This window comes from Dioscorea cayenensis, chromosome 19, assembly GCF_009730915.1.
Source record: "Dioscorea cayenensis subsp. rotundata cultivar TDr96_F1 chromosome 19, TDr96_F1_v2_PseudoChromosome.rev07_lg8_w22 25.fasta, whole genome shotgun sequence".
In the NCBI taxonomy this organism is placed as follows: Eukaryota; Viridiplantae; Streptophyta; class Magnoliopsida; order Dioscoreales; family Dioscoreaceae; genus Dioscorea; species Dioscorea cayenensis.
Window position 1 is genome coordinate 12,280,301 of NC_052489.1, and position 72,089 is coordinate 12,352,389.

The window sequence follows — 72,089 nt, forward strand, 5'->3', positions numbered from 1 at the left end:
GTTTGGGTAGCCCACTTCAATTGGATGATATGTGTTACAACATGGATTGCTCTATTGTTGTGAAGTAGCAATTCTATACATTTTTTTAATGAGATCTCCTAACTTCGAATAGAGTGGCGGCCGTGACTACTTGCACTAGGTGTGGTGGAGGACATGCTCCCTCTGATTGCCCGATCTCTATTGGTGATGCATCTTTGGTTGAGAATGTTGATTTTGTGGGCAATGCTATGAGGAATTAAGGAACCCATACAACAACACCTACAATTTGGGTTGGAAGAGTCATCCCAATTTCTCGTGGAGCAACCAAGGTCCGCAAAAGGCCATAGGGCCACCGGGTTTCCAACAACAAGCCCCAAACATGGAGAACCAAGTTTCAGGTTTGGAGACCCGAATGAACAATTTGGAGAAGACCTTAACTAGGTTTGTGCAATCATCTGATACAAGGTTCCAATCAGTTGAGGCTATACTTCGCAACCACACCACCTCTTTGCTAAATCTTGAAAATCAAGTAGGGCAGATTACGAAGTCCTTATTGGAAAGGCCACAAGGAAGCTTGTCGAGTAACACCGAGACCAACCCTAGAGAGCATGTGAAGGGGATCACTTTGAGAAGTGGTTGTGAGGTTAAGGGTAAGCTTCCGAGTGAGAAGCCCAATGAACATTCACCCGAGGTTATAGAGGTCGAGGAGGGAGCAAGCAAAGACAAGGAGGTGGCACCCCCACCTTTCAAGGCAAGAATCCCTATCTCTTTAGATTGAAGAATAACCAAGGGGATGAATAATACAAGAAGTTCTTGAATTTGTTCAAACAACTCCACATCAATATTCCTTTTGTTGAGGCATTGTCTCAAATGCTTAAGTATGCAAAATTCTTGAAAGACTTGTTGACAAACAAGAGGAAGTTAGAGGAGAGTGTTTCAATGATTTTAGATGCATCTTGCTCAGCGGTTTTGCAAAAGAATATGCCGAATGATAAACGTCTAAATGTACATATTTTGTACGTACCGCTGCACATGTTTATTGTATTTTATTGAGAACTTGATTCCTTTTTTTATGGTTTAATCATTTTATTTCATGTTTCAAGCACAAAAGAAGCCTAGGTGAGCTCAATGACGGAATGTAAGAAGAAATCGACATAAAAAACGTCATTTTTGGACCCCGGCACTGTACATGCACTGTAGCAGCCCGGAACATGAAAATTTCAGAAAAAGTCTAAGTCTGGATTTCCTTACAAGTAGTATTATGACCATCCTTGTGGGCAGTATTGTGAGGGTGAGGCCACCCGCAGGGAAGCCCGAGTTCATCCCTTTATAAGCATTGTTAGGGTTTCTTTTGAAACGGAGGAGGCCTTCTTCTTGGAGCGCACTACTACCACACCAAATCGGAGCTAGAAGTAAGGTTTTGAGGGCATTTCCATAGAGGATTCAACGAGGAGAGCGCGATTTTGGGTGAGATCTACTCCTAGGGCTTGTGTAGAGGAGGTTGAAGACAAGGGAAGCCACCTCTTGTGTGGCGTCTTTGGAAGCTTCTCCGGCCTTCATTCTTTGAGGGAGTGTTTCTTATGTTTTGTTTCGTTGTTTGCATGGATTTCTTGTTGTATTTGATGACTATGAACAACTAAACCCCAAGGTCACCGGATGTAGGTGAACCTTGGGGGTGAACTTTTGCTTGTATGGACGCTTGGTTCTTTCTATTGTATTTTGGCTTGTTTGTGATCCTTGCTTGGTGTAATTGAATGCTTTGGTGTGCATGAGAACTCGGTGTATCAATTCTTAGGTAATGCTAGGTTGCATGACCACTGCCTTAGTGTTAGACTCACCAAGCTTGGAAGGGAAACACGTATAAATATGCCATGACCATCGGGTATTTATACCCCTCCAATTATAGGGTTAAGTATTAGCTTGTATTCTAACCCTAACTTAAGAAAACCACCTTTCCCATTGCAATCGTAGGAGGATTTGGATTTGGGCGGAAGAGATTCCATATCCAATACTCATACCGGATTAGGGGTCAATTGCCGTGACCATCGGGTTCACCTAATCTAGGGTTTTCCCGGTCCAACTAGCCATTTGCATGTTAGTTCTGGCATCCTGCACACTTTAGTAGTCCCTGAGAGGATCCTCATCTGCGACCGCTTTCTTCCCTTGATTATCCCCCTTATCTTGCCTTCATTGTTAGCATTTTATTTGCATTTTACTTGTTTATTTGTTTTATCACTATCACATTCAAACTTGGAGGTTAAACAACATAGCGAAGAGGAAGTAAGAGTAGCTTCTCGGGCCCTTGGGAATACGACCCCCTCTTGCTCGCACGATGGGTATTACTTTGTGATCCCGTACACTTGCGGGGAAGCGATCAAGTTTTTGGCGCCGGCACGAGGATTACTCGAATCACTTTAAGCGTGTTGATTTGACCATTGTTTTGTTTTTGTTTATCATTTGTGTATATATTTCATCATTGCTCCATTTGCATTCTTTTTTTTTTTCCTTTCTTCTTCTTCAATATCTAAGTCTTGACTCTAATTATCTTGCAAGGTACCCATCTTATGACAAGAGCGAGTTAAGTGAATTTAGTTGAGCCCAACAACGAGATTGAACGAGCCTTGCATCAACGGTTGAGAGAAGTGGCCGAAAGTTCAAGACAACAAGAGATCCGGGTTGAATCTAGTGAGCCTTCAGTTATGGCCGAGCCAAGGAGAACTTTATCTGATTTTGAGAGGCCACAATTTACCGGGGAAGAATTTAGTGTGCAAGCACCTACTATTCCGGCCAATAATTTTGAGGTCAAGTCAAGCCCGATAGTAATGGTTAAAAACTCAGTACAGTTTGATGGGTTAGCTGAGGAGGACCCACATGCTCATCTTTCTCGCTTCCTTCAAATTTGCTCAACCTTCAAGATCAACTCTGTATTTGATGTTGCCATTAGGTTGAGATTATTTCCATTCAGTCTGAGAGGAGCGGCATACAGATGGCTCACTTCTTTAGCTCCTGGTTCCATCACCACATGGAAAGACATAGTGGAGAGGTTCCTTGCTAGATATTTTCCACCAAGCAAGGCAGCGAGACTGAGATAGGAGATTTCATCCTTCAGGCAAGGGGACACCGAGACATTGTTTAAGGCACATCAACGGTTTAAGGATCTTCTACGCATGTGTCCTCATCATGGATTCCCTGCATGGATGAGGGTATAGTGCTTTGTAATGGGCTAAATTATACTACAAGACAGCTCATCGATGCAGCAGCTGGTGGTTCTTTAAGAAATAAACTCCCCGAAGAAGCTGAGACATTAATCGAGAACATGGCTAGAAATGAATGGCATTGGAGCACCAGACAAAAGGCACCAAGGGCGGCAGGGTTGTACAAGGTGAATGAAACCACTGTTTTGGCTACAAAAGTGGATGCTTTGACAAAGAGTGCCATGGATAACAATGTATTGGTCGCGAAGGTTAAAGCTTTGACATGGAGATTTAATCAGTTCATGTTGGGTTCTGGCTCAAGTCCTAAGGTAGTGATGTCATGTGAAACATGTGGTGCTGGGTATACAACAACCAAGTGCACCATTCTTGTTGATTTCCCTGCACCGATTGAGTCAGTAGAGTACGTCAGTGGAGGACCAAGGGGTCTGAAAAATTCTTTTGGCAACACTTACAACCTGGGGTGGAAGAACCATCCAAATTTCTCTTGGAACCAAGGTCAGTCACAACAAAGACCACCACCACCTCAAGGTCCTCAGTTTCAGCCCCAACAACCACAAGATAGGAAATATACCACTGAAGATGTGTTGGCAAAGTTCATGATTAATACTGAGGCAAGATTTTAGAATATTAACAATTAGTTAACACAGCATGGGGGACAGTTCAGTGAGATAAGCACTGTGTTGAGAAATCTTCAAGCGTCTATGCAATCTCTTGAGAACTAGGTGGGACAGCTTGCTAGAGCACAATCATTACGACCCTCAGGTAGCTTACCAAGCAACACTGAAAGCAACCCAAGGGAGCATTTGAAGGCTATCACACTAAGAAGTGGGAAACAGTTGGAGGCAAGGGCCAAGGAGAGCCCATGTGCCTCCAATGATGGGGTAGCCGTTCGGGAAGACGCTAGTTCAGGTGAGAATGCGAGTGAAAAGAGTGAGAAGAAGCCTGATGAAGATGTTCCTAAGTCTCTGATCCGGGGGGGCCTGAGTCTAAGCCTGTAGTGCCATACCCCTCCAGGCTCAAGCAAGATAAGGAAGAAGCCCAATTCAAAAAGTTCCTTGGCATTTTCAAGCAACTTCACATTAACATCCCCCTGGTCGAGGCTCTTTCACAAATGCCCAAGTATGCTAAATTCTTGAAGGATTTCCTCACCAACAAGAGGAAGTTAGATGACTTGGAGACTGTGACTCTGTCGAGGAATTATTTTGCTGTGATCCAGAAGATGCTTCCTAAGAAACTCACCAATCCCGGCAGCTTCATCATCCCTTGTGTGATTGGGGAAGGAATGAAAGAAAATGCTTTAGCCGATACTGGGGGCCAGCATAAATGTGATGCCATATAATTTGTTCTTGAAGTTAGAGTTAGAAGATTTGAGGCCCACATGGATGACCCTGCAGGTTGCAGATAGCTCAGTGAGAAGACCTCGAGGAGTGGTTGAGGATGTTCTAGTTCGAGTTGACAAACTTATCATTCCAGTGGACTTTGTGATTTTAGATGTGGACGATGATGTTGACGTCCCATTGATTTTCGGTCGCCCATTCCTTAACACTTCTGGTGCTTTGATTGATGTCAAGGGAGACCAGATGACCTTGAGGGTTGGAGATGAACAAGTGGTCTTCACCCTCCCTGAAGCAATGAAAAACACACTTGATCATGATGATACTTTATACTTTACTGATAATACTAATTTAATCATCTTTGATTTTGTGCAGGAGGTTTTGGCTCTAAATCCCTTGGACGAGTACTTGGAGGGGTTCGAGATCAATGAGGTTGAGGCCAAGGTCCCCTCTCCTCCATCAACTCACAAAGTAGCCCAAATGGAGGCTAGCCCACCACCTCATGGACATAAAAATAAAATGGTGAAGAAAGTGTGGAGAAAAGCGAATGTAAGATTGAAAAGAAGGGTGTTTGTCTCCACAATGCCACCCAAGGAGGTAGACCGCTTATACTTCGAGAGCCAAGGCAAGTTCCAAATTTTTTCATGTCTCTCAATGAACTTTCAGGGTAACAACACTTTGCTAAAGAATGGAGGTAACTCTCCACCATATGTTCCACCATGATTATGAGGTAAAACATGTCAAGCTAACGACGTTAAACAAGCGCTTCTTGGGAGGCAACCCAAGCTTTTGAACCCTTTACCTTCTCTTTTCGTATTATTTGAGTGGTTGTGGTTTGTGTTCTTTAGTTTTTGTGCATGTTTGGTAGCCTTGTTCATCATCTTTCTTATGTTTTTCATCCATGTCGTTGAGAATGCCTTGAGTGATTTGATGTTTAGACTCCATGAAATTAAATTTTTGAGTGTTTATGTGCTTAATTTGGCTTTGTTTTCATTGTTTTTTAGGTTTGGAGGAGGCTAAGTTGATGAAAATCTGGAAATCACCCATTTTATGACCGTGAGAGAAGCCGTGAACCATCCAGAGGGCTCTCACGGGTGCCCTTGCGCCCGCAAAGGCACCCGTGAGCCATCCCGAGAGCCTTTGCAGTTGCCCTTGTGGCTGCAAGGGCACCCGCAAGGACACCCGAGTGAGGGTTTAAATTAGCTCCTCACTCATCTTCTTTCTTCTCACTCACACACTCATCTTCTTTCTCTCATAACTTTCTCATTTCTCCACCAAATCCACTCATTTCTTTTGCTCTAGATTACTCTGCTCCTCCTCTAATCTTATTTGTGAAGGAATTTCAAGGTTTAAACACTTTCTTGGCTATTTTAAGCTTTTGAATCACCCTATTTACTCTAGGGTTAAGGCATGAGGGTGAAGAAAGTGTCCTACACGAAGGCTAGGAGGGACCCTTCTCCCCCTCCTAATAAACCATAGTTTAAGAATGAAGAGCACAAGACCCGTTATGCACTTTTATCGCGGAAGGGGTTTGGAACCATTCGGAGAATAGATTGGGATGTCTTGAAGCTGTTGGGGTTGGATGGTATCATCTTGGAGCTCATCTCCCATAGTGGGTGGGACAAATTATTCTCCATTGAAGAGCCCACCTTCAGGGAGTTAACACTAGAGGTTTTGAGCACCGTCGAGGTTGCGAAGCATTGTCCATTCACTCACCAACCAAGTTCTATCTCCTTTCGTGCATTCTGGAAGAAGCATTGGGTTACGCAAGATCACTTGGGTGTACTCTTGGGACTTTACACCGAAGCATATACACTCACACCCGGATTCAAAAACTTATCACAGGATTTTCCGTACCCAATAACAAGTGAGAAGTATTGGGCTTCCATGGCAACTTGTTGGAAGACACGGAAGGTGTCTCAAATGTCGAACCCCGCGCATCGCTACATACATGCTCTACTTACTAGAGGTATCGGGGGATGGCTAGACTCTATGGGGGTGGTATCTCACATAGATTTATTGATGCTCTATAGCATTATTGAGCGTCACTCCCTCCATATGGGACACTGATAAGTGCTTGAGTAGACATATTTTTATATATGTTTTACATGTATTGAGCATCATTTTTACTGTGGTTTATGTCTCATATTGTGTATTTGGTGTTCTTTTATGCATATAGGTTGTGAATGCCTTGAAGAGTAAAAAGGAAGCAAAGATAGGCTATAGAGACACAATGTTGGGAGTTCTTGTTCAATTCAAGGATCGAGACACGAGAGCAGTTCATAAACGTGGAGATGTGTGCTAACTTCTAAGAAGATTCAAGTCAATTCACTATTTGGAAGGACACAAAGGCAGCCACATCTTCATGTTCCTTCTCTTTGTGAAGATTGCAAGACCTCTCAAAGATACGTCGATGAAGAAAAGTTTTATAGCCTACCACATGGACGTGTGCCCGGACAAGTGGCCTTAAGAGAAGAGTGTTCGGATCGCGTTTTGCGAAAAGTACCGTAGCTATTTCACTGTAGCAAATTACTGTTCACGCGGTCGCGTGGAAAATCCACACGGGCGCGTGCGGGCACGTGACAGACACGATCTAAGGCCTATAAATAGCCGTTTTGCCCTATTCTTTTTCATCTTTTCTGCGGTTCTTGAGGGGTGAGATGGCTAGGGTTTGGAGAGGAGGTCTTTGCGGCTTTGGAGGCGCTTCGTCACCAACTTTGATCGATTCCTCCTCCGTCATAGCATCAAGGAAGCCACTGGTGGATTCTCATCTTTTGTGGATTTGCTTAGTGTTTCTTTTTAATCCGAGTTTGATTAAGTTTTAATCTTGTATTCTCATTGCTTGCTTGTTTAATTAATCTTTATGGTTGATTGGATTTGCACGATTTGTTACTTTGATGTGAGAGAGGTCTCCATTAGAGTTAGAACTTCAATGTTAAAGAGGGTTGAGAGGGTGAGTCATGAGATAGTGGAGTGTCCCCTATCCCTTCCGATTGAGTGTATTCTATCTCTGTTCCTTAAGCTCTATGCAACCATATTTGGTGTGAGGCGTGAGATTGAGAGATTTCTCCGCCGGGACCTTGTAGGGGGTTAGGATCCTTCGCCGGGAATTAGGGTTGGATCAATCTTTAGGAATCGGATACAACTCTTGGAATCCCTAGAGTGTTTTGCAGTCATATGTGGTGTGAGGTGTTGAGATTGAGCGATTTCTCCACCGGGACCTCGTAGGGGACTAGTATCGGTGATCGGGAGGCCGGATCCGATTATATTTGGATTTCCACAACTTAACTTACTCATCATAGAAACACTTTGCTTATTCGGTACCTAATACCTGAATCCTAGGGGGAGCATTGCCCGAATACCCCACTTTTACTGATTGAGATCTCCATCCATTTTACCCTTGCATATTTGTCTCCGTTATTCATTTCTTCGCACATTAGATCACCACACCTTTCCATTTATCATTAGATTAGAAAGCAGAGAAGAAGTTAGTTCTAGTAGCCCTGTTCCCTGTGGATTCGACTACCCACTCACCGGGGTAATTATTACTTCGACACCCGTGCACTTGCGGTTTACACGCATATTCGAGCGCTTGTCAGACATCTTGTTGCGGAAGTCCTAGCACACCAGGGGCAGTTTGTTCGCCTTGGGGCCATCTTCGCCGGACCATACATCACACGAATGATTAGAGGCATGGGCCTTATTGAGCGTACCCAGGGTATGACAGTTGTTTGCACTATCACCCTGCTCAGGATGCAGACTCTTGTATGCATTGGGATAGTTGCAAAACGGGGTGGTGGTTACAAGCTTGCACAGCGTCATCGAACAAATGCACAAGACAACGGCCCTTCACAGGATGCTGAGTCTACTTCTGAGTCTGAATCTGAACCCGAGCAGGAATCCAGGGTGTATAGACCTTCTCTAGAAGCACAGTTTGAAGAATTTTGCAATGAGGTCTACCAGCAGCTGCAGGTGCTTGAGCAAGGACACTGAGACCTGGTTGCATCACTGAGCCGCATTGAGAGCAACACCGCCAACATCTTAACATTCTTGCGCAGCTCATCCTCATCGGTTGGCACCACCTCTGCAGCTACCACCTGCACGGCATCATCGCTTCCACCTGATCTCTAGGCACCCAACATATGGATATTTATCTATTTTTGTTATTTATTTCTTTGTCTTAACTGTACTTTTGTGTTGTCATTGTAGTGTGTTTTTGTGGGAGTTAGTTAGGGTTCCCCCTTACTAAACCTTTTTTTTTTATCTATTTAAGACCTTGCGTTTGCGCTACTCTCTATTATTGTTGCTTCTGGAAGTGTGGTCATTGTGTTTTGTTGCTTTTAGGGCCATTGTTCAAGTCACGGCACACTCGAGACCCTCATCACACTATTTTTCCTTAAGTCCGGACCCAAGTGTCAATCTCTTCATCACATGACTAGGAAAGTTTCTTACTCCATTTCCTTGTATTTATTGCCTAACTTTCCCACCTTGTTCTGCTAATTTAGTTACATTGGGGACAATGTACAACTTTCGGTGTGTGGATGGAGTATTTTTACAATTGCATGCTTGAATCACCAATGATAGCTATGATTTCATTGTTAAGGACTTCTTAGCTTGGTAGAATGATAGTTGTGAGTTGTACTCTATCTGTGCTTGAATGTAGATCTGTTTCATCTTTTGTGCACCTTTATACATGTTAATGAGCACTTTCACCTTGTACACTCCAACCAACCCATCATTATGATTTTGGCATTAATTTGTTAAATTCTATCTTCAATGCACTTTTAAGCGCTTTTGAGATCCTTTATTGTTTTCTCTACCTTAAAGTGAACTATTGTAGCAAGTTTTATACTTGGGGACATGAGATACAATATGTGCATGTGAAAAGAAAAGAAAAAAAAAGAAAAGAAAAAAAATGAGTCTATGACAGTATTCCTCTGCTAGTATAGCATGAATGTGTCTATGTAGACTGTATTAGAGTATGTTGGGTGGCTCTTGTGCCTAATCAGCATGTGCATCCTTCAGAAAGATTGTAAAAATTTTTGTGCAGTCTACGTTAGTCAGACTCAGAGAAAAAAAAAGTGTGTATGTTGTATATTTTTGTGAAAGAAATAAAGTATCTCTCTTGTTCCCTTGATGCTTACTACATAGCCAGTTGAAAGTTAGAGTTTTACCTAGGATCCAGAGGATTCTTAATTGAGTATTGAGGATGTCTTTAGCGTCTTAATGTCATTTTCATTTTGTGTGGGGTGAATGGACATCCTGGGGTAATCCAGAGTGTGGAGGTCAACGGGGAGTTAACACACACACTCACAGGAGCACTCTAGATGAGACAGAACTATTATCACTTCACTATTTATTGAACAACTCACTTCTTGATTTCTGTAAATTCGTGCTTGTGGAGTCCTTTACACTTGAGCTTGAGGTCGTGCATTTAGCCATTTATCTTCTTGCCCCTGTTCTTCATGTTTGTTTGCTTGGGGACAAGCAAATGCTTAGGTGTGGGGATGTTTGATAAATGTCTAAATGTACGTATTTTGTACCTACCGATGCGCATGTTTATTGTATTTTATTGAGAACTTGATGCCTTTTTTATGGTTTAATCAGTTTATTTCATGTTTCAGGCATAAAAGAAGCCTATGTGTGCTCAACGACGGAATGTAAGAAGAAATCGACATCAAAAACGTCATTTTTGGACCCTGGGCACTGCACATGCACTATAGCAGCCCGGAACATGAAAATTTCAGAAAAAGTCTTAAGTCTGGATTTCCTTACAGGAAGTATTATGACCATCCTTGCGGGCAGTATTGTGAGGGTGAGGCCACCCATAGGGAAGACCGAGTTCATCTCTTTATAAGCATTGTTAGGGTTTATTTTGAAAGGGAGAAGGTCTTCTTCTTAGAGCTCACCACCACCACACCAAATCGGAGCTAGAAGTAAGGTTTTGAGGGTATTTCCACGGAGGATTCGATGAGGAGAGCGTGATTTTGGGTGAGATCTACTCCTAGGGCTTGTGTAGAGGAGGTTGAAGACAAGGGAAGCCACCTCTTGTGTGGCGTCTTTGGAAGCTTCTCCGGCCTTCATTCTTTGAGGGAGTGTTTCTTATGTTTTGTTTGGTTGTTTGCATGGATTTCTTGTTGTATTTGATGACTATGAACAACTAAATCCCAAGGTCACCGGATGTAGGTGAACCTTGGGGTGAACTTGTGCTTGTATGGATGCTTGGTTCTTTCTATTGTATTTTAGCTTGTTTGTGATCCTTGCTTGGTGTAATTGAATGCTTTGGTATGCATGAGAAGTTGGTGTATTAATTCTTAGGTAATGCTAGGTTGCATGACCATTGCTCTAGTGTTAGACTCACCAAGCTTGGAAGGGAAACACGTATAAATACACAGTGACCATCGGGTATTTATACCCCTCCAATTATAGGGTTAACTATTAGCTTGTATTCTAACCCTAACTTGAGAAAACCACCTTTCCCATTGCAATCGTAGGAGGATTTGGATTTGGGCGGAAGAGATTCCGTATCCAATACTCATACCGAATTAGGGGTTAATTGCCGTGACCATAGGGTTCACCTAATCTAGGGTTTTCTCTGTCCAACTAGCCATTTGCATGTTAGTTCTGACATCCTGCACACTTTAGTAGCCCCTGAGAGGATTCTCATCCGCGATCGCTTTCTTCCCTTGATTATCCCCCTCTATCTTCACGAGACTTTGCTCATCATGTTTCCAAGCCATGGGTAAGAGGGAAACCTTCATCTATGAGCCCCCTTGAGGTAAGACAAGGTATGTCCAGCTAAGTGATGTTAAACAAACGCTTCTAGGGAGACAACCCAAGTGTTTACTGTTTTCGTAGTTTAGTAGTTTAGTGTGTGCATGAATAAAGTGTTGAGTGTTGGTGTCTTGATTTTTATATACTTGTGCTCCGATTTTATTGTGCGTTTTGAATTGTCATAGTGTGTTTTCACGTGGATTTGGCGAAGTTGGGTCATTTGAGCTATTTCTCATGTTTTTCACTGGTAAAATTTACATATTAGGGCAGGTTCTTAGTGTTTAAACATGTTAAGAAATTTTCTGCAGAGCCTGCAGAATTTTCTAAGGCATCCAGAGAAAATGCACGGGAGTGTGGAATTTCTGCACGCCCGTGAATTTGTATTGCGAGCTCAACCAGAGAAGGCACAGGGGCATGGACTCAGCATTGTGAATGACCATGCGATTCTCGCATGCCAGTGGGTAATTTCCGCACGGGCATGTGAATTCCTGTAGAGATTGGCAGATTATCCCGAAAACACATAAGGGCGTGGACTCGCCCCTGTGGGCAACCTTGTAAAAATCGCACGGGCGTGGGTAAGTTCCGCACGCCCATGTGGATCTCGGCAGAGGAGCTTTCTCCATCCCGAGAAGTCACAAGGGCGTGTGCTTGACCCTTTGAGTTAGGCATGTGATTGTCCTCACGGGCGTGCGGAACACTTAGCAAATTTTCTTTTATGTCCAGAAATATCACAGAGGCGTGCGGCTGCCCCTGTGGGTCGAGCGCACGGGCATGGGTATTTCCCACATGCCCGTATATTTGCGTTCAGAGACAGTGAGTGCTTTCCCGAGAGCGCAAAGAGGCGTGCATCTACCCCTGTGAGGCTTTCCTTTGGAGATGCACGGGCATGGGTAATTTCCTCACGCTCGTGCAAATGTACAGAACGCCAAGAGGCCCGAGTCCTTTTAAAAGGATTATCGTTTCTCTTCACCCTCATATCCTCCATTTGTCTGAGAGCACTCCTATATTGTTTCCCGACCTCGTATTACCAATTTGGAAGAATTTTGCTTGGTTTTTTGGCCATTTTCAAAGCTTTCTCATCTCAACTCGACGGTATGCCCTATCTATGATTTCCTTCACAAATTCAAGATTTTCATCGATTAAACTAGTCAATAATGCTTTGTTTCTTCAATTATAATGGTTATTTATATTTAGAACGAAGGAGAAGCATTATAATGCTACAGTTGTGGAGTTTGAGGCATGGCCATGCATTTCTTCATGGCCCGTGGATCAACACGGGTGTGCGGAAATTACGCACGACCATGTGGATTTCTGCAGCTATGCTTAATTAACTTGTTTGATAGATTTTCTTTTTAATTTTGCAAGTTATGACACCCAAGTCAAAGAAGCAAGCTGATAAGCCACCGCGAGAGTCATCCCCCGAGTTTGAGAGCATAAGATTCACTATCCCTGAGCATCAGGCTTGTTTTGAGTGTATGTCAAGACTTTGGTTTGGACAGAGTCGATTCTTGGACACGAGTATATTGTGAGATTTGCAGCAGGAGGATGAGTTTTCTGATTAGGTCAAGGATCTCGTTTTAGTGGGTAGTTGGAGACAGTTATTGTCGATTAGAGAGCCAGCCATCCGGGAACTTACACTAGAGGTTCTGTTGTCATTTGAGTTCAACAGATCCTATGCGAGATTCGACGACCTCGATGTAGTTCAGTTCAGAGCACTTGGACATCACTATACTCTGAGTATCGCTCAGTTTTCAGTTCAGCTCGGCTTGTATGAGGAGGCATTTACATACATTGAGGAGTATTCTCAGTTACCGAAAGATTATCCTGTGACCCCGCAGAGAGGTTATATAGCATTATGTGGTCAGGGCCAGTATGCGCCACGGGTGTCCAAGGCCACATGTTTTTGCCGACCTGCATATCGATATCTACATGCCATCATAAGCAGGTCGGTGAATGGCTTTGGTGATACCACTGGCGTTCTGAGCCGGTAGGAGCTTCTGTACTTATATTCGATGATGTAGCGCATACCGATCCATCTAGGGAACATCATCGCTGAGTATATTCGACATCAGGGCCAGTATGCCATATTGGTAATGATCTTCTCGGGTTCATACATTATGAGATTAGCTCTGGGTATGGGTCTCTTGGGCGCGATTCGCGGGGCCGAGAAGACGAGTATACCTGCGCCCTTGAGCTTAGAGACGATGAGATAATGGGCATGGTCCGTAGCGTTCGAACGGGGGTTTATGCACTGGTTCTACCAGCCCCAGAGATAGCCGAGGAGGAGGGTGATGATGCCGAGGCTTCCCAGCCTACCCCCGAGCCTCAGTCAGCACCTATGGAGACCGAGGTACCTCCGCTGATAGAGAACCCACCCCCCGTGCGCATGTTTTCACCATCTCAAGCCCAGGATTTCTTTGAGAGGCTCGAGAGCACTGTGGGGGTGATACAGATAGAGGTAGTAGAGGCCCGAGCAGAGATTGCCGATATTAGGGCTGTACAGGAAGCACAGTATGCGGAGTTCATGGCACGTTTTGACATATTACAGTAGATCTTAGAGCGAGATGTCGGCTCATCATTTGTCCAGCGGCTAAGGACTTATCTGGCCCCCTCGGCTTCTCCTGCACCTCCATTCCCTATTCTGGCACCAGTTGACCCACCATGTACTTCATCACTAGTAGTAGCAGTAGTAGAGCTAGAGGACGATATTGACACTTGATTTTATTTTCCTCGTCTTTTACTTCCGCATTTTATTTTGGACTTGTACACTTAGAAAGGACTCCCTTTCTTAGTTTATCTTTTATTTCGCTGTCTCGAGTTGTATACATTGATTCATCTTTTATATACTCGAGTTGTTTTATTTTTATTTAGCTTTACTGAACCTCCTAGTGTATGTGTGCAGATGGTCTTGTTATCATGGGAATTAAGACTTTGTCATGGGCACGGCCAAGTTGTTTGGGCACTTGGCCGTGTCAGCTTCACAACCCGTTGGAACAACATTCCCAAGGACTTAGCTCCATCAAATGCAACACTAGGAGTCAGGGGAGTATTGTTTTGATTGCTTCTCCCACATATGAATTTAATTGATTTACATTATGAATGAGCTTTCATGTGTACATTGGGGACAATGTACAACTTAAGTATATGGGGGAGTTTCAAAGTGCACGCATCTCTTTTATAGTAGTTTTGATTGATATACATGCTCACATATCCAATGGCGGTTCACCTTAGTTGCATTGATTGTATTCTTGAGTTTAGGAGATTTTTTTTTTTAACATTGAATATTTTAATGCTCTAGGTTTTGCTTGAATTTCTTGGAATTTTTGCCGGATTGACACTTGTTGCACTACTCACTCTTTGAACTCTTTTGGAAACTCATGTTTGATGTATAAGGGATTAGTTATAGTTGTTTCTTGTGTTAATTCTGATAAAAAAAAGGAAAAGAAGGAACAAAATAGTTTTATTGTTTATTTGTGTTTGTTGGGTGGAAAAAGCTACCACCTATGAAGTATGAAGCTACTCTCATAAGTCGGATACTAGTTATGCCCTAATGAGAGAAAGAGCTATCCATAGGATAAGTGAAAGCTACCACTCCGGTAGAAAGAGCTACCACCTCGAAACTGTGAAAGCTGCCTTAGCGCCCGCTTTGGAAAGGGCTACCTTAGAGGATGTGTGAAGCTACTACCACCTTTAAAATATTTTGTTACTTTTTGTAGATAAATAAGTTCCTTTCACTTAGAACATTGAGAAGTATACTTTTGGTTGTTTGGAGTGAGTGCACACACTTACATGATTTAGGGTTTGTCGTCCTTTTTAATTTGAGTTTTTAGGTAAAGCATTGATTTTTTGTATTTAGTGTTGAAATTTCCCCTACTTGTAGAATGCACTCTTTGTATGCTTTGGTGAACCTAAGGCCAAGCACTTCTAATGTTTCCTTCATCTATACAGATAATGTTTTAAGCTTTTGCTTGAGGATAAGCAAAAGCTTAAGTGTGGGGGAGTTTGATAAGTACTTGTGCGATAAGAATGCGAAGCGTTCTTTCCTTGTGTTGAGCATTACTTTTCTCAGGATTGAACGCTAATATTTGTGTATTTATGTTACTTTCATGGAGGTAGGGTTGTGAGGCTGATTATGAGAGAAAGAAGCAAATGTCGGTCGTAATGCACTAATTTGGAGGAAATCTTGCTAAGGTTCAAACGCGAAGACATAGGTCATGTTCCAGATGGAAGAATGTGTGCCAACCTCCTCGTACTCAAGTTAGCACAACTATTTGGAGGGGCACAATGGCTGTCACATTCAAGCATTCCGACTTGTGCATATAGAACAAGATCTCCACCAACATATTCATTATTAAAGAAGCAAGGTGATCCACGACGTAAATGTGTGCCCGTTTGCGTTACCTCGATGAAAGTATGGATTCGGGTGTATTTCGGGGCCGATGCTATGACGGGGATCGTAGAAAATCTGTAGCAAAAATCTTGCCAAAGACCTTTGTTCTGGCCAGAGAAAACAGGAAAAAAGAGAATCCACACGGACATGTGGAAATTCCACACGCCCGTGTGAAAAATCCAATGGGGCGCCTACATGGGCGTGTAGATTCCCGATTCCAGCCCTTTAAAAGTCGATTTTAGCCCCGATTTTAACATTCTTTTCTCCATCTTTTCCCCAACTTGAGAGAGGGCAGTTACTAGGGTTTTAAGAGTTATTAGCTAGGGCTTTGGAGAGGTTCTATGGCTCTGGCATCATGCATTGTTTGGAAGAAGGTTAGTGGGAGAGATTTCATCGGCACTGATAAGGCGAGGTGTATCCTAGGCCGGACAAAGGGACCCTTGTGACGAGTAGAGGACTCTCCACAAGATCATCGCCATGACTATTGAGGGGGTTTTCTATGGATGCATTGTTTTTACATTCGATTTCATTGATTGTATCTAGCTCCATGAAGAGCTAAACCCTTAGTGGGTACTTAGTTATTTGTGAACCCTAGGATGTATTCGTTTCACTGAACCTCTTTATTATACTTTCAATTAATTGATGTTTATTGTGAGTTCCAATCTTAGAGACTTGATTGTATGAATACTCCCCTAGAGTGACACTAGGGTTGAGAGTTCTTCTTGGTAACTCTTGTGAGTGAGTGACACACCATAAGAGTTAGACAAGGCTAGAATGGAGAGGGTTGAGAGGGTGAGTCGAGAGGTAACAGAGCGTCCCTTTTCCCCTCTGGTGTGATCTATCCTACCTCTACATTCAAAGAGTTCTTTACGGTCATAGTAGAGTGGATGAGCTAAGGGATGACCTTCCGCTGGGGCTTAGTTGTGAGTGCAACGTAGTGAAGCGCTGAAGTGATTTTTGCACATAGGGCTTAATTGTGGCTAGGGATCTTCCTCCTGGACCAAAGGGTTAGATCTATATATAGGAATATGGTTTATCACTTGGAATCTCTGGAGCTCATTGCAATTCTATGCTAGTGCGAGGTTGAGAGGTTATTCAATCTATCCTCCGGGACATGTGTAGAGTTAGGCATGGTTGATCTTAGATTTGGGATCATGTAAATAAGGATTTCCACGACTCATTGTTGCATCAATTAGGAAGTATAATAGAGGGTTCTTACACATGAAATGATTGTCCCAGGCAGATCAATATCCTAGTACCCCATCTTTATCAATTGCCTTACCTTCTCCTTTACTTGTGCCCTCTATCTTGTTGTTTTTATTTTTCATTATTTCATATTGTGTCACACTTATCACTATTCATCTCCACATTAGTTAAGAAACAACTTAAGTGTCTTTATTCCCTACTCTCTATGGATACGATACCCACTCATCTGGGATTATTACTTTGACACCCGTGCACTTGTGGTTTACATGCATATTCGGTCGTGTCAATTTACTTTATGTTTCTTGTTAATCTGAGTTGATTTGAGTTTTAATCTTATGTTCCCATTGCATGCATATCTTATTGATCCTTGTGGTTGATTGTGTATGTATGATTTGTTACTTTGATGAGAGAGAGGTCTCCATTAGAATTAGAACTTCAAGGTTAAAGAGGGCTGAGAGGATGAGTCATGAGATAGTGGAGTGTCCCCTTTCCCTTGCGATTGAGTGTTTCCTATCTACGTATTACTCAGGCTTTATGCAACCATATTTGGTGTGAGGTGTCAGACTAAGAGATTTCTCCACCTTGACTTTGTAGGGGGTTAGGGATCCTTCGCCGGGAATTAGGGTTGGATCTATCTTTAGGAATCGGTTTCACTCTTAGGTGTCCCTAGAGCGTATTGCGGTCATATGAGGTGTGAGGTGTTCAGATTGAGCGATTTCTCCACCGGGACCTTATAGGGGACTAGTACTGGTGGCTTGGAGGCAAGGGCCAGTTGTTCTTGGATTACCTCGACTCATTAGACTCAGTTTAGAAGCATTTAGCAAATCTTGAACTTAATGTTAGATCCTACGGGTAGCATTGCCCGGGTACCGCATCTTTATTGATTGAGATTCTCCCTCTATTTCACACTTGTATTTTTGTCTCCAGTATTCATTTCTTCACACATTAGATCACCACACCTTTCCATTTATCATTAGTCTAGAAAGTAGAGAAGAAGTTAGTACTAGTAGCCCTTTTCCCTTTGTATTCGACTACCCGACTCACCGGGTATTTTATTACTTCGATACCCGTGCACTTGCGGTATACACACATATTCAGACGTGTTAAAGGTTCAAATTGGAACACTTAAGTTTGGTTCAAGATGCAAGAATGTGTGCCAACCTCCTTGTATTCAAGTTTGCACAATGGTTTGGATAGGCACAAGGACAGTCACATTCGAGATCTTCACCAATGAAGCTGTTTATTGAAGAGGAAAAGCGATCTACGATGTAAACGTGTGCCCGTTTACGTTACCTTGATGAAAGCATGGATTCGGGAGTGTTTCGGGCAGGCACTGTAGCAGATACTATTCACAGCCGACAAAAAAAGTGAAGTTCAGAGAATCTACACGGGCGTGTAGAAATTATCCATGCTCGGGCGGAATTTCCACAGGCCGGTGTGGAGAATCCACAGGGCATGTAAATGCCGGATTCCAACCCAATTCATAGCCGATTTCAGCCCCGATTTCAGCATTTTTTTCTCCATCATTTCCCCAATTTGAGAGAGGACTGCGGCTAGTGTTTTGAGAGGTATTGGCAAGGGATTTGGAGAGGTTCTACCGCTTTGACATCACACTCTATTTGGAAAATATTAGTGGGAGATCATTCGTCAGCACCAATCCGGCGAGGTGTATCCTAGGCCGGACAAAGGGACATTAGAAAGGTTGAGGCTTCTCCATAAACCCATCGTCATGACTATCGAGGTGGCTTCTATTGATTACTTGCTTTTACATTCGATTTCATTGTTGATTATAACTAGGTCCATCGAGAGCTAAAACCCTAGTGTGTACTTGGATTTGTGAACCCTAGGATGTATTTCTTTCATTAAACATTTTATTATGTTTTCATTAATTGATGCTTTAATTGAGTTCCAATCTTGAATGCTTGATTGAATGAATACTCCCTTAGACTGACACTAAGGTTGAGAGTTCTTATTGGTAACCCTTGTGAGTGAGTGACAAACCACGAGAGTTAGACAAAGCTAGATTGGAGAGGGTTGAGAGGGTGAGTCGAGAGGTACCGTTGTGTCCCCTTTCCCCTTCGATGTGATTTATACTACCTCCATTTCCTCAAGTTCTTTGCTGTCATAGTAGAGTGAATGGGCTATGTGATGACCTTCCACTAGGGCTTAGTTGCAGAGGCAACGGAGTGAAGCGTTGAAATGATTTTAGTACCTAGGGTTTAATTGTGGCTAGGGACCTCTCACTTGGACCAAAGGGTTAGGTCTTCATATAGGAAGAGGATATATCACTTGGAATCCCTAGAACTCATTGCGATTCTGTAAGAGTGCTAGGTGTTGACATTGTTCGATTTTTCCTCTGGGACATGTATAGAGTCAGGCATGGTTGACCTTAGATTTGGGACCATGTATTGAAGGATCTCCATGACTCATTAATGCATTAGTTAGGAAGCATAATAGAGTGATTTGTACTTGAAATGATCGTCCTAGGTGGAACAATATTTGAGAACCCCATTTATATCAATCGCTTTACCTCCCCTTTACTTGTGCTTCTCTTTCCTGTCTCTTTTATTCTTGTTTACATTATATCTTGTTAAAAAAATCATTATTCATCTTTCACTTGGTTAAGAAACAATTTAAGTATTTTTATTCCTTTTCCCTATGGATACTATACCCACTCACCTGGGATTTTATTACTCAAAAACCCTTGCACTTGCGAGATATACGCAAGGGGCGTTGTTAGTTTCTAATTGCATTACCCAAAAAATCCACTTGTTCTACCGAGGATGTACCACTAATAAAAATCAGGCAATCAGATGGAGTATATCCTTCCCCACACCCTGTGCAACTAGTCCTGGCCACCACTCTATTAGAAGTTAGAGTGTCTAACTTCTTGCTCAATGACTCCACTTACACCGCCAATAAAGTAACTGTGTCAATCTAATGAAGTCTGACTACCTTATTTCTGTCTCTTGTGTTCCATTAATGACTATTTATAGCCATTTCTTCAATGAGAAGCCAGGCTTCTTCCGGGGTCTTGCTCGCTAAGGTACCTTCTACTGTAGCATCAAGTAACTGTCTTGTGCTTTGATTGAACCCATTATAGAAAGTCTGAATGATCATCCACTTGGGGAACCCATATTGAGGACATATCTGCAGGAGCTCCTTGAACCTATCCCATGTCTCAAATAGAGACTCCAATTCCATTTGCACAAAAGATGATATTTCATTCCTAAGCTTCACAGATTTTCCAGGAGGGAAATATCGGCCAAGAAAGGCTTCTACCATCTCCTCCCATGTAGTGATCGATGCTCTGGGTAATGAATGTATCTGATAAGTGCTTGTGTGATATGAATGCAAAGCATTCTTTCCTTATGTTGAGCATTACTTTTCTCGGGATTTTACACTAATATGTGTGTTTTTACGTTACTTTTATGCAGGTAGGGTTGTGAAACCAATTATGAAGGAAAGAAGCCAATGTGGATCACAATGCATCGATTTTGGAGGAAATCTTGCTAAAGTTCAAACGCAAAGATATAAGTCGGGTGCGAGATGCTAGAGTGTGTGCCAACCACCCGTATTTGAGTTTGCATAACCATTTGGAGGGGCACAAGGGCAGTCAAACTCAAGCACTCTGACATATACACATAGAACAAGATTTGCATTAACTCATAAGTCATTGAAGAAGCAAAGCGATCCACGGCATAAACGTGTGCCCATTTATGTTACCTCAATTAAAAGTGGATTCGGGAGTATTTTTTTGGCAGAGTACTGAAAAACACTGTAGTAGTTACTGTTCACAGCCGGCCGAAAATGACAGTTTCAGAGAATCCGCACGGGTGTGTGGAAATTACCCACACCCGTGCGGAAATCCCACAGGGGCGTGTGGATTCCCAATTCATCCCCGATTTTAGCATTCTTTTCTCCATCTTTTCCCCAACTTGAGAGAGGGTTTTGGTTAGGGTTTTGAGAGGTATTGGCTAGGGTTTTGGAGAGGTTCTATGGCTCCTACATCATTATTCCTTTGGAAGAAGGTTGGTATGGGAGCTTCCGTCGAGGCGTATCCTATACCGGACAAGTGAATCCTTGGACAACGAGTAGAGGACTTTCCACAAGACCATCGACATGACTATATAGGGGGTTTCTCTATGGATTCATTGCTTTTACATTTTATTTCTTTGATTATACTTAGCTCCATGGAGAGCTAAACCCCTAGTGGGTACTTGGGTATTTGTGAACCCTAAGATGTATTTGTTTCATTGAATCTCTTTATTATGCTTTCAATTAATTGATGTTTGTTGTGAGTTCCAACCTTGAATGCTTGATTGTATGAACATTTCCCCTAGAGTGACACTAAGGTTGAGAGTTCTTGTTGGTAACCTTGTGAGTGAGTGACACACCACGAGCGTTAGACAAAGCTAGGTTGGAGAGGGTTGAGAGGGTGAGTCGAGAGGTACAGGAGTGCCCCCTTTCTTTTCTGGTGTGATAGATTCTACCTCCGTTCCTCGAGTTCTTTGCGGCCATAATAGAGTGAATGGTCTAAGGGATGAATCTCCGCTGGGCCTTAGTTGCGCGTGCAATGGAGTGAAGCGTTGAGGTGATCTTAGTATCTAGGGCTTAATCGTGGTTAGGGACCTTCCACCTGGACCAAATGGTTAGGTCTATAATTAGGAAGAGATTTATCACTTGGAATCCCTAGAGCTCATTGCAACTCTATTCGAGTGCGAGGTTGAGAGGTTATCTAATCTCTCCTCCGTGACATGTATAGAGTTAGGCATTGTTGACCTTAGATTTGGGACTATGTATTTAAGGATTTCCATGACTCACCATTGCATTGATTAGGAAGCATAATAGAGGATTCTTGCACTTGAACGATTGTCCTAGGCGGAGCATTATGCGAGTACCCCATCTTTATCGATTGCCTTACCTCCTCCTTTACTCGTGCTCTCTTACTTGTTGTTTTTACTTTTGAGAATTGAATCATTGTCACACTTATCACTACTGATCTTTCACATAGCTAAGAAGCGGATTAAGTGTTTTTATTCCCAACTCCCTGTGGATTCGATACCCGCTCATCCGGGATTATTACTTCGACAAACCCGTGCACTTACGGGATATACGCAAGGGGATCTTGTCAGTAGCCATTGTTTCGCTCTTCCATTCAACGAAAATTGGAAGGCCCTAAACTTGATAGCATCATCTATAACACCATTGATTGTTTGAATCCTCATTGGCCAAACCATTAAACTATGCCGATTGCTGTATCATTTGGATGAATGCTGGCTTGAGTTCAAAATTTTGAGATGTAATCGGTGGCCACACAATGCTTGTATGCTAAGAACTGCGGGTCTTGCATAATCTGAGAGTGTTCTCTTCTGCTTATTTTGCTTAGCCATATTATCTGACCCTTCACCTTCTATCTCAGCTTGATTAGACTGTTCTTGCACATGTTCTTTCCCGTTTCTATGAATTCTTTATTCAATGTCCAGATTTCCTTTAACTAATGTCGAAGGGTTTTTCCTCGGGACATAACTTGGAGCTGCAACCAAAGAAAGAAAAACAAATCAGAATGATGGAAGAATGAGAAGATATGAAATAGAACCAGTGATGAATAGCTAAAATAGTAAAGTGCAAAGTGTTTTTAAAACGCCTATTCCCCGGGAACAGCACCAAAAACATGACAATGCCCTTTTGCGTGTGTACTGCAAGTGTACAGGTTTGTAGAAGTCATAATACCCCGGTGAGTGGGTAGTGGAATCCACAGGTAATAGTGATTACAGACACAAAGATTACTATTTAACTAGAATGAGGATGAATTAATAGTGATGTGAATAAGAATTAATGCAAATAGAAATAAGAAAAGAAAAAGGAGGCGCAAATAAAAGACAGGACAGGCAAATGACGATAAATGGGGCACCCAGACATTGCTCACCTTAAGACTATTGTTTCAAGTGCAAGACCATTCATTATGCTTCTTCACTAATGTATAATGTGTCGTGGAGATCCTTAAACACACGATCCCAAAACTTAAGGTCAACCGTGACTAACCCTACACTATGCCCCAGTGGAGAAGTCTCTCAGTCTCAACACCTCATACTGTGTTAGGTTGCTTTAGGCTCTAGGAATTCCATGTGATAAATCCTATTACCTAAAATAGATCTAACCCTTCGGTCCAAGCGAAAGACCCCTAGTCATAATTAAGCCCTAGATACTAAGGATTACTTCAGCGCTTCATTTTGACGCTTGTGTAGCTAAACCCCTGCAGAGTTTGTCTCTTAGCACTTCACTCTATTGTGACCACAAACAACTCTTGCACCGTGGAGGTAGGATAAATCATATCAAAGGGGAAAGGGGATATTCCGCAACATCTCAACTCACCCTCTCAACCCTCTCCAATCTAGCATTGTCTAACACTCATGGTACGTCACTCATCGACAAGGTTTACCAAAATAAATTCTCAACCCTAGTGTCACAATAAGGGAGGATCAACTCAACAAGCATTCAAGATTAGAACTCAATTAAAACATCAATTAAAGAAAACGTAATAAAAGGTCAAAGAAACAACATCATCCATAGAGCACAATACAATAAATAATGAAATCGAAAGTAAAAAGATGCAATCCATGAATAAAACCCCTTTGGTGTTTTTGTTGATGGTCTTGTGGAGTGGTTGCGTCTCCTGTAAAGGTCCCCTCATCAAGCCAAGGTCACACCTCGCCGGATTGGCGCCGACGAAAGCTTCCCAAATAACTCTCTTTCGAAGGAAACGCCATGCCGAAAGCCGTAAAATCCTCCAAAACCCTAGTCAAAGCCTCTTCAAACCCTAGCTGTGGGCGTCTCCCAAGGTGTGTCCCCTTTCCCTCAATCAGATAGCATCATCCGATACACCGTTAATCTTCAGCATGTCATAAACTTTCAAGAAGTTCTCTATGTGGTTGTTTGGATCCTCATCGGCCAAACCATTGAATTGCTCTGACTGCTGAATCATCTGGATGAATGCTGGCTTCATCTCAAAGTTCAGAGTTATAATCAGGGGTCACACAATGCTAGATTGTGTCCTCAGTACTGACGGTCTAGCATAATTAGCAAGTGTTCTCTGTTGCTCATTCTGTTCTGTCGTATTATCTAAGACTTTCCTCTTCAACTCGGATTGACTATTCTTATACAGGTTCTTTCCCCCTTCTTCTAAGTGTTCACTCAAGCTAACAATCTCCTTCACTAATTTGTGAAGGGTTCCCTCGGATCATAACCTGGAGCTGCAATAAGAAAGAAAAGAAAAAAAAAACAAAATGATGATAGAATAAGAAAATGTGAAATAGAATGAATGATGAATAGCTAAGAAGCAAAGTGCAAAGTCTCTCTAAACTCCTACTCCCCGGTTACAGTGCCAAAACCATGATAATGCCCCTTCCGTGTTACAAGCAAGTGCACGGGTTTGTCGAAGTAAAAATCATAGGTTAGTGGGGTATCATATCCACAGGGAGTAGGGAGTAAAAATACTTAAATTTCTACTTAACCAAGTGAAGATGAACAATGATTGTGTTGATAATGTGTGGTGTAAACAAGAGTAAAAGAAACAAGAAAAAGAAGCACAAGTAGGTGAGAGATAAGGTAATTGATAGAAGCGGGTATACCTGGATACTGTTCCGCCTATGATAATTATTTAAAGTGCAAAACCAACTATTATGCTTCCTAACTAATGCATTAATGAGTCATGGAGATCCTAAGATACATGGTCCCCAATCTAAGGACAACCATGACTAACTCAACACCAAGTCCCAGTGGAGAAATTGATCAGTCTCAACATCTCGCATTATGTAAAGTTGCAAGACGCTCTAAAGATTCCAAGTGATAAACCCTATTCTTATATGTAGACCTAACCCTTTGGTCTAGACGGAAGGTCCCTAGTCACAATTAAGCCCTAGGTGCTAAAATTACTTCAACGCTTCACTAAATCGCCTTTGCAACTAAGCCCTATCGGAAGGTCATCCCTTAGCCCATTCACTCTACTATGACCGCAAAGAACTCTTGGAACATGGAGGTAAAGTAAATCAAATCAAAAGGGAAAGGGGATGCTCCGCTACCTCTCGACTCACCCTCTCAACCCTCTCCAATCTAGCTTTGTCTAACCCTCATGGCGTGTCACCCATCCATAAAGCAATGAATCCATAAAAAAACCCCTCGATAGTCGTGTCGATGGTCTTGTGGAAAGTCCTTTACTCATCGTCCAAAGATCCCCTTGTCCATTATAGGATATACCTTGACGAAAGCTCCCCTACCAACCTTCTTCCAAAGAGATAACAATGTCAGTGCAGTAGAACCTCCTCAAAACCCGAGCCATTACCTCTCAAAACCATTGGCGAAGCCTCTCTCTCAATTTGGAGAAAAGATGGAGAAAGAATGCTGAAATCGGGGCTGAATCAGCTTTAAATAGGGCTGGAATCAGGGATCCACACGCCCCTGTAGATGCCCTTGTCTATTTTTCAGATGGGCGTGTGGAACTTCCACACGCCTGTGTGGATTCTCTGTTCTGCAGCTTTCTCGGCTGGCTATGAACATTGCTGCTACAATACTTTACTACAGTGTTGCTACAATGCTCTACTACAGTATCCGGCTTGAAATATTTCCCAAATCCATACTTTCATCGAGGTAACGCAAACAGGCACACATTCATGTCGTGCATCGCTTTGCTTCTTCAACGATGGAAAAGTTGGTGGAGATCTTGTTCTATATGCATAAGTCAGAATGGTTGAGTATGACTGCCCTTTGTGCCTCTCCAAATGGTTGTGCTCACTCAAATACGAGGAGGTTGGCACACACTCTAGCATCTCACTCCCGACCTATGTCTTCGTGTTTGAACCTTAGCAAGATTTCCTCCAAAATCGGTGCATTATGATCCACATTGGCTTGTTTCCTTCATAATCGGCCTCACAACCCTAGCTGTATAAAAGTAACATAAAAACACACATATTAGTGTATAAACCCGACAAAGGTAATGCTTAACATAAGGAAAGAATACTTCGCATTCATATCGCACAAGCACTTATCAAACTCCCCCACACTTAAGCTTTTGCTTGTCCTCATGCAAAAATTAAACATTTTGTGCATAGATGAAGGAAATATTGGAAGTGCTTGGCCTTAGGTTCACCAAAGTATGCAAAGAGAGCATTCTACAAGTAAGGGAAATTTCAACACTAAACATAAAAAATCGAAGCTCTAGCTAAAAACTTGAATCAAAAAGGACAACAAACCCGAAATCGTGAAAGTGTGTGGACTCACTCAAGTCAACCCAAAGTATACTCCTCAAAGCTCTAAGTAAAAGGCACTTATTTATCTACAACAAGAAAACAACACCAATTTCAAAGACGGTAGTAGCTTCACATATTCTCTAAGGTAGCCCTTTCCCAAGCAGCCGCTAAGGTGGCTTTCACACTTCGAGGTGGTAGCTCTTTTCTACCGAGTGGTAGCTTTCACTAATCCCTATGAGATAGCTCTTTCTCTCATTAGGGCATAACTAGTATCCGACTTATGAGAGTAGCTTCATACTTCATAGGTGGTAGCTATTTCCACCCAAAAATGCAAAATAAACAAGAAAACTATTTTTGTTCCTTCTTTTTCATTTTCATGAATTTAACACAAGAAACAACTATAACTAGTCCTTTTAACATCGAACATGAGTTTCCAAAAGAGTTTAAAAAGAGTGAGTAGTGCAACGATTGTCAAATCGGGCAAAAATTCCTAGAAATTCAAATAAAACTAGAGCATGAAGACATTCAATGTTGAAAATTCTTCTAAACTCAAGAATGCAATCAATGCAACTAAGGTGAACCGCCATTGGCTATGTGAGCATGTATATCAATCAAGAACAATAGAAAAAGTGTGTGCACTATGAAACTCCCCCACACTTAAGTTGTACATTATCCCCAATGTACACATGCAAGCTTACTCATAATGTATATCAATCAAGAATATATGTGGGAGAAGCAATCAAAACAATACTCCCCGATTCCTAGTGTGGGTAGTACGATGAAGCTAACTCCTTGGGAGCGAGTGTTCCAACGGGTTGTGAAGCTCACATGGCCAAGTGCGAAGCACTTTTGGCCGTGCCCATGATCAAAGTCTCAATTCCCCAAGATGACAAGACCATCTACATCCATACACGAGTGGGTTACGTGAGCTCAATCAAAAACAAAAATAACTTTCGAGTATATAAAATATAGAACAAGGAATACAACTCGAGATGCAAAATGAAAACAAACTCGAGAGGAGAGTCCTTTCTTAGTGAACAACTCCAAAAATAAAAGTCCATAAAAAGTCAAGAAATGGAAATAAAATCAAATGTCGATGTCGCTCCGGGTCCTCTAGCTGCTGGTGGTAAGGAAGTACATGGTAGGTCCACCGATCTTGGTATAGGGTGATGAGGAAGATCTTTGGAAATTTCGAAGGGGTCTAAGGAGTCCTCGATCGTAAGACAAATGATGAGGTGACGTCTCACTCTAAGATCTGCTGTAGTGCATCAAAACGTGCCATAAACTCTGTGTACTAAGCAGCCTACATGGCCCTAATCTCGGTAATCTCTGCTCGGGACTCAACGACCTCTGTCTGTATCACTCCTAAAGCACTCTTGAGCCTCTCAAAGCGATCATGGGCTGGAGATGGTAAAAACATACGTACGGGGGGCACGTCCTCTGCTACTGGGGTGCCTCAGTGTCCATCGGTGCTGGCTGAGGCTCGGGAGTAGGCTGAGATGCCCCGACCACATCATTCTCGTCCACAGCTGTCTTTGGAGTCAGTAGAACTAAGGGGTAAACCCCTGCCCGAACTCTCCGTACCATCCTCATCAATCTCAGTGTTTGCATGCCCAAGGGAGCGGGTATAGTTACCTTCTCAACCCCTCTAATCACGTCAAGTAATCGCATACCAATGACTAATCTCGTGATATAGGGGCTCGAGAAAAATCACTCTAAAGTCCGGCATCGCCCTACGGTGTCGTATGTACTCTACCAAGATATGCCCCTAAGTGTATCGGTGTATGCCGCACCATCGAGTATAGATATAAAAAGTTCACGTCATGCTAAGCACACCAATACTGTCGCCTCGCCCGCTCACTGATCTACTCAGAATAGCGTGAATGTATCTGTAGCTAGGGCGAGAAAGGCAACTGGCATTTGAAATACTAGGCTCATACTGCCCCTGCCAACAAAATACGATTTACGCACACTGCGGAGTCAAACTCCCAGGATCAACTATAGGCAGCTGCTCATACTCCTCTGTCTCCATATAAGCCGCATCATATAACTCCATCAAGATCCTAAGCTGAGTCATACTCAAGCTATTATGCTTTGTCCAGGGCTTTAAACTGAATAGTACTAATGTTGCCAAAACTGGAGTATGAGCGATCGACTCGAACGAGGCTAACACCTCGAGCGTCAGTGTGCGGATCGCCGGGTCTTTGATCGATAGTAAAAGGTCCCAGCTGCCAACTGATAAGTGCTTGAGTAGACATATTTTTATATATGTTTTACATGCATTGAGCATCATTTTACCATGGTTTATGTCTCATATTGTGTATTTGGTGTCCATTTTATGCATATAGGTTGTGAATGCCTTAAAGAGTCAAAAAGGAAGCAAAAGATGGGCTATAAAGACATAATGTTGGGAGTTCTTGTTCAATTCAAGGACCAAGACATGCTAAGTGTTCATAAACATGGAGATGTGTTCCAACTTCAAAAGATTCAAGTCAATTCACTAGTTGGAAGGGCACAAAGCGCAGCCACATCTTCATGTTCCTTCTCTTTGTGAAAGATTGCAAGACCTCTCAAAGATAAAGTCGATGAAGAAAAAGTTTTATAGCCTACCACATGGACGTGTGCCCGGACATGTGGCCTCAAGAGAAGAGTGTTTGGACCGTGTTTTTGAAAAGTACCATAGTAATTTTACTATACCGTCACTGTAGCAATACTATAGCAAAATTACTCCTGCAGCCCACGCGGCCGCGTGGAAAATCCACACGGGCACGTGAGGGCACGTGATAGGCATGATCTAAGGCCTATAAATAGCCGTTTTGCCCTATTCTTTCTCATCTTTTGTGCGACTCTTGAGGGATGAGACGGCTAGGTTTTGGAGAGAAGGTCTTTGCAGCTTTGGAGGCGCTTCATCACCAACTTTGATCGATTCCTCCTCCGTCATAGCATCAAGAAAGGCACCGGTGAACCTAGCTTCGGAGTGGGTCCTTCAAGACGTCGAAGCTCTCCATCAAGGCCATCAGTTCATATATAAGGGGGTTTATTTCTATGGTTTTAATGTACCTTCATTCATTGATGGTGTGTTTTGTATGTTGCTCCATGGAGAGCTAAAACCCTAGAGCATATTTGGGCATGTGAACCTTAGGATTCTTATCTTTTGTGGATTTGCTTAGTGTTTCTATTTAATTCGAGTTTGATTAAGTTTTAATCTTGATTGTCTATGCTTGCTTGCCTTATTGATCTTTTGGTTGTTTGGTTTGCATGATTTGTTACCTTGGTGAGAGAGAGGTCTCCATTAGGGTTAGAATGTCAAGATTGAAGAGGGTTGAGAGGGCAAGTCATGAGATAGTGAGCATTCCCTTTTCCCTCCGATTGGTGTATTCTATCTCTGTTCCCTAAGCTCTGTGCAACCATATTTGGTGTGAGGCATGAGATTGAGAGATTTCTCACTGGGACCTCGTAGGCGGTTAGGATCCTTCACGGGGAATTAGGGTTGGATCAATATCTAGGAATCGGATACACCTCTTGGAATCCCTAGAGTGCTTTTATGCGGTCATATGTGGTGTGAGGTGTTGAGATTGAGCGATTTCTCCACCGGGACCTCTGTGGGGATTAGTATCGGTGATAGGGAGGCTAGATCCGATTATATTTGGATTTCCACGACTTAACTTACTCTTCATAGAAACACTTTGCTCATTCGGTACCCTAAATACATGAATCCTAGGGGAGCATTGCCCGTATACCCCACTTTTACTGATTGAGATCTCCATCTATTTAATCCTTGCATATTCGTCTCCATTATTCATTTTGCGCACATGAGATTACCACACCTTTCCATTTATCATTAGGCTAGAAAGCAGAGAAGAAGTTAGTACTAGTAGCCCTGTTCCCTGTGGATTCGCCTACCCACTCACCGGGGTAATTATTACTTCGACACCCGTACACTTGCGGTTTACACGCATATTCGGACATGTGAAGTTTTTGGCTCCATTGCCGGGGAATAGGATACTAGGAACGCTAGGACTTTGTTGCTCTAGCCACTTATCTTTTTCTTTATTTTGTCTATTACACACTTTCTTTTTGTGCCATCATTCTCATCGATTTTTATTTTGTTTTTATCTATTTCATTCTATCTTCTTCCACCATTCTATTTTTGTTTTTATTTTTGTCTTATTTACTTTCTCATGCATGGAACTTGAATGATGATTAATCCAGCTTGTAGATTTATATTTCTCGGTTGATGCTCTCACTAGAAAAAAATTGATCAATTTATCAATGTTCATCAACAACACAATCCATATCGCATCAACTATCATCCAAATCAAAGGAGCTACCCAAACCTCTTATGGGATATTGATGGCCAACAATGGGAAGCACCTCAACAAGAACTTCAATGGGATGAGAAAGTTGAAGAAGATGTACTTGGTTGGAAAAGAGTGTTACCGAGATTTATTGAAGCAACCGATGCCCGTTTCCAAAATATTGAGGCCACATTAAGTTGTCATGAGATCTCCATCAAAAACATTGAGCATCAATTAGGAGAGATCTTGGACATACTTTCTAAAGAAAAAGAAGAATTTGAACAAGCAAGAAAAGTATCTCCAGGACATGATGAGGCCATGAACAACATGGAAGAAATTGGGCAAATTGAGTACATTGGGGCAGAAAATGAAAAGCAAGAAGTTGAATATCATCTTGAGATTTTGCATTGTGTGACTAAAGATTGTGCTTGTGAGCGAGAAAATTTTCAAGGGGATTTGCTAGTGTCATGCTCTTCTCAAGTTGAAAATACATTAGAAGAAGCAAACCCTAAGGTTATGGAACAAGCATCTTTCTTTAGGATTGATCAACTCTTACAATGCAAGAAACAGACTTTGGGAAGGGAAGAAGATGTGGGTAGGAGATTGAAGCCATCCAATGACCCACCTATGCTAAGCTTGGACAATTCCCAACCCAAATTGTTTCCTTGGAGGCCAAAAAGTAAGATGGTTGGACTTTTCCAATTAATATTCCAACCCGACAACTAGATTCTTAGTTTAAAGGAAGTAGCTATGCAATGTCTTGTTGGGAGGAACATACTCTTTTCAAGCCTCCATAAGGTAAGGAAGAGGTACGTCAAGCTAAGTAATGTAAAACAAGCGATACTTGGGAGGCAACCCAAGTTTTTTTAAATGTTTTCTAGTTTAGATTTTCATTTCCTCTAGTAATAAATTCATGAGTGGGTGCTTTGATGATTTTTTTGTTTGTTTGTTGAAGTTTTCATGGAAAATTTTTGGTGATTTAAATTGATTTGCATATATGTGGCATGGTTTAGGGTGTAATTCATGTTTACAGTTGAAGAATTAGTATTAATTTGAAGTTTGGAGCCTTCCGTGGACTGTCTGCAGAAATTTTGCAGCTCATGCGCTCGCGTGGAATTTCCACTCGGGCCAAATACATTTTCACGCTGGGGTGTGGAATTTCCACACCCCCATGTGGCTTATAAGAATATGAGGGGTCACTTTTTCATTATCTTCATCACTTACACTCTTCATGTCCCACTTCTCCATCTTCAAGAATCCGAACTCTTTTAGCACAAAAACTAAGTTTCTTCAACTCATTTGAGATTTACAAGTGTTTTTGCCGGCATTTGCATTAAGTTTCCTTCACCAATTTGCGTACGGTAAGCTTCATCTTCTCAATTTTTCTCCATGCTCTAATTTTTGCCAATCCATGAATTTTTTTATTGGTTTATAAGTGTTGCTTTTCATGGAAAAATTTTTGTAGAAACACTTTAGAATGCATGGATCGAAAAATTTTTAGAAGCGTTAGAGCCCAATCATGGTTTCTTGGCAATGGTTGAGCGCCCTACGCTCCGCGATGGGCGGCCGAGCCGCTCGGGTCGCTGCGCGCCCACGCGCTGCGTGGGACTCGGGTGCCGCGCGGCCGAGCGCGGTCACGTGGCCTTGCTTCCAGGCCAAGCCGCGCGCCGGGACATGTGGCCTCAAGAGAGAAGTGTTTGTACCGCGTTTTGTGAAAACTAATACAACAATTTTACTGTAGTAACTTCATTGCAGAAGTACTGTCGTAAAATTACTGTTCACACACCCGCGTGAAAATTCCTGCAGCCCACGCGGCCTCATGGAAAATCCACACGGGCGCGTGAGGGCACGTGACAGGCGCAATCTAAGGCCTATAAATAGCTGTTTTGCCCTATTCTTTCTTATCTTTTGTACGGTTCTTTAATGGTGAGACGGCTAGGGTTTGGAGAGGAGGTCTTTGTGGTTTTGGAGGCACTTCATCACCAACTTTGATCGATTCCTCCTCCGTCATAGTATCAAGGAAGCCACCGGTGAACCTAGCTTCGAAGTGGGTCCTTCAAGATGTCGAAGCTCTCCATGAAGGCCATTAGTTCATATATAAGGGGGTTTATTTCTATGGTTTTAACATACTTTCATTCATTGATGGTGTGTTTTGTATGTTGCTCCATGGAGAGCTAAAACCCTAGAGGGTATTTGGGCATGTGAACCTTAGGATTCTCATCTTTTGTGGGTTTGCTTAGTGTTTATATTTATTCCGAGTTTGATTAAGTTTTAATCTTTATTGTCTAATGCTTGCTTATTGATCTTTTGGTTATTTGGTTTCCATGATTTGTTACCTTGGTGAGAGAGAGGTCTCCATTAGGGTTAGAATCTCAAGATTGAAGAGGGTTGAGAAGGCAAGTCATGAGATAGTGAGCATTCCCTTTCCCCTCCGATTGGTGCATTCTATCTCCGTTCCCTAAGCTCTATGCAACCATATTTGGTGTGAGGCCTGAGATTGAGAGATTTCTCCACCGGGACCTTGTAGGGGGTTAGGATCCTTCACCTGGGATTAGGGTTGGATCAATCTTTAGGAATCGGATACACCTCATGGAATCCCAAGAGTGCTTTGCAGTCATATGTGGTATGAGGTGTTGAGATTGAGCGATTTCTCCACCGGGACCTCGTAGGGGATTAGTATCGGTGATCGAGAGGCCAGATCTGATTATATTTGGATTTCCACGACTTAACTTACTCTTCATAGAAACACTTTGCTCATTCGGTACCTAATACCTGAATCCTAGTGGGACCATTGCCCGAATACCCCACTTTTACTGATTGAGATCTCCATCCATTTAACCCTTGCATATTCATCTCTGGTATTCATTTCTTTGCACATTAGATCACCACACCTTTCCATTTATCATTAGGCTAGAAAGCAGAGAAGAATTTAGTACTAGTAGCCCTGTTCCTTGTGGATTAGACTACCCACTCACCGCGGTAATTATTACTTCGACACCCGTGTACTTGCGGTTTACACGCATATTTGGATGTGTCACCAAAAGCAAGCATATCCTCGATCTCGTCTGCCATATCCTCAGTTAACTGAATCTCCCTGCAGCTTGCTTCTTCGACCGAGGTGCCATAATTTGCAAAATTTGAAAGGAAATCGATCAAACAAGTTAATTAACAAATACTGCAGAAATCCTCACGGTCGTGCGGAATTTCCGCATGCCCGTGTTGATCCCCTGGGCTTGAAAATCGCATGGCCACGCCTCAAAAATCCAAAAATACAATGTACAATTACTTCTAACTCCATTCTAAACATGAATAATCATTCTAATTGAAGAGACAAAGCATTATTAACTAGATTCATCGAAGAAAATCATGAATGGATGATGAAAATCAAGAATAGGTCTTACTGCCGAGTTGAGATGAGAGAATTTGGATTTGGCAGGAAAACCTCATAAAAATCCTACCAAATCGGCGCTAAGGGGTCAAGAAATGATCTGAGAGTTCTCTCAGATGAACGGAGGATGTGAAAAACAAGAGGAACGACTATCATTTAAAAAGATATTGGCCTCTTGGCGTTCCGTGCATCCGCACGGGCGTGCGGAAATTATCCACGCCCGTGCGAAGTTCACAAGGTCGCCCACAGGGGCGATTTCACGGCCTTGTTTGCTCTCGAGATAATCTGCCAAACACTGCAGAAAATCACACGCCCGTGCGGAAATTACCCATGGGCGTGCGATATTGGCATGGTCGTTCACAGGGGCAGCCGCACGCCAATGCGCCTTCTCTGGATGAGCTCGCAGTGTAAGTCCACGGGCGTGCGGATATACCCCACGCCCGTGCGTTTTCCCTGGATGCCTTAGAAAAATTATAAACGCCTAAATGTTTATATTTTATACGTATTAATCTTGTTTTATTTATGTATATTTTAATGAATTGCTGCCCGTTTAAGTATAAATTGGTTATTTCGGTGTTGCAGATCTTAAATGAGTCGAATGAAGCTCAAAAATACAAATTGGATGAATTCGACACCACAAACAACATTTTTGGGGTGTCGGTACTGTAGCAGGCATTCGGCTGTGAGCTTCATGGGGTCCATGCGCCCGCATGGGTGCCTGTGAGGTTTGCTGGAATTTCACAGCTCTTGGTACTGTAGTAGGAATATTGCAGGAGAGACACTGCAGCAAAACACAGTAGCTGAGTACTGTAGCACAGACACCTTTTCTGGGTGAAATGGCAGTGAGCTTTACGCTCTTCATGCGCCCGTATGGACCTAACAGGATATATATTAGGCTGATTTTCTAGGGCAAAGGGCGAGCTTTTTGGAGGGGGAGTTTTTCTCTTGGGCCTCTTAGGACGCCGCCCCACTCTTCCCACAGGCGATCTATTACGCAAGACTTCACCAAGAGGGAGACAAACTTTGGAGGAGAAGATAGGTAGAAGATCCTAGGCATCAAAAGCATCATTTGAGGGGAAATCTCTTCAAATTTTCAAGATCTTCACCATCTAAGGGGATTTAAAGCTAGAGGGAGTAGTTCTTAATTATTTTCTTGTTTACTTGTTCCTTGGACCTGTATGAGCATTCCTCTTTCATGAGGAACTAATTTATTTGTGATTTGGACATGATTAACTCTAGGTTGATTGTTTGTAATTTGAATGATCATCTTTATTGATGCATTGTTGGATGTTGTATTTCTTTTATGGAATCTTGTAGTTTGTGGTTCAAGACTTGTGTACTTTGATGTGTTGATTTGCATAAGAACTCTGTATTTCGACTTCTAGGTTGCACTTGGTTGAGTGACCATCGCACTTGTACTAGACACACTTGGCTTGGAAGGGATCCATGTACAAATACACCGTGACCATCGTGTATTTTGTACCCCTCCAGTAATTAGGGTTGGACCTAGTTTGAGTATCAACCCTAATTAGACATTTCCCTGAGCGTAATGCAATCATACGAGGATTTGGGCGGAAGCTATTCTGACATAATATTTGTATGGGATTAGGGTTCAGTTGTCGTGACCATTGGGTTGAGCTAATTTAGGAGTCTCTTGGCCCAACTACCATCTCACATTTCATCCTAAATTCAGGCCTTAATGACAACCCTAGGGGGATTCGTTGTCCAAATCACTACCTTCAGTGTTTGATTCTCCCTTGAGTTCGTATTGTGTGTAGTAGTATCCCGGATTTCATTGTAGTTAATTCTTTCTCTTTGTAGAATTACTATTTATCTTTCGAAGTGTTAGGCTAGGAAATAGATGAAAGGGAAGTAATAGTAGATCCTTGGGCCCTGAGAATACAACCCTCTCGTGCTCGCACGAGAGGTATTACTTGGCGACCCGTGCGCTTGAGGATCTCACATGAAAAAACCTGTAGGCTCTGCAAAAAATTTCTGAACATGTTTACACACTCAGAGCCTACCCAATTATACATGTTTTACCAGTGAAAAACATGAAATAAAGCTCAAACGACCCAACTTCGCCAAATCCACATGAAAACACACGATGAATACTCAAAACCTCAAATAAAATCATAGCACAAGCATCTAAAAATCAAGACACCAACACTCAACAACTAATTCATGCAGAATACTACATTATTCGACTAAGAAAAACCGGAAACATTTGGGTTGCCTCACAACAAGCGCTTGTTTAACGTCGCTAAGCTTGACGTACCTTGTCTTACATAACAGGGGCTCATAGATGAATGTTGCCCTCTTACCCATGACTTGGAAGCATGATGAGCGCAATCTCTTGAAGGTAGAGGGTGTATTATCGGGCTTGGGAACATCTACCAATGGTTCATCCAACTTCTTCGGTTCACGTACGTCTCCAAAAGCCTTGGAGCGTTTACGGTGGTGTCTCCTTGCCTTCTTCATTTTCCGTACCACCTTCTTCCGTCGAACTAAGCATCATTATGATAAGTGCTTGTGCGATATGAATTTGAAGCATTCATTCCTTATGTTGAGCATTACTTTTCTCAGGTTTTTACACTAATATGTGTGTTTTTATGTTACTTTTGTGCAGGTAGGGTTTTGAGGGGTATTGGCCAAGGTTTTGGAGAGGTTCTACGGCTCTGACATCATCATTCCTTAGGAAGAAGGTTGGTAGGGGAGCTTCCGTCGAGGCGTATCCTATACCGGACGAGGGAATCCTTGGACGACGAGTAGAGGACCTTTCACAAGATCATCGACAAAACTATCGAGGGGGTTTCTTTATGGATTCATTGCTTTTACATTCTAATTCTTTGATTGTAATTAGTTCCATGGAGAGCTAAACACCTAGTGGGTACTCGGATATTTGTGAACCCTAGGATGTATTCGTTTTTTGAATCTCTTTATTATGCTTTCAATAAATTGATGTTTATTGTGAGTTCCAACCTTGAATGCTTGATTGTATGAACATTTCCCCTAGAGTGACACTAGGGTTGAGATTTCTTGTTGGTAACATTATGAGTGAGTGACACACCATGAGCGTTAGACAAAGCTAGGTTGGAAAGGGTTGAGAGGGTGAGTCGAGAGGTACAGGAGCGTCCTCTTTCTCCTCCGACGTGATAGATTCTACCTCCGTTCCTCGAGTTCTTTGCGGTCATAATAGAGTGAATGGTCTAAGGGATGAACTTCCACTGGGGCTTAGTTGCGCTTGCAACGGAGTGAAGCGTTGAGGTGATCCTAGTATCTAGGGCTCAATTGTGGTTAGGGACCTTCCACCTGGACCAAAGGGTTAGATCTATAATTAGGATGAGATTTATCACTTGGAATCCGTAGAGCTCATTGCAACTCTATACGAGTGCGAAGTGTTGAGATTGTTCAATTTATCCTCCGGGACATGTATAGAGTTAGGCATAGTTAACCTTATATTTGGGATTATGTAATTAAGGATTTCCATGACTCACCATTGCATTGATTAGGAAGCATAATAGAGGGTTCTTGCACTTGAAACAATTATCCTAGGCAGAGCATTATCCGGGTACCCCATCTTTATCGATTGCCTTATCCCCTTCTTTACTTTTGCTCTCTTATTTGTTGATTTTGTTGTTGAGAATTGAATCATTGTCACACTCATCATTATTGATCTTTCACATAGCTAAGAATCGAATTAAGTATTTTTATTCTCTACTCCCTGTGGACTCGATACCCGCTCACCCGGGATTATTACTTCGACAAACCCATGCACTTGCGTGATATACGCAAGGGGACCTTGTCACATTACGTCTTCATAATCCTCCTCTTGGTCGAAGAAACCCTCGTACGGGTCCAGATTGAACATTTCCTGCATGTATTCATCAACAATCTCATCAATAGTGTCTAGAAAATATAAAGTGTCATCAAAATTAAGAGAATGCTACATGGCTTTAGCAAGGCAGTATGTGAGCTTGTCATCTCCAACTCTCAAAGTTAGCTCTCCGTCATCCATATCAATCAATGCCTTGGAAGTCCGCAAGAACAGCCTCCCAAGTATCAAGGGTACATCCGTATCCTCATCATCGTCTAGCACCACAAAGTCTACAGGAAATATATACTTGTCCACCTTAACAAGTACATCTTCAATGATTCCTCTCGGATGTCTCACCGTTCAGTCTACCAATTGCAAAGTCATCCGAGTAGGCCTAGGCTCACCCAAGCCTAACTTTCAGAATAAGGTGTATGGCATGACGTTGATGCTGGCCCCTGAGTCCGCCAATGCTATTTCTTCACCCATATTGCCAATGCTACACGGAATGATGAAGCTTCCCGGGTCTTTCTTCTTGTTCGGCATGTTCCTTTGCAACACCACCGAGCATGAAGCATCTAGAATCACCGAAGCACTCTTCTCCAACTTCCTCTTATTGGTCAACAAGTTTTTCAAGAACTTCGCATACTTAGGCATTTGGGCCAATGCCTCAACAAAAGGAATATTGATGTGGAGTTGCTTGAACAAACTCAAGAACTTCTTGTACTGTTCATCCCCTTGGTCATTCTTCAATTTAGAGGGATAAAGAATTCTTGGATTGAAAGGTGGGGGTGCCACCTCCTTCTCTTTGCTTGTTCCCTCTTCTACCTCTATAACCTCATGTGCGTCTTGTCTTGGCATCTCACTCAGGAGCTTACCTTCAACCTCATGACCACTTCTCAAAGTGATCGCCTTCACCTGCTCTCTAGGGTTGGTCTCTGTATTGCTCGGCAAGCTTCCATGTGGCCTTTCAGAGATATACTTCGTGATTTGCCCCACTTTATTTTCAAGGTTATGTAAAGAGGCGGTGCGGGTACGAAGTGTGGCCTCAACTGATTCAAACCATCTATTTACAAATTGCACAAATCTAGCAAGGCCTTTTCCAAATCATTCATTCTGGTTTCCAAACCTGAAACTTTGTTTTCCACATGCGGGGCTTGTTGTTCTGGTTGGAAACCCGGTGGCCCCATGGCCTTTGGTGGACCCTGATTGCTCCATGAGAAACTTGGATGATTCTTCCAACTCGGATTATAGGTATTGCTATATGGGTTTCCTTGAGGTCTCATTCCATTACATACAAAATCGACGTTCTCAGCCGAAGATGCATCACCAATAGAGATCGGACAATTAGAGGGAGCATGTCCTCCACCACACCCATTTTAACTCGTCATGGCCGCTACTCTATTCGAAGTTAGAAGGTCTAACTTCTTAATCAAATTTTCCACATGAGACGCCAATGAAGTTACTGCATCTATCTCATGGAGACCGGCCACCTTTTTCTTCTCCCTAGCATTCCATTGGTAGCTATTTAACCCCATTTCTTCAATTAACTGATGGGCCTCATCGGGGGTCTTTCTACCTAAGGTACCTCCTTCTGTCGCATCCAAGAGTTGCCTTGTACTCGGGTTCAAAACATTGTAAAAGGTCTGAATAATCATCCACTCTGGAAATCCGTGTTGCGGGCACTTTCTCAGGAGCTCCTTGAACTTTTCCCATGTCTCAAATAGAGACTCTAATTCCAACTGAACAAAGGATGAGATCTCATTCCTAAGCTTCTCGGATTTTTCGAGAGAAAAATAACGGGCAAGAAAAGCTTCTACCATCTCTTCCCATGTGGTAATTGATGCTCTAGGTAATGAGTGTAGCCACTGCTTCGTTCTCCCCTTTAGGGAAAATGGGAATGCTCGCAACTTGATGGCATCATCCGTCACCCCGTTTATCTTCAGCATGTCACACACCTCAACAAAACTCTCTATATGAATGTTTGGATCCTCAACGGCCAAACCATTGAACAGTACGGATTGCTGTAAAATGTGGATGAATGCCGGCTTCACCTGAAGTTTTTGAGTCGAATCGGGGATGCACAATACTTGATTGTGTCCCCATCACTGATGGTTTGGCACAATCGGATAATGTCCACTGTTGTTCATTCTGTTCTGCCATGTTTTCAGATTCTTCCACTTCCAAATTAGCTAGATTAGGCTCTTCTTGGACATGCTTTTTCCCTTTTCTTCTAAGTGTACGTTCAAGCTCAGGATCTCCTTCAATCAATATTGAGGGGTTTCCTCGGGTCATAACATAGAGCTGCACCCAAAATGAAAGAAAAAGAAATCAGAACGATGATAGAATAAGAAGATATGAAATAGAATGTATGGTGAAATTGCTAAGAAACAAAATGCAAAGTATCTCTAAACGCCCACTCCCCGGCAACAGTGCCAAAAACTTGACAAGGTCCCCATGCGTATATCCCGCAAGTGCACGGGTTTGTCGAAGTAATAATCCCCGATGAGCGGGTATCGTATCCACAGGGAGTAGGGAATAAAAACACTTAATTCATTTCTTAGCTATGTGAAAGATGAATAGCGATATGTGTGATAATGATTCAATTCTCAAAAGTAAAAACAACAAGTAAGAGAGCACAAGTAAAGGAGAAGGTAAGGCAATCGATAAAGATGGGGTACCCAGATATTGCTCCACCTATGACAATCATTTCAAGTGTAAGAACCCTCTATTATGCTTCCTAATCAATGCAAGTGAGTCGTGGAAATCCTAAATTACATAGTCCCAAATCTAAGGTCAACTATGCCTAACTCTATACATGTCCCGAGGAGAGATTGAATAAGCTCTCAACCTCACACTCGCGATAGAATTGCAATAAGTTTGTAGGGATTCCAAGTGATAAATCTCTTCCCTAATTGTAGACCCTAACCCTTTGGTCCGGTGGAAGGTCTCTAACAACAATTAATCCCTAGATACTAAGATCACTCACAAGATCAATCCGCTGCACCCACAACTAAGCCCCCAGCTGAAGGTCATCCCTTAGACCATTCACTCTATTGTGGCCGCAAAGAACCTCGAGGAACAGAGGTAGAATCTAACACATCAAGGGGAAAAAGGGATGCTCCTGCACTCTCTTGACTCACCCTCTCAACCCCCTCCAACCTAGCATTTGTCTAACACTCGTGGTGTGTCACTCACTCACAAGGTTACCAACAAGAACTCTCAACCCTAGTGTCACTCTAGGGGAGTATTCACACAATCAAGCATTCAAGGTTGGAACTCACAATAAACATCAATTAATTGAAAGGATAATAAAGAGATTGAAAGAAATGAATACATCCTAGGGTTCACAAATAACCAACTACCCAATAGGGGTTTAGCTCTCCATGGAGCTAAGTAGAATCAAAGAAATAGAATGTAAAAGCAATGAATCCATAGAAAACCCCCTCGATAGTCGTGTCAATGGTCTTGTGGAAAGTCCTCTACTCATCGTCTAAAGATCTCCTTGTCCGGTATAGGATACGCCTCAATGGAAGCACCACTACCAACCATCTTCCAAAGAGATGACGATGTCAGAGCCGTAGAACCTCCCCAAAACCCTAGCCAATACCTCTCAAAACCCTAGCCCAAGCCCTTTCTCAAGTTGGGGAAAAGATGGAGAAAATAATGCTGAAATCGAGGTTGAATCGGCTTTAAATAGGGCTAGAATCGAGGATCCACACGCCCCTGTGGACGCCCCTGTGTATTTTTCACATGGACATGTGGAAATTCCACACGGCTGTGCGGATTCTCTGTTCTGCAGCTTTCTCGGACTGCTGTGAATAGTGATGCTACAGTACTTTACTACAATGTTGCTACAATGCTCTGCTACAGTATTCGGCTTGAAATACTTCCCGAATCCATACTTTCATTGAGCTAACACAAACGGGCACACATTCATGTCATGGATCGCTTTGCTTCTTCAATGATAGAAAAGTTGGTATAGATCTTGTTCTATATGCATAAGTCAGAATTCTTGAGTATGACTGCCCTTTGTGCCCCTCCAAATGGTTGTGCTCACTCAAATACGAGGAGGTTGGCACACACTCTAGCATCTCACACCCGACCTATGTCTTCATGTTTGAACCTTAACAAGATTTACTCCAAAATCGATGCATTATGATCCACATTGGCTTCTTTCCTTCATAATCGGCCTCACAACCCTACCTGTATAAAAGTAACACAAAAACACACATATTAGTGTAAAAACCAGAGAAAGGTAATGATTAACATAAGGAAAGAATGCTTCACATTCATATCGCATAAGCACTTATCAAGTATATAAAAGATAAAGCAATGAATACAACTCGAGATAACAAAACAAAAATAAAAGACATACTCACAAGGGAAATCTTTTCTGAGTAGTGCAAGTCTAACAACAATACAAAATAAAACAAAGAAAGAGATAAAAATGATGAGTCAAGCATCGGTGTCACGGTCAGGCTCTTTTGCTGTTGCTAGATAATTGAATGGTGCCGGTGGATCAGGTGATGGTGATGGTTATGCTGGAGGAGTTGGAGGAATCTCTGGTCACAGAACAAACGATGAGGCAACATCTCGCTCAAGAATCTGCTGTAGTGTGTCGAAACGTGCCATAAACTCTGTGTACTACGTGGCATGTGTAGCTCGGACCTCCGTAATCTCTGTCCGTAACACCCACACCACACTCTCTAGCCTCTCAAATAGATCATAGGCTTGAGATGTTGAAAACAGGAGTACTCGGGTGGTTCATCCGGGCATGTGGCACGCCCTCGCATCCATCGGTTCAGGGTGAGGCTCGAGGGCGGGCCGAGAAGCCCTCGACGCCATCACCCTCACCCTGGCTATCTTTAGAGCTGGTGTAACCAAGGCATAAACTCCAAATCGACCCTGCTAATCATCCCTTCAACACACATGCTCTATGCTCAAATGAGAGGTGTATGCTCCTTTCTTGGTCCCTCAAATCGCCTCTAGGAGACCCATACTGATGGCTAGTCTCGTGATGTACGGGCCTGAGAAAATGACTTTTACTCCGAGATATCGGCTCGCTGGCACATGTACTCAGCTAGAATGTGCCCCAGATGAATCTGCTCTCTCTGCACCACGGAGTATAGGTATAATAGCTCCCTGCCCCGCTTAGTACCCTTTAGTCTATCACCACGCCCGCTCACTAACTGCTAAGAACGGCATGGATAAATCTGTATGATGGCCGAGAAAGGCAAGTAGCCTTAGACACTCCTGGCTCATACTGGCGCTCCCCACAAAGTGTCCTATATGCTCTCTGGGGTGTTAGACAGCCGGGATAATTCGTTTGTAATCGATCGTACTCTTCTGTATCTGTGTAAACATCATCATACAAGACCAGATAAATTATAAACTATGTAACACTCATACTGTAATGATGGCCGAGTGCTTGAACTGTATAACATCAACATTGTCAAATCTCGAGTATGATCAGTCAAACTCAAAGGATGAAAGTATCTCCAAAGTGAGCTGATAAATAACTGGCTTCCAAATAGACAAAAGACGCCTATAACTACCCACAAACAACATCCTCTCAGTCTCATCTGCCATATCCTCCACTGACAAAACTTCCCTGAGAATGCTCATGTCTGGAAATCAGGTCTGACCAATCCTGAGCTTTGACAGCTGGGCGAAATGAGCCTGATGCTCGGGAATAACGAAGTCCATGTGACCTGACTCAGGGGAATGCTCTCGTGGACTTTTGTCAGCTTGCTTCTTCGACCGGGGGGCTATTCCTGGAAGATTTGAAAAGAAATTCAATCAAGAATGCTCATAGGTTAATGCTGTAGAAATCCATATGGGCGTTTGGAATTTCCACACACCTGTGTGGATCCACGGGGCGTGAAAAATGTATGGACGCATTCTAAAAGCTCACAAATACATCATCAAAACTACTCAAACTTCTTCCTAAGCATGCATTCCCCCTCTAATTGTAGAAACAAAGCAAAATACAGCAGTTTTAACAAGTAAAATCAAGAATTGTCAAAAAAATAGAAGGAGATGATAAGTGCTTGTGTGATAAGAATGCGAAGTGTTCTTTCCTTATGATGAGCATTACTTTTATTAGGTTTTAGCGCTAATATGTGTACATTTATGTTACTTTCATGCATATAAGGTTGTGAAGCCGAATGTTAGAGAAAGAAACCAATGTAGATCGTGAATGCACCTTTTAGAGGAAATCTTGAGAAGGATCAAACGCAAAGACATAAGTTAGGTTCAAGATACGAGAATGTGTGCCAACCTCCTCGTATTTAAGACTATTTCGGGCTGACACTGTAGCAAACACTGTAGAAATTAACTATAGCAGATCATCGCTCACTACCGCCAAGAAAAGCGATTTCCGTAGAATCCATTACAGCGTGTGGAAATTCCACACGCACATGCCTTATTCCATTAAGTCCGGTGGTGAATCCACATGTCCGTAGGGATTCCCGATTCCACTCTATTTAAGGCCGATTTCATCCCCGATTTCAAAATTTTTTTCTCCATTATTTCTCCAACTTGAGAGAAGGGGCGGCTAGTGTTTAGAGAGGTATTGGCTAAGAATTGGGAGAGGTTTTATGGCTCCGACATCATGCTCTACTTGGAAGAAGGTTAGTGGGAGAGCTTTCATCGGCACCGATCTAGCGAGGTGTATCCTAGGCCGGACAAAAGGCATACTTGGACGAGTAGAGGCTTCTCCACAAGACCATCGTCATAACTACCGAGGTGGTTTTATATGGATTACTTGTTTTTACATTCTATTTTATTGATTGTAACTAGATCCATGGAGAGCTAAACCACCTAGTGGGCAATTGGATTTGTGAACCCTAGGATGTATTTGTTTTGTTAAACCTTGTTATAATGCTTTCATTAATTGATGTGTTAATTGAGTTCTAATATTTTATGCTTGATTATTTGAATATTCCCTTAGAGTGATACTAGAGTTGAGAGTTCTTTTTGGCAACCCTTGTGAGTGAGTGACAAACCACGAGAGTTAGACAAACCAAGATTGGAGAGGGTTGAGAGGGTGAGTTGAGAGGTAGCGAAGCATCCCCTTTCCCTTCCAATGTGATTCATCCTACCCCCATTTCCTTAAGTTCTTTGTGGTCATAGTAGAGTGAATGGGCTAAGAGATGACCTTCTACTATGGCTTAATTGCAGAGGCAAAGGAGTGAAGTGTTGAAGTGATTTTACCACCTAGGGCTTAATTGTGACTAGGGACCTTTCACCTGGACCAAAGGGTTAGGTGTACATTAGGAAGAGGATTTATCACTTGGAATCCCTAGAACTCATTGTGATTCTATACCAATGCGAGGTTGGGAGATTGTTCAATTTCTCCGCCGGGACATCTATAGAGTTAGGCATGGTTGACCTTAGATTTGGGATCATGTATTGAAGGATCACCATGACTCATTAATGCATTAGATAGAAAGCATATTAGAATATTTTTGTATTTGAAATGATTATCCTAGGCGGAACAATATCCAAAAACCCCATTTATATCGATTGACTTACCTTCCCTTTACTTGTGCTTTCTCTCTTGTCTCTTTTACTTTTATTTACATTACATCTTGTTACACAACTATTATTCACTTTTCTCTTACTTAAGAAATAATTCAAGTATTTTTATTCCCTGCTCCCTATGAATATAATACTGATTGATTCCCCAAGTGTACAGGATCGCCAAGTAATACCTCGTGTGAAGACACGAGGATCGTATTCCATGGGGCTAAGGATCTCCTATTACTCCTTCTTGAGCTATTATCTAGCCTAAGATCTCAAGCGATGGATTTTACTCTACTAAATGTAATTAAAGCTAAAACGACATTTGCCAACAAATTAGAGAGAACAAGCAATGAGCAAGCAAGAGAATCAATGAAATGCAAAGGCCTATGGATGTGGATACCCTTGAGGGGTTATCATACAACATGGATGATGATCTAAGATGCAAGGGTAAAATCGACCATGAGATTCCAAGATTAGAACAACCCTAATTTCTCGGCGATTGAACCCTAATCCGATACGAACATAGATAGGAATTTCTCCCAAATCCATATCCCTACGATTGCATTAAGTACGAGGAAATCTCACTTAGGAGTAAACCTACTCTTCTTTTGGATTAAACCCTACATGGAGGGCTACCAAACACCCGATTTCTGACGTAATGATACAAGTATCCCCTTCTAATCCATTCATGATCTAATACATGCGAGCAAGTCACATCTACATGCATCACTCATAAAAGAGCTACGGATTTCTCCTTAGTGTAGCACTTAGCATGAAAACAATGGATTAAATCTCAAAATTACCCAAACATGGAATTAACAAGTTATCATCCAACATACATGATAAAACCCGCCCAAGGTTCACCAATACAAACAAGCAAAACATGAAACAAAAGCATAAATGACACTCCCTAGATGAAATGGTGGAGGAGGAGGTGAAGAATATGCCGAATGACGCTTTTCCCGCCAAAGGAGTGCCCAATGACGCTTCCTCTAGCCGCGGGTCTCCTTCCTTCAAATCGTGGTAGATCTCTGATAAGTGCTTGTGCGATATGAATGTGAAGCGTTAATTCCTTATGTTGAGCATTACTTTTCTCGGGTTTTCACACTAATACGTGTGTTTTTATGTTACTTTCATGTAGGCAGGGTTGTGAGGCCGAGTATGAAGGAAAGAAGCCAATGTGCAGCACAATGCACTGATTTGGAGGAAATCTTGCTAAGGTTCAAATGCGAAGACCTAGGTCGGGTGTGAGATGCTAGAGTGTGTGCCAACCTCCTCGTATTCGAGTTTGGCACATCCAATTGGAGAGGCACAAAGGCAGTCACACTCGAGCATTCCGACTTATGCACATAGAATAAGAGCTCCACCAACTTGCCTATCATTGAGGAAGCAAGTGATCCACGACGTGAACGTGTGCCCATTTGAGTTACTCCGATGAAAGTATGGATTTGGGAAGCTATTCAGACATGATACTGCAGCAAAGCACCGTAGCAAGTACTGTAGCAGTACTATTCACTACCGGCCGAGAAAACAGGAGGTCAGAGAATCTACATGGGTGTGTAGAAATTATCCACGCCCATGTGGAAATTCCGCACGGGCGAGTGAAGCATCCACGCCTGTGTAGTCGCCCGATTCCAGCCCTATTTATAGCCGAATCAGCCCCAATTTTAGTATTCTCTTCTCCATCTTTTTCCCCAACTTGAGAGAGGGCTTCGGCTAGGGTTTTGAGGGGTATTGGCTAGGGTTTTGGAGAGGTACTATGGCTCCGACATCGTCATTCCTTAGGAAGAAGGTTGGTAGGGGAGCTTCCATCGAGGCGTATCTTATACCGGATGAGGGAATCCTTGGATGACGAGTAAAGTACTATCCACAAGACCATCGACACGACCATCGAGGGGGTTTTTTTATGGATTCATTGCTTTTACATTCTATTTCTTCGATTGTACTTAGCTCCATGGAGAGCTAAACCCCTAGTGGGTACTTGGGTATTTGTGAACCCTAGGATGTATTCGTTTCTTTGAGTCTCTTTATTATGCTTTCAATAAATTGATGTTTATTGTGAGTTCCAACCTTGAATGCTTGATTGTATGAACATTTCCCCTAGAGTGACACTAGGGTTGAGAGTTCTTGTTGGTAACCTTGTGAGTAAGTGACACACCACGAGCGTTTTATAAAGCTAGGTTGGAGAGGGTTGAGAGGGTGAGTCGAGAGGACATGAGCCGTCCCCTTTTCCCCGTGACGTGATAGATTTTTACCTCCGCTCCTCGAGTTCTTTGTGGCCATAATAGAGTGAATGGTCTAAGGGATGAACTTCCGCTGGGGCTTAGTTGCTCGTGCAATGGAGTGTAGCGTTGAGGTGATCTTAGTATCTAGGGCTTAATCATGGTTAGGGACCTTGACAAGGTCCCCTTGCGTATATCCCGCAAGTGCATGGGTTTGTCGAAGTAATAATCCCGGGTGAGCGGGGTCGAATCCACAGGGAGTAGGGAGTAAAGACACTTAATTCGATTCTTAGCTATGTGGAGTATCAACAACGATAAGTGTGGTAATGATTCAATTCTCAGAAATTAAAAGAAACAGGTAAGAGAGCAAAATTAAGGAGGAGGCAAGGCAATCGATAAAGGTGGGGTACTCGGATGATGCTTCACCTAGGATAATCGCTTCAAGTGCAAGAACTCTCTATTATGCTTCCTAATCATTGCAATGGTGAGTCGTGAAAATCCTTACATACATAGTCCCAAATCTAAGGTCAACTATGCCTAACTCTATACATGTCCCGGAGGAGAAATCGAACAATCTCAACACCTCGCACTCGCATAGAGTTGCAATGAGCTCTAGGGATTCCAAGTGATAAATCTTTTCCTAGATTTAGACCTAACCCTTTGGTTTAGGCGGAAGGTCCCTAGCCACAATTAAGCCCTAGATACTAAGATCACCTCAACGCTTCACTTTATTGCACGGGCAACTAGGCCCCAGCGGAGGTTCATCCCTTAGACCATTTACTCTATTATGGCTGCAAAGAACTCAAGGAACGGAGGTAGAATATATCACATCTGAGGGGAAAGGGGACGCTCCTGTACCTCTCGACTCACCCTCTCAACCCTCTCCAACCTAGCTTTGTGTAACGCTCATGGTGTGTTACTCACTCACAAGGTTACCAACAAGAAGTCTCAACCCTAGTATCACTCTAGGGGAAATGTTCATACAATCAAACATTCAAGGTTGGAACTCACAATAAACATCAATTTATTGAAAGCATAATAAAGAAGTTCAATGAAGTGAATACATCCTAGGGTTCACAATCACCCAAGTACCTACTAGGGGTTTAGCTATCCAAGGAGCTAAGCACAATCAAAGTAATTGAATGTAAAAGCAATGAATCCATAAAGAAACCCCCTCGATGGTCGTGTCGATGGTCTTATGGAAAGTCCTCTACTCGTCGTCCAAGGATTCATTTGTCCGGTATAGGATACACCTCGATCGAAGCTCCCCTACCAACCTTCTTCCTAATGGAATCACGATGTTAGAGTGGTAGAACCTCTCCAAAACCTTGGTCAATACCCCTCGAAACCCTAGCCGAAGCCCTCTCTGCAAGTTGGGGAAAAAGATGGAGAAAAGAATACCAAAATCAGCTGAATCGGCTTTAAATTGGGCCGAATCGGCAACTCCATCGGTGGATTTATACACGCTCGCTAGTGGAATTTCCACACGGACGTGATACTCGATACGCTGCGTGGATTCTCCTCGCTTCTCCAGTTTCTCGGCCGAATCGCGAATAGTATCGCTACATAGTTGCTACATAGTACGCCACAGCCTTCGACTCGAATAACTTCCCAATTCCATACTTTCATCGGGTAACGTAAACGGGCATGCATTCACGCTATGAATCACTTGCTTCTTCAATGATATATATGTTGGTGGAGCTCCTGTTCTTATATACATAAGATGGAATGCTCGAGTGTAACTGCCTTTGTGCCCCTCCAAATGGAGTTACTCACTCGAATGCGAGGAGGTTGGCACACACTCTAGCATCTCACACCTGTCCTATATCTTCGCTTCAACCTTTAGCAAGATCTCTCCATAATAGGTGCATTATGATCCACATCGACCTATTTTCCCTTCATACTCACAAATTTCACAAACCATACCTCGACATAAAAGTAACATAAAAACACACATATTAATGTAAAAACCTCGAGGAAAAGTAATGCTCAACATAAGGAAAGAATGCTTCAGCATTCATATCACACAAGCAATTATCAAACCTCGCTACACTTTAAGCTTTTGCTTGTCCTCAAGCAAAAATTAAAACATTCCGTGCATCAATGAAGAAAAATATTGAAAGTGCTTGGCCTTAGGTTCACCGAAAGTATACAAAGATAGCATCTCTACAAGTAAGGAAAATTTCAACACTAAATACGAAAAATCAATGCTCTAGCTAAAAACTTGAATCAAAAAGGACAACTAAAACCCGAATTTCTCGTGAAGTGTGTGGAACTCACTCAAAACAACCCAAGTTATACTCCCCAAAGTTCTAAGTACAAGGGACTTATTTATATACAAAAAGTGATAAAAATTTTAAACAATGGTAGTAGCTTCACACATCCTCTAGTTAGCTCCTTTCAAAAAGCGGCCGCTAAGGTGGCTTTCTACAATTTAGAGGTGGTAGCTCTTTCTCACCCGAGTGGTAGCTTTCACTCATCCTATGAGATAGCTCTTTCTCTCATTAGGCACAACTAGTATCCCGACTTGTGAGAGTAGCTTCATACTATAGGTGGTAGCTCTTTCCACTCAACGAACACAAATAAACAATAAAAACTATTTTTGTCTCCTCCAATTTAGCAAAAGAAGTAAACCTAACTAGTCCCTTTAACATCAAAACATGAGTTTCCAATAGAGTTCAAAGAGTGAGTAGTGCACTAAGTGTAAATCGGCAAAAATTCCTAAAAATTCAAGCAAGAACTAGAGCATGAAAAACATTCAATGTTAACAATTCTCCTAGACTTAAGAATACAAAAATTGTAACTACAGGTGAACTCAGCCATTAGCTATATAAGCATATAACAATCAAGAACAATAGAAAAGATGTGTGCATTAGTGAAAACTCCCCCACACTTAAGTTGTACATTGTCCCTCAATGTACTTGTGCAAGCTCACTTAAAAATATATCATTCAAAAATAGATGTGGGAGAAGCAATCAAAACAATACTCCCCGACTCCTAGTGTCACGCTCGATGAAGCAAATTTACTCTGGGAGTAGTGTTCCAAAGGGCTGTGAGCTCACACGTCAAGTGCCAAAGCACCTTGACCGTGCCCATGACTAAGTCTCAATTCTGTGAAGACAAGCCCATCCGCACTCATACACGAAGTGGGTTTCAAGAAAGCTCAAGAAAACAAAAATAACTCGAGTGTATAAAAGACGAAGCAACGAATACAACCTCGATAATGCTAAAATAACATAAACTCGTAAGGATAATCCTTTTCCGAGTGAACAAGTCTAAAAACAAGAAAATAAGATAAAGTAAAATGCATGAAAGTAAAAAGAAAGGTCAAGTGCTCGAGTCGCCTGGCTCCACATCACGCCGCCAAATGGAAGTATATAGTGGGTCCTCCGTGTCGGGTCGAGGAGGGAGGTGCTGGGAAACCGAGTCCCTCAAGAGTCCCTACCGCAGTGACAAAATGATGAGGCAACATTTTCGCCTAGGATCTCGCCGTGAATATGTCGACTGTGCCATGAACTCGTGGTACTCGAGTAGCCCTACGTAGCCCTAATCTCTACGAACCTCGCTCTGGACCACCTCTATAGCATTCTCGAGCTCTCAAAGCGATCATCGCTCGAGATGGTGAAAACAAACGCACTAGGGGTGGTTCCTCAGCCTCCATCGATGCGGATCAAGCTCGTGGGACGGCCGAGATGCTCCGGCACATCACCCTCATCCTCAGCCTATCTCTTAGGGCTCGGTAGGACTATCGAAAAACCCCCGTCCGAACTCCCCCGGACCACGCCCCATCAACCGCATCGCCTATAGACCCACTGGAGCTGCACACTATCTTCTCAACATCGCAATCAAATCCAAGAGACCCATGCCCCAAAGACTAATCTCGTAATGTAAGGGCCTCTAAAGATCGCCTCCCGCCCAGGCATATCGTCCCTAATGTCTGATGTAATCATCCAAGACGTGCCCTAAGTGGATCTGACACGCGCCTACCATCGAGTACAAGTACAAAGAACTCCTCGACTGCTCAAGACACCAAGATCTGCCTCGCACGGCCATTCACCCGACCTTACTCATAATGGCATGCAAATATCCTGTAGGGCAGTGTTCGGAAAGCGCACGTGGCCTTGACACTCCGGCTCAGATCGACCTTGACCACAGCACTCGTAAGCTCCTCTGCAGGATCAAGGTTCCGTGGATAACCGCGAGGGCAATCGCGGGCATACCCTCTGAAATCTATGAACGCCTCGTATAAGCCAAGTAGTATGGAAAACCCGGTAATCGCTCAAGCTATGGTGGCATCCAAACACTCTAATCAATGGTGCCCCAAATCGTCAAGCTCGCATACGCCTATCAAACACGAACGAGGAGAGTACCTCCAAAGGCAAACTCGCGGACGGCTAGCTCTAATCGACAACAACTCGCCACCAACCACAATCAAAACAAGGTCCTCAACCTTATCAACTATATCCTATCTCCCGTCAAGATCTCGCAGTGATAGTCGTGTCCAGAATCGAGTCTATCCAAAGCTGAGTCGCGACAGCGCCTCATAACGAACCTCGATGTCTCGGGATCGCAACGCATGCCCCCGAGCTCACGGTGATGACCCACGTGGCCCCTTATCGCCTTGCTTTTGACCTAGGTGCCATGATCCGCCAAATTTAAACAAAAATTAGACAAACAAGTTGATAAAAACAATACCGCAGAAATCCACAGGTCGCGGATTGGATCTCAAGCGCGCGTGGATTCACGGGCGGAGAACCGCATGTAGCCGGCATCAACAATCCAAAAATACAACTCAATAATATCTCTAACTTCATTCTAAACATAAATCATTGTTCCAATTGAAGAAACGAAGCATTATTAACCAGATTAATCAATAGAAATCATGAATTGACGTAAGAAGATGATGAAAAAGGATTTACCGAACGAGGAGGAGTAAGAAAATGAAGAGCCGGCCTGAAAACTGCTATTATCCCACTAAACTGATGCTATGGGCCCGTAGAGAGCAGTGAGTGCTCAGCGCGAAAAGGTGTTGTGAGGAGGAGAGAAATCATCCTTTCAAATGTAACTCGCGACTTTTGACATTCTCGAGGCATCCACACGGGCGTGTGGAAATTCTACCAAGGCGCCTCACTCTAGCCTGCAGTGGCGTACGCCTGCACTCCCGGAAAACCCTCAACGACTTAGAACGACCTCCCACCCGGAGCTTGCGGTAAAATATCCACGCCCGCGGGCGCCTCGCACTCCACGGGGCGGCACGCAAGCCCGCCCGTGGCTTCCTCGGACATCCCGAGGAAAGAGCATCAAGCCTTACTCACACGCATCGCTAAGGAAATCTCACGGGCGTGGACACCCTGGCGAGCGACTTTCACCTGTGGGCGTAGCCCGCACGCGTGTATGTCTTCTGGACGGAGGGAGCAAACTGGCAGAAGCCTCTCGCACGCAAGGCAAGTGTGCAACTTACCCAGCGGTGTGTGGTCTGGGCTGCTGTCACGCACGTGGGCGCAGTCCACGCCTTGTGTTCTCGAGAATTTGCCCAACTTAAGAAGGCACACCTTCACATGCGAAATTACCCATGGGCGCGGCGCTGGGCGCATGGTCGCCCATGGGCGCCGTGCGTCTTCCTCGGATGAGTTCATGACATCCACGTTGCAGCGGAATTTCCACACGCCTGCGGTTTTCCGTCAAATCCACGTGAGTAGGAGTAAAGACACTTAATTCGATTCTTAGGTACAGTGAGAGTATCAACAATGATATGTGTGATAATGATTCACTCTCAGAGAATTTAAAAGCAACAAGTAAGAGAGCAAAGTAAGGAGGAGGCAAGGCAATCGACAGTAGATGGGGTACTACGGATGACGCCACCCAGGGATGATCGCTTCAAGTGCAAGAACTCTATTATGCTTCCTAATCAATGCAATGGTGAGTCGTGGAAATCGTTACATACATAGTCCCCAAATCTAAGGTCAACTGTGCCTAACTTCTATACATGTCCCGTGAGGAGAAATTCTATCATCTCAACACTCGCTGACTCGCGATAGAGTTGCAATGAGCTCTAGGGATTCCCACGTCGATAAATCTCTTCCCAGATTTAGACCTCCACCCCTTTGGTCCGTAGGAAGGTCCCTCGCCACAATTAAGCCTCCCTAGGATACCGAGATCACTCTCAACGCTCACTCCATTTGCACGCGGTGACTAGGCCTCCCGCCGATGTTCATCCTCTAGGACCATTCATTCTATTATGGCCGCAAAGAACGAGGAACGGAGGTAGAATCTATCACTGCCTGAGGGAAAAGTGGGACGCTCCACTCGCTCCTCGTCTCACCTCCTCTCAACCCTCTCCAACCTAGTTTCTGTCTAACGCCGTGGTGTGTCACCTACCACTCACAAGGTTACCAACAGAACTTCAACCCTAGTGTCACTCTATGGGAAATGTTCATACAATCAAGCATTCAAGGTTGGAAACCTCACAATAACATCAATTTATTAGAAGCATAATAAAGAGAGTTCAAATGAAATGAATACATCCTAGGGTTCACAAACTCCCATCCAAAGTACCCACTAGGGGTTTAGCTCTCCATGGAGCCAAGTACAATCAAAGAAATCGTGATGTAAAAGCACTGAAATCCATGTAAAGAAACGATCGGCCGATCGCGGTCGGCGGTCTTGTGGAAAGTCCTCTACCGCGGGCCCAGGATTCTCTTCGTCCGGTATAGACAACGCCTTGGATCAAAGCTCCCCTACCAACCTTTTTCCTAATGGAATCACATGTCGCAGCCGAGAACCCTCCAAAACCCACACAACCCCGAACCCTAGGCGTAAAACGCCTCCGCAAGTCGGGAAAAGATGGAGAAAAAGAACAAAATCTAAGGAATCGGCTTTAAATGTGGCTTGAATCGGGCAACTCCACCCGGCATGGACGCACACGCCGGTAGTTAGACTCCACATGGGCGTGGATAATTTCCACACAATCTATGTGGATTCTCTATTTCCATTTCCTCGGCCATTATGAACGTGTGTTGCTACAAGAATTACTACTTGTTAAGCATATTGTTTCGCTATAGTCTTCGATCCGAATAACTCCCAATTCCATACTTACTCCGGTAACCCAAACGGCACACGCTCACATCTGGAATCACTTTGCTCTTCAAATGATATACATACAGGTTCTTGTTCTTATACTATAGGTCGTAATGCTCGAGTGCGACTACCTTTGTGCCCCTCCAAATGGATGCTCACTGGATGCAGGAGGTTGGTACAATCGTAGCATCTCACACCGCCCCATATCTTTTGCTTTTGAGCTTAGCAAGATCTTCCTCCAAAATAAGTGCATTATGATCCACATCGGCCTATTATTTCCTTCATAATCACAGCCTCTACTATAAAAGTAACATACAAAACACACATATTAATGTAAAAACCGAGAAAAGTAATACCAACATAAGGAATGGAACGCCTGCATTCATATCGCACAAGCATCTGTGGTCAAAACCTCACTCGAGGTTAATCCGTGCTTGTCCTCAAATGCATGTCGATGACTCATCCATGCTCACACACAAGAGCCCATCGCAGCCTCTATCACCCTATGCTATCCTCGATACCATCAACTCGCCAACATCCGGTATTGAAAAGACGAGTTTTGCTAAGGACCAACCAATGGACTAAATTCTACAAATTTTCGTGGATTTTTAGTTGGCGTTGGACCGGATCTCACTAAATACCACTCTAAATCATCTCCACATCTCCTTGGGAAGTAGATCTAGTGTTCTTCTTCAAGCTCCACTCTAGTGCTCTCATCCTTTGTTGGTATGAAGCTTATTGTGCATGAAAAATTTTCTTTTCTTTTCTTCTTGCTTTATTGAGTTTTTGTGTGGATTGTTTCAAGCTTTTAGCTTGTATTTTGTGGTTTGAACATCATGTATTTGATTAATCTCGAATTTATGTACAAAATTTTTCAAATTCATGATGTTGGGGAAACTCTTGCAAATTGAATAGTATCCATACGGGCTCCTTATGCCTGTATGGATCATATTCACCCCATTTTCTTCATGTTTCATCACTTTTCATGCCACATGATACACTCTCTTTAATTCCTTTCATTCTTATTTGAATTTTTATTGATGTAGGAATGCCACAAGTCAAGGAACTTGCCTCCAAACTTCCAAGAAACACTATGCCAACCCCGAAGAACCCCACTTTAAGCATTCTCATCATAAGGCGAAGTGTGGAGTTTCGAAGACCAAACTATGTGGCACACTTCATCACATAGATTGGGTATTTTGGAGACATTTAGGATGGATGAACAATTTAAGGAATTACTTTCACATGGGTTTTGGTGAATCTATTCTCAATTGATGATCATACCTTTTACCAATTTACTTTGGAGGTTTTGAACAATTTTGAAGCACACCATGACAACCACATCTTCAACATCTTGTGATGACTACTTGGACATTTGAGCATGGACATTTGTTTTATTTCTATAGTTTGTTGTCTTGCTTTCGTTTTTATGCAAGTGTTTTTGTTTGCTTGATTTCAATAAGTTGGTGAGGGGATGCCCTACCAACCTTGTGTAGAACTCTACTACTCTTTATCTAGTTTTTTTTTGTTTGTTGACTACTCCCTATTATGTATTCTTGTAATCTTAATTTTTGTTTGGATTGATGATGCCCTTATGCCTTGTAGGGCATTAAGGGAGTTTGGTGAGCCTCCCACATTCAATGGAGGCCGGACCCGACATGAAACGCTATACACCTTTTGGTTCGGGTCACTCCTCACCGCGTGCACAAGATTAATAGGAAGTTTGTTCCATCCCTCCTCCATTGTTTTTCATTGCATATATTACCATGCTTTTCATGATTAGTGTACATTGGGGACAATGTACATCACTAGATGGGGGATGGATGTATTTTATGATCTAGGTTATTATTTGCATGCTAGTTTACCAATGATGGCTTGTTCATTGTTGTAAGACTCTTATAGCATGGATTAATGATTGATTTGAGTTACATATTTGTTGTTGTACTCTATTGAATCATGTTTCACCTCTAGTATTGTCTTGTGCACTGGATCTTGTGTTGATGGCCTGGGAATAGCCAACTTGACTACTCTATCTCTCTTGATTGCTTAACACACAACTTTGAGTACTTGGCCTTAGAATACTAAGTTCTATCTTTCAATGTATTCTTAAGAACTTTGAAGTCTTGTTGAGCTAACCCCAGTTTTGTGGCATGCAGAGTAGTATGAAGACATGATCTAGGGTGATTGTGAAAAAAAAAATGAAAATGAAAATGAAATAGAAATGAAAAAGTGAAATGAGTAAAAAAGAAAAATTAGTCTATGTCAGTATTCCTCTGCTAATGAAGCATGAATGCGTCTATGTAGACTATAATCGAGTAGTTGGGTGGCTCTTGTGCCCTAACCAAAGCATGTGCACCCTCCGTAAAGATTTTTTAGTGCACTATGTTAGTCGGACTCAAAAAGAAAGAAAATAAAATGGAATGAAAAATAAAAAAACCCTAGTGATCTTTTTGCCTACCTACTACAGGTTTTGAGAAGAATAGGGAATTAGTTCGAGTTCAAGATTTGGAAGGATCTTACTTGTTCATTGAAGTAGCGCTTAGCATTTTAGGACTTAGTACCTTTTGCAAGTGGAGTGATTAGCATCTAGAGTTGTACTCATTGAGTCACCGGCTAGACTCAAGTCAGGTAGATGAAATACAAGGTTCACACACACGCACGCATATATATACGAGGTGAGACAGATCTTTTCACATGTGCTTACTAGATGTAACTCAAAGATCTAGTTATCATTTTTCCATGCTTGTGGAGTCTTGTATTTATTTAAGCCGGATGTGATACACTTAGCCACTTATCATTATCTTTGTCTTTCATGATGTGTTTGCTTAGGGACAAGCAAATGCTTAGGTGTGGGGATATTTGATAATTGTCTAAATGTACGTATTTGAGTGTATGTATTTGTTACCTTTAGCATGTATTTTCATTAGAATTAATGCCCGTTTTGTGCTTAATCATGTGTTATTTGCTTTACAGGGCACGGGAACACCATTGATGACACAAGGATATGATTCGGGTGAAAAAGAGAAGAAAACCAGGATGCGGTACTGTAGAGGTATTCAAGTCGACACTCGTGAGCAAGATTACTATAGTCGCCACCAGAAAGCACCTCGGAGAGTTTCAAGTCGATTTGATCATGGCATACACTCAATGCTCGCCCGAGATAGAGCCCGGATGATCACCGTAGCTATAATAGAAGATATTTACTTGATGGAGTTTGCCTACCCCAAATAGTGTCAATTTTGAGCTCCATAGCGAGTGGTATAGCACTCATGATGGAGGCCATAGGGAGTGGTATAGCACTTGGTATAGCACTCATGATGGGGGCCATAGGGAGTGGTATAGCACTCGGGATGGAGGCCATCAAGGGGGTATGATGAGTGGTATATAAAGGGAGTTTTGGAGAAAGATTGGGGACTTTTTGGCTGAACTTCTTGGAGACTCTAGGGCAGACTTTTGAAGTTTTTTTGGCAGGCATCACTTGGAGGAAGGGGAGAAACGAAGACACCATTCTTTGGGAGAGTTTGGCTTGAAGCTTGGGAAGATAAAGAGCTTGAACTTAAAGGGGAAGCCTCATCATCAAAGGAGGAGAAGCATTCGGCATCTCTAGGGCTAGAAGAAGCATCATTTGGCCGGCATTCTATTTCCTCTTCATCATTCGGACTAGGGAGTGTCATCAAAGGAGGAGAAGCATTCGGCATTCTATTTACTTCTTGCTTTTGTTGTGTTTGAGATACTTATTTGTATGATGGCACACTAGACCCCCAAGGCCGCCGGATGTAGGTGAACCTTGCGGGGTTCATCTTGTATTTTGGATGCTACATTTATATTTGATATGCATTGGTGTGATTTATGATTTGGCTCATTGTGTTTCATGCCCTAGAACTATTATGTGGAGAAATCCTTAGTTCTTGTTTGAGTTGTACATGTAGACGCTACTCACTCTGCAGTACTAGATCGTTAATGAGCTAATAGGGGTATTTGTCGACCAACATGCCGAGAAATCGGGTGTAGGTAGCCCCTCCGAACCATGAGGATAAACTTAGGTTAAGTGTGTCCTTGTTGCGTGATCTCCATTCACTTAATGCAATCGTAGGAATATGACTAAGGAGAGATCCTTGTCATCATTTGTACGGGATTAGGGTTTAGCCGCCGAGAAATTGGGGTTGAACTATTATTGAGGTCCGTCGGTCTAAATCACCCGTGCCATGTATTTTCATGCATCTATATATCTTGATGACCCCTCTTGAGAATCCTCATCTCTAGGCCTATTCTTATCATCATTGCTCTTGTGATTTTCTTGCTTGACTTGGTGTTGTTACGCTTGTGTTTTATTTACAATCTTGCTTGTATTAGATTAGTATACCATGCTTGAATTGTAAGGTTAGAAAGTGAGTGATGGAGGAGTAATAGGAGCTCCTTAACCCCGTGGAATACGATCCTTAGGCTTTTGCTCAAGGTATTACTTGGCGACCCAGTACACTTGCGTGTAATCAATCACCTTGGAGCATTTCCGCTGGCATCTCCTCTCCCTCTTCATCTTCCGAAGTATCTTCTTCAGGATCCTTGGAGTAGATTGTACTTCTTCATTCTAAATCAACCATCATAACTTCTTCATTTTCCTCCTCTTGGTCGAACAAACCCTTGTAGGGATCTGGATTGAACATTTCCTGCATATATCGATCTACAATCTCATAGGTAGTGTCTAGAAAATATAAAGTATCATCGAAATCTAGAGAATGCCGTATGGCTTCAGCAAGGCAGTATGTTAACTTGTCATCTCCAATTCTCAATGTCAGCTCGCCTTCATCCATATCAATCATTACCTTAGAAGTCCGCAAGAATGACCTCCCAAGTATCATGGGTACATCCGCATCCTCATCGACGTCTAGCACCACAAAATCTATATGAAATATGTACTTGCCCACCTTAACAAGCACATCTTTGATGATATCCCTCGGATGTCTCACCGTTTGGTCTGCAAATTACAATGTCATCCAAGTAGGCCTAGTTTCGCCCAAGACTAGCTTCTGAAAGAAGGTGTATGGCATGACGTTGATACTGGTCCCTAAGTCTACCAATGCCATTTCTTCACCTAGATTGCCGATATTACATGGAATGATGAAGCTTCCCGGGTCTTTCTTATTATTCGGCATGTTCTTATGCAAAACCACCGAGCAAGAAGCATCTAAGATCACTAAGGCACTCTCCTCTAACTTTCTCTTGTTAGACAACAAGTCCTTAAAGAATTTTGCATACTTAGGCATTTGAGACAATGCCTCAACAAAAGGAATGTTGATGTAGACTTGCTTGAACAAACTCAGGAACTTCTTATACTATTCATATGCTTGGTTATTCTTCAACCTAGAGGGATAGGGGATTCTTGGCTTGAAAGGTAGGGATGCCACCTCCTTATCTTTGCTTGTTCCCTCTTCAGCCTCTATGACCTCGGGTGCATGTTCTTTGGACTTCTCACTCAGAAACTTACCTTCAACCTCATGACTAATTCTCAAGGTGATACCCTTCACATGCTCTCTAGGATTGGTCTCGATATTGCTTGCCAAGCTTCCTTATGGTCTCTCCCATAGAGACTTTGCAATTTTCCCCACTTGATTCTCAAGGTTATGAAAAGAAGTGGTGTGGTTGCGAAGTGTAGCCTCAACTTATTGAAACCTTGTATCCAATGATTGCACAAATCTAGTGAAGGCTTTCTCCAAATCAGTCATTTGGGTCTCCAAAACAGAAACTCAGTTCTCCATGTTTGGGACTTGTTGTTGTTGGAAACCCGGTGATCCCATGGCCTTTTGTAGAACTTGGTTACTCCATGAGAAATTGGGATTATTCTTCCAACCTAGATTGTAGGTGTTGCTATATGGATTCCCTTGATTCCTCATCGCATTACACACAAAATCAACATTCTCAACCGAAGATGCATCACCAATGGAGATCGAGCAGTCGGAGGTAGCATGTCCTCCACCACACCCGGTCCTAGTCACAGCCGCCACTCTATTCGAAGTTAGAACATCTAACTTTTTACTCAATAACTCCACTTGAGCCACCAATGAAGTTACTACATCTATCTCATGAAGCCTGGCCACCTTCTTCTTCTTCCTAGCATTCCATTGATAGCTATTTAACCATATTTGTTCAATTAGTTGATGGCCTCACAAGGGGTCTTGCTACCTAAGGTACCTCCTGCTGCTGCATCCAAGAGTTACCTCATGCTCAGATTCAACCCGTTGTGAAAAGTCTGAACAATCATCCACTGTAGGAATCCGTGTTGCGGGCTGACAAGTACCCCTTGCTTATATCCCGCAAGTGCACAGGTTTGTCGAAGTAATAATCCAGGGTGAGCGGGGTCAAATCCACAGGGAGTAGGGAATGAAAATACTTAATTAGGTTCTTAGCTATGTGAAAGATCAATAATGTTTGGTTTGAAATTGATTCAATTCTCAATAATAAAAGAAATAAGTGAGAGAGTAAGAATAAAGAAAAGGGTAAGGCAATCGATAAAGATGGGGTACTCGGATGATGCTTCACCTAGGATAATCACTTCAAGTGCAAGAACTCTCTATTATGCTTCCTAATCAATGCAATGGTGAGTCGTGGAAATCCTTACATACATAGTCTCAAATCTAAGGTCAACTATGCCTAACTCTATTCATGTCCCGGAGGAGAGATTAAGTAACCCCTCAACCTCTCACTCGAAACAAAGTTGCAATGGGCTCTAGGGATTCCAAGTGATAAATCACTTCCTAATTATAGACCTAACCCCTTTGGTCCAGAGGAAGGTCTCTAGCCACAATTAAGCCCTAGATACTAAGATCCCTCAACGCTTCACTCCATTGCACGCGCAACTAGGCCCCAGCGGAGGTTCATCCCTTAGACCATTCACTCTATTATGGCCGCAAAGAACTCAAGGAACGGAGGTAGAATCTATCACGTCGAGGGGAAAGGGGACGCCTCCCTGCACTCTCGACTCACCCTCTAGACCCTCTCCAACCTAGCTTTTGTCTAAACGCTCATGGTGTGTCACTCACTCACAAGGTTACCAACAAGAACTCTCAACCCTAGTGTCACTCTAGGGGAAATGTTCATACAATCAAGCATTCAAGGTTGAAACTCACAATAAACATCAATTTATTGAAAGCATAATAAAGAAGTTCAATGACACGAATACATCTAGGGTACACAATCACCCAAGTACCCACTAGGAGTTTAGCTCTCCATGGAGCTAAGCACAATAAAAAAAATTGAATGTAAAAGCAATGAATCCATAAAGAAACCCCCTCGATGGTCGTGTCAATGGTCTTGTGGAAAGTCCTCTACTCGTCGTCTAAGGATTTCTTCATCCTGTATAGGATACGCCTCAATCGAAGCTCCCCTACCAACCTTCTTCCTAATGGAATGACAATGTCGGAGCCATAGAACCTCTCCAAAACCTTGGCCAATACCCCTTGAAACCCTAGCCGAAACCCTCTCACAAGTTGGGGAAAAGATGGAGAAAAGAATCCTGAAATCGGGGCTGAAATCGGCTTTTAAATAGGGTCGAATCGAGGCGACTACACGGGCAGTATCGTACACGCACTCGCAGGTGAATTTCCACACAGTCAGGTAATTTCCACACGCCTGTGGAATCTCTGCTTTCTGAGATTTTTTTCGGCAAAAATACTCCCGAATCCACTTTTCATCGAGGTAACATAAACGGGCACACGTTTATGCCATGGATCGCTTTGCTTCTTCAATGACGGATAAGATGATAGAGATCTTGTTCTATGTGAATAAGTCAGAATGCTTGAGTGTGACTGCCCTTGTGCCCCTCCAAATGGTTGTGTAAACTCAAATACGGGGAGGTTGGCACACCCTCTAGCATCTAGTACCCGACTTATATTTTCGCGTTTGAACTTTAGCAAGATTTTGTCCAAAATCGATGCATTGTGATCCACATTGCCTTCTTTCCTTCATAATTGGTTTCACAAACCTATATGCACAAAAGTAACATAAAACACACATATTAGTGTAAAAATCCGTGGAAAGTAATGCTCAACATAAGGAAATAATGCTCTGCATTCATATCGCACAAGCACTTATCACGGGCACTTTCTCAAGAGCTCTTTGAACCTTTCCCACGTCTCAAATAGAGACTCCAATTCTAACTATACAAAGGACGAAATCTCATTCCTAAGCTTTGCTGATTTTCCTGAATGGAAATAATGGCCAAGAAAAGCTTCTACCATATCCTCCAATGTGGTAATTGATGATCTAGGTAATGAGTGTAGCCAACGCCTGCTCTCCCCTTTAAGGAAAAATGGGAAGGCTCTCAACTTGATGGCATCATCCGTCACCCCGCTTTATCTTGAGCATATCACACACCTCAAGAAAGTTCTCTATATGATCGCTTGGATCCCTCATCAGCCCAAACTATTGAACTCGTCGTGGATTGCTACAACATGTGGACTGAATACCGGCTTACTTTCGAACTTCGAGTGTAGATCGGGGAGACACAATACTCGATTGTGTTCCACAATCTGAAGGTCGGCATAATCGGATAATATCTTCCATTGCTCATTTTGTTCCTCCATATTATTTCGACCCTTCAACTTTCAAGTCGACTAGATTAGACTATTCTTGCACGGAGTTCTTTCCCTTTCTTTTAATTGTACGTTCGAGCTCGGGATCTCCTTCAATCAATATTAAGGGGTTACATCGGGATCATGAACCTAGAGCTACACAAAAAGAAATAAAACAAATTAGAAGGATGATAGAAAAGAAGATGTGAAATAGAATGAATAAATGAATAGCTAATAAAATAAAGTGCAAAGTATCTCTTAACGCCTACTCCTTGGTAATGGCGTAAAAAACTTGATAACGCCCCTTGCGTATGTCCTGCAAGTGCATGGGTTTCACGAAGTAATAAAATTCCAGGTGAGTGGGTATCATATCTATAGGGAGTAGGGAGTAAAAATACTTCAATTTTTTTTAACTAAGAGAAATATGAATAGTGATTTATGTGACAAGATGTAATGCAAACAAAAGTAAAAAAAGACAAGAGAGAGAGCACAAGTAAAGGAGAGGTAAGACAATTGATATAAATGGGGTACTCGAATATTGATCCACCTAGCACAATCGTTTTAGGTGCAAAAACTCTCTATTATGCTTCCCAACTAATGCATTAATGAGTCATGGAGATCCTTTAATACATGGTCCCAAATTTAATGTCAACCATGCCTAACCCTATACATGTCCCGGAGGAGAAATTGAACAATCTCTCAACCTCGCACTCGTATAGAATTGCAATGAGTTCTATAGATTCCAAGTGATAAATCCTCTTCCTATATGTAGACGTAACCCTTTGGTACAGGCAGAAGGTCCCTAGCCACAATTAAGCCCTAGATGCTAAAATCCCTTCAACGCTTCACTCCATTACACTCGGAACTAAGCCCCAGCGAAAAGTCATCCCTTAGCCCATTCACTCTACTATGACCGCAAAGAACTCAAGGAATTGGAGGTAGAATAAATCACACTAGAGGGGAAAGGGGATGCTCCACTACCTCTTGACTCACGCTCTTAACCCTCTACATTATTGCTTTGTCTAACCCTCATGGTGTGTCACTCACTCACAAGGACTACCAATGTAGGCTCTCAACCCTAGTGCCACTCTAAAGGAAAACCCATTCAACAAGCATTCAAGATTGGAACTCAAATAAAGACATCAATTAAAGAAACATAATAGAAAGGTCAAAGAAACAATATCACCCTAGGGTTTACAAGTCCAAGTACCCACTACGGTTTTAGCTCTTCATCGAGCAATATATAATCAATAATTAAATAGAAAGTAAAAACATGCAGTCCATGAGTAAAACCCTTTTGTATTCGTGTAGATGGTCTTATGAAGTTGCTGCATCTTCTCCAAAGGTTCCCTCATCAAGCCTAGGGCACACCTCCCCGAATCGATGCTGACGAAAGCTTCCCCCATAACTCTCTTCTGAAGGAACATGGTGTTGAAGGCTGTAGAACCACTCCAAAAACCTTGCCAAAGCCTCTCTAAACCCTAGCTGCGGGCGCCTCCAAAGATGGGGAAAAGATAGAGAAAGGATGGAAAGAAGATTTCTGAAATCAGGCTGAAATCGGGACTTAAATAGGGCTAGAATCGGGCATCCACACTGGCGTGTGGAATTTCCACACACCCGTGTGAATCTGTGGAAATTCAATTTTTAAAAGCCTATGAATTGTAAGCACTACAGTAAATTGCTATAGTGATTTGCTACACGAGGGCTCATAAGGGGGCGCAGTGAAGTACTCTCCGTCCTCCCGATAATTTGGCTAAATATTCCACACCCCGTGGAAATGACACACGGGCATGTGGGTACTCACGAGGGCACTCACAGGCAGGAGTTTCACACGGGCATGTGGAAGTTACTCACGCCCATGTGCCATTCACAGGGTCATCCAAAGGGGCATTCACATGCCCGTGTGTCTTCTCGGGATGGAGTATGATAACTCGTAGAGATCCACACGCCCATGTGGAAATTAGCCATGGGCGTGTGACCGTCACTAAGGCCGTTCACAAGGACATTCACATGCCTCGTGTCCTCTCGGGATAAGCTACGAACGGAAATACGGCGTGGTATGGAAATTCCACACGGGCATGTGTCTTCTCTGAATAACTTAGAAAAAAACTTATAGACTCACGTAGAAAATTTTCTGCACACTAATACACACCAGAGCACTGCATAATCATGAAGGACCCGACCCGGAGAATTATGGAGAACACGCTCAAACGACCGAGAAACTTCGCCAATCACAAATAAGCACACTAAAACACTAATAACCCATGAGTAAGGCACATCAATATCATATAAAAGATCAAGACACCAACACTCATGCTCTTATTTATGCAAGTACTAAACTTAAACACGGAAAAACGCTTGGGTTACCTCCAAAGAATCACTTGTTTAATGTCACTAAGCTTGACATACCGACCTTACCTCACGGGGTCTCACGGAGAAAGAATACTTCCTTGTCATCATTACTAACCTCTCCACCAAAGTATGGTTTTTAGCCGGTGTCCATTCATCTTTAAAGCGTACCCTTTTTACGGATGGGTAATTTCAACAAAAACCTTGCGATGATACTTTAGTTACAATATGTGCCCCCAAACCATCAAGACATGAACATTTCCCGGAAATAGCCATAGGCGAGAATTGAACAATAGAACCTGATCACCTACCTTGAACTCTTTCAGATTCTTGATATTCTTATGATGCCATTTTTTAATTCTTTCCTTCTAAATCCTTGTATTCTCATATGCCTTCAACCTCCATTCATCCAACTCGTTCAGATAAAGCATTCTTTGTTCCCCGCTTTTCACAAGTCAAAGTTCATTGCTTTGATAGCCCAATAGGATTTATGCTCAAGCACCACAGGTAAATAACACAACTTACCATACACCAAGTTTTTATTAAGTGGTCCCTATCCGAGTTTTTATATGCCCGTTCGGTGAGTCCAAAGTGTGTCATCCGGGCATTACGGGCAATCCTGCTTTCCTTGTTCTACTGACTTTGTCAAGATTCTCTTAAGCTCTCTATTCGTGACCCCATTGGGACACATCACGGTAGAGTACTTACGGCACTATGGATAGTATGCGGGATCGATGTTCTCTTCTTTTGCCCATACATCACTCGTGCTCATCATTGGGATGGGTCTACTAGGCGCTATCGGAGGGGTAGAGAACACGATCATACCCTGCAACCCTCGGCTTAGAGACTATGATGGAGATGATCAAAGCGATATAGAGATGGGGTGTATATGATGAACATACCCTCACCAGAGCCGACCAAAGTTGAGGGAGAGTTAGGGAGAGGGTTCTCGACTGCGCTTGAGCCAAAAGCCGAGTAGGATCGAGATGAGACACCTCTTACATACGTAGGAGCCACCACCAATCTGGATATTCTCTCTGACTCGAGCCCATGCTTGATTTGAGATGCTCGGAGCATTGTTGGGTTATTATAGACATATTTGGCTAAGGTTCACGCCATACAAGTCACAAGCCACACTGAGGTGATTGCGGCGTCTTGACATATTACAGCAGATTACTCGGCGAGGCGTGACCTCACCATTTGTTATGAGACCGAGGGACCCCTCGAGTCATCACTAGTAGCAGGGACCCGGGACATTCACCGATCCACCCGGGACAAATGGCTACTTCACCACCAGCAGTGGTAGAGCACTCACTAGCGGACACCGATGCTTGATGGATCTTTACTTTTTTTTGTTCTTATTTCTCGTATTTCATTTTAGTATTTTATTTTTGACTTAAATCACTCATAAACGACTTTTATTCTGAGTTTATCTTTGATTTTCATTTTATCTCGAGTTGTATTTCATTATTTATCTTTATATACTCGAGTGTGTTTTGTTTTTATTGAGCTTCACCGAACCCCCTTGTTTATACATGCAGCTGGTCTTATGAGTAAGGAATTTAGGACTAGTCATAGACATGGTCGATGTGATTTTCAAATGGCCGTGTGTGCTCCATAACCCATTGGAACTCAATTCTCAATGAAAATAGCTTCGTCAAACGTACAATTATGAGTTTAGGGGAGTATTGTTTCAATTGCCCACTTCCACATATGTTTTTGATTGATTTATATTCTATTGTGCTTGTATGCATACATTGAGGGCAATGTACATCTTAAGTGTGGGGAGAGTTCACATTACACATGTTCTTTACACAAGTTTTGACTAAATATAAATGCTCACGTAGCCAATGGCGGTTTACCTTAGTTGCAATGGTTGTATTCTTAAGTATAGGAGAATTTTTTTAACATTGAATGTTCTCATGCTCTAGTTTTTTTACTTGAATTTTTAGGAATTTTTTTGCCCGATTGACACTTGTTGCACTACTCGCTCATCAAACCTTTTTGGAAACTCAAGTTCGATGTTAAAGGGACTAGTTAGTTTTTATTTCTTATGTTAATTTTTTTGCTAAAAAAATGGAGAAATATATATATTTTTTTGTTTTTGGTTGTGCATTCGGGGTGGAAAGATCTACCATGACAAGGTCCCCTTACGTATATCCCGCAAGTGCAGGGTTTGTCAAGTAATAATCCCGGGTGAGAGGGTATCGAATATACTGAGGGAGTAGGGAATAAAAAAATATTTAATTCGATTCTTAGCTATGTGAAAGATCAATGATGATAAGTGTGACAATGATTCAATTCAAAACAATAAAAACAACAAGTAAGAGAGCAAATGTAAAGAAAGGGGGTAAGGCAATCGATAAAGATGGGGTAATTGGATAATGCTCCGCCTAGGATAATTGTTTCAAGTGCAAGAACCCTCTATTATGCTTCCTAATCAATGCAATGGTGAGTCGTGGAAATCCTTAATTACATAGTCCCAAATCTAAGGTCAACTATGCCTAACTCTATACATGTCCCGGAGGAGAAATCGAACAATCTCAACACCTCGCACTCGTATATAGTTGCAATGAGCTCTAGTGATTCGAAGTGATAAATCTCTTCCTAATCATAGACCTAACCCTTTGGTCCAGGTGGAAGGTCCGTAACCATAATTGAGCCCTAGATACAAAGATCACCTCAATGCTTCACTCCGTTGCACGTGCAACTAAGCCCCAGCGTAAGTTCATCCCTTAGACCATTCACTCTATCATGGCCGCAAAGACCTCGAGGAACGGAGGTAGAACCTATCACGTCGGAGGGGAAAGGGGATGCTCCTGTACCTCTCTACTCACCCTCTCAACCCTCTCCAACCTAGCTATGTCTAACGCTCATGGTGTGTCACTCTGACAACATCCCCTTGCGTATATCCCGCAAGTGCACGGGTTTGTCGAAGTAATAATCCCGGGTGAGCGGGTATTGAATCCACAGGGAGTAGGGAATAAAAATACTTAATTCGATTCTTATCAATATGAAAGATCAATGATGATGAGTGTGACAATGATTCAATTCTCAACATTAAAGCAACAAATAAGAGAGCAAAAGTAAAGAAGGGGATAAGGCAATCGATAAAGATGGGGTACCCGGATAATGCTCCACCTAGGATAATTGTCTCAAGTGCGAGAACGCTCTACTATGCTTCCTAATCAATGCAATGGTGAGTCGTGGAAATCCTTAATTACATAATCCCAAATCTAAGGTCAACTATGCCTAACTCTATACATGTCCCGGAGGAGAAATCGAACAATCTCAACACCTCGCACTCGTTTAAAGTTGCAATGAGCGCTAGGGATTCCAAGTGATAAATCTCTTCCTAATTATAGACCTAACCCTTTGGTCCAAGTGGAAGGTCCCTAACCACAATTGAGCCCTAGATACTAAGATCACCTCAACGCTTCACTCCGTTGCACGCGCAAATAAGCCCCAGCCGAAGTTCATCACTTAGACCATTCACTCTATTATGACCGCAAAGAACTCGAGGAATAGAGGTAGAATCTATCACGTCGGAGGAGAAAGGGGATGCTCCTGTACCTCTCGACTCACCCTCTCAACCCTCTCCATCCTAGCTTTGTCTAACGCTCGTGGTGTGTCACTCACTCACAAGGTTACCAACAAGGACTCTTAACCCTAGTGTCACTCTAGGGGAAACGTTCATACAATCAAGAATTGAAGGTTGGAACTCACAATAAACATCAATTTATTGAAAGCATAATAAAGAAGTTCAATGAAACGAATACATCCTACGGTTCACAATCACCCAAGTACCCACTAGGGGTTTAGCTCTAAATGGAGCTAAGTACAATCAAAGAAATAGATTGTAAAAGCAATGAATCCATAAAGAAAACCCCTCGATGGTCGTGTTGATTGTCTTGTGGAAAGTCCTCTACTCGTCATCCAAGGATTCCCTCATCTGGTATATGATACGCCTCGATGGAAGCTCCCTTATCAACCTTCTTCCTAAGGAATGACGATGTCGGAGCCATAGAACCTCTCCAAAACCTTGGCTAATACCCCACAAAACTCTAGCCGAAGCCTTCTCTCAAGTTGGGGAAAAGATGGAGAAAAACAAATACTAAAATCGGGGCTGATTCGACTTTAAATAAGGCTGGAATCGGGCGACTACATGGGCGTGGATGCTTCACGCACCCGTGCGGAATTTCCACACGCCCGTGTGGATTCTCTGAACTCCAGTTTTCTCGGCCGGCTGTGAACAGTGCTGCTACAGTATCCCGCCTGAATAGCTTCCCGAATCCCTACTTTCATCGGAGTAACGTAAACGGGCTCACGTTCACGTCGTGGATCACTTGCTTCTTCAATGATAAGTATGTTGGTGGAGCTCTTGTTCTATGTGCATAAGTCGGAATGCTCGGAAATTATGGCGCCTTTATTGCCCCCTCCAAATGGATGTACCAAACTCGAATAAGAGGAGGTTGGCACACTCTAACATCTCACTATCGACCTATGTCTTACATTTGAACCCTTAGATTTCCTCCAACATCGGTGCATTGTAATCCCATTGGCTTCTTTCTTTCATACTTAGCTCCTGATCCTACGCACAGTAACATAAAAACACATATTAGTGTAAAACTGAGAAAAGTAATGCTCGACACATAAGGATTGAGCGCGCCGCATTCATATCGCACAAGCGCTTATCACGCTCGGCTCACAAGGTTACCAATGAGAACTCCTGACCCTAGTGTCACTCTAGAAATGTTCATACAATCAAGCATTGAGGTTGGAACTCATAAACATCAATTAATTAGAAAGCATAATAAAGAGATTCAATGGAAACAAATACATCCTAGGGTTAATGATGCAGTACCCACTAGGGGTTTAGCTCTCCATGAATTTAAGTACAATCAAAAGAAATAGAATGTAGTAATGAATCGTAAAAGCTTTCGATGATAAGTATAAATTAATTGTTGTGGAAAGTCCTACTAAATAGTCCAAGTTCCCCAGGGTCCTCACATAGGATGCGCCTCGATGGAAGCACCACTACCAACCTTCTTCCCTTAAGATAGCGATGTCGAGCCGTAGAACCTCTCAGCTTGTAGCCCAATACCCTCAAAACCACCTTAGGAATTGTCTCTCAAGTTGGAAAAGATGGAGAAAATAATATACTAAATGGAAATTTGATTAAACTTTAAATATGGAATCGAGTGACTACGTGGATGCTTCACCTTGGTGAAGTATTCCCTACGAACTGGATAATTTCCACACGCTTTCGTCTGGATTCTGAAACTCATTTTCTCGGTAGAAATTTGTGAGCAGTCTTTATTACGTGCCCTTTCACAGGTATTTGCTCTGGTATCGACTGAATAGCCTCCAGAATCCATACTTTCATCGAGAGTAGCGAAGCGGGCACACGTTCACGTTGTGGATCACTTGCTTCTTCAATGATAGGTACGTTGGTGGAGCTCTTGTTCTATGTGCATAAGTCAGAATGCTCGAGTGTGACTACCTTTGTAATGCTCAATGTATACTCAGTATTACTTATACACAAGCACTTATCAAACTCCCCCACACTTAAGCTTTTGCTTGTCCTCAAGCAAAAATTAAAATGTTATGTGCATCAATGAAGAAAATAATTAAAGTGCTTGGCCTGAGGTCACCAAAATATACAAAGAGAGCATTCTACAAGTGAGGGAAATTTCAATACTAAATACGAAAAATCAATGCTCTAGCTAAAAACTTGAATCAAAAAGGAAACAAAACCGAAGTCGTGTATGTGTGAGACTCACTCCAAGTCAACCCAAAAGTATACTCCTCAAAGTTCTAAGTACTAAGGGACTTATTTATCTATAAATGTGACAACAATTTCAAAAGATGGTAATAGCTTCACACATCCTCTAAAAGTAGCCCTTTCCAAAAGCGTGCCGCTAAGGTGGCTTTCACACTTTCGAGGTGGTAGCTCTTTCTACCAGGAGTGGTAGCTTTTCACTCATCCTATGAGATAGCTCTTTCTCTCATTGGGACACAACTAGTATCCCGACTTATGAGGTAGCTTCGTACTTCATAGGTGGTAGCTCTTTCCACACAACAAGCACAAATAAACAATAAAACTGTTTTTGTGATAGTTAACACAAGAAACAACTATAACTAGTCCCTTTAACATCGAACTTGAGTTTCCAAAAAGAGTTTAAAAAGAGTGAGTAGTGCAGACTAAGTGTAAATCGGGCAAAAATTCCCTTTAGAAATTCAAGCAAGAACTAGAGCATGAAAACATTCAATGTTAGAAATTCTCTTAAACTCAAGAATACAATCCTTGCAACTAAGGTGAACCACTCATTGGCTATGTGAGCATATATCAATCAAGAACAATAGAAAAGATGTGTGCACTATGAAACTCCCTCCCCACACTTAAGTTATATATTGTCCCCAATGTACACATTCAAGCTCACTCAAAATATATATCATTCAAAACTAAATGTGGAGAAGCAATCAAAAACAATACTCCTGACTCCCTAGTGTTGCGTTTGATGAAGCTAATTCCATGGGAGTAGTGTTCGGGACGGGTTGTAGAGCTTACGACCAAGTGCCTCAGCACCTTGGCTGTGCCCATGACTAAGTCTCAATTCCCAAGAAGACAAGACCATCTGCACGCATACACGAGGGGGTTCAGTGAAGCTCAATAAAAACACAATATCTCGAGTATATAT

General features: G+C 42.6%; 1 protein-coding gene and 2 non-coding genes across 3 annotated transcripts; all 3 read left to right on the forward strand.

Moving 5' to 3' along the window:
• Positions 1 to 4,576: 4,576 nt before the first annotated feature.
• Positions 4,577 to 5,251, forward strand: LOC120284046. The gene is made up of 3 exons (XM_039290871.1): positions 4,577 to 4,801; positions 4,904 to 5,077; positions 5,195 to 5,251. Exons 1-3 carry the CDS (start codon positions 4,577 to 4,579, stop codon positions 5,249 to 5,251), a joined length of 456 nt encoding a protein of 151 aa, XP_039146805.1.
• Positions 5,252 to 20,028: 14,777 nt separating this feature from the next.
• LOC120250769 lies at positions 20,029 to 20,135 on the forward strand. The gene has a single exon (XR_005533107.1). It is a non-coding gene; the product is annotated as a small nucleolar RNA R71 (small nucleolar RNA).
• Positions 20,136 to 39,311: 19,176 nt separating this feature from the next.
• LOC120250745 lies at positions 39,312 to 39,418 on the forward strand. The gene has a single exon (XR_005533084.1). It is a non-coding gene; the product is annotated as a small nucleolar RNA R71 (small nucleolar RNA).
• The last annotated feature ends 32,671 nt before the right edge of the window (positions 39,419 to 72,089 follow it).

What these genes read in the sequence shown, in the direction of transcription:
- LOC120284046 (XM_039290871.1), top strand. Translation starts at nt 4,577, where the DNA reads ATGACCCTGCAGGTTGCAGATAGCTCAGTGAGAAGACCTCGAGGAGTG. An exon ending in TGAGGGTTGGAGATGAACAA is followed by an intron (nt 4,802 to 4,903) that starts GTGGTCTTCACC and finishes GATTTTGTGCAG; the next exon opens with GAGGTTTTGGCTCTAAATCC. An exon ending in AAGTGTGGAGAAAAGCGAAT is followed by an intron (nt 5,078 to 5,194) that starts GTAAGATTGAAA and finishes ATGAACTTTCAG; the next exon opens with GGTAACAACACTTTGCTAAA.